We start from the raw sequence: 72,089 nt of genomic DNA, 5'->3' as shown, positions 1-72,089 counted from the left end.
TTTACTGACTGTTCCAAGGCGGCAATCCTTGATGAACACACCTTTTTTCTTATATATTATATATGTACTGTGTTGTTTGTTTAGTTTTGTGCTATGGTTCCATGTTTCTGGTTTGTGATTGTTTGTTTTTGTGTTATATGTCCTTGGCATTCACCCTGTGCCATCAAACGGGGTTAATGTTTAAAATCTCGGTTACTAAGCTTGATTCTGTAAGTGTTTTTTTTATATAAACTTTGATAAATATATTGACTAATAATAACAAGTATACTTTTACAGGTTTTTTTATTTACGTTTGAAACAAAAATCATCATGAAACGTTAATATATTTTTGACGAAAGTAGAGAAAAGGGTATATCTCCGATACGATTCACAACATTCTGGATCGACCCTTTAAATGAGTTGTCTTGTGTTCTTGTTTTTGGCTGGTGTCAAAAGCCGGTCAAAGGTCGGTCAATCTTACAGTTGTAATTAATGTTATTAGACTAGTTGATATTCGCTTTAGGTAAGAAAACGCTTTTATTTCATTTAATTGAGAAAAATATGAAACTTAACAAGAACCTAATTGAAGAGAGGATATACATATTGTCAAATTAAATCATTTATCAAATCCAGGGATCATAGCATCGCGTTTTATAGCAAAGTAACGGAACAAGATAATGTATAGGATGGAAATTATTAAAATGAATTATTCAATTATCTATCAAAGTCGAACTAGTATTAGGAACATTTCCTTCGTTTAAACAAGTAAATGGGTATATTTCAACAGGGTTATTTACGGTGAAAGCACTACTCGCCACCTTAACAAAAGTTCAACATATGTTTCTATGTTCGTAAACAGTTATTGACATAGGGTGAAGTACAGTTTAAGTGTGTTGTCTATGAAAGTGGAAAAACAACAGTAATGAAGATTGCTTATAGCGCAAGTTATTGTGTGAATCGTTAAGTATGTACCTGAACTGTTGTATATTAAAATGAGATTCAGCAACGGAAGAGAAGGTAATTGTTAAGTATTTTTAATCAGTGCACACTTAAAAAATCTTGCTATTATAATTCAGGCGATAATGCAATTAAACATATAGTTAAATACTATGTGCTTTAGAATATGGTACGAGACAGTATCATATATGGCAACTTGGTACTTTCCTGTATAATAGTCCTGTGTATCAGAGGCAATTGGTAGAATACTATTTTATAGAGCTGAATAATTTAAACAACTATGATCAGAGTCCAAACATTTATTATTTTCAAAGAGAAATTCAATATTCTAGTAGCATATATATCCAAAAGAATGTATTGCTATTATCTAACGATTTAATATGTTAAGAATGGGTCATTCGTTGAAAAGAGAATAACATTTGTTGACGAATTGTTTTTATCTTGCTACGTGGTTGGGTGTTTGAATTTAAATCCTAAAGCTAAACCAAGTTTTAATTGGTTTGGCTAATATGGCATGAGAAACGTTGCAAAAATGTCAAATACATTCAATTTTTATAAAAATATTCGAGCTTTAGTCAGAAAATAAATGTTTTATAAATTCAATATGTGTATTCAATAAAAGTATTTATTGACGTAAAAACTTATTTTTATAACTATGGTCTTAAAGAGATATATGCATTCATAAAAATATTTATGAAGTAAAATATATATGTATAATATAACTTTTATTTTTTTACGTTACATAAAATATATTATGTATTTAAGCATCAAGGAATACAATTATATTGTAACAGCAGAATTTTTGAAAGGATACGACAAAACGATATGGAAGAACTCAATCACAGTGGCTAGATTAGAGGAGATCATATAAGTCAATCTAGCCATAATGGATAATGTTGGCTAGTTGAACTGAATAAATTTGGCTAGTTTGACTCATATCGCCACTGTGACTGTGTTTCCTAAACTATCACCCCTGTTGTCAAGCCACTGTGACTGTGTTTCCTAAACTTACGACGTTGTTATAATTGAAGCTGCAATATTTAATTCAAAGAAATTCCCTGTTGCAATGAATCAGAATTACAATCATTGAAATTATACTCATTTGTTTTACCTCACACAAATTAATACATATACAGCATAAAATTGAATGCATATGTTTTAGTATGTTTCTTTAGAGTCATAAAATATTTTTTAGAACAAGTATTTGTCCAGAAATATTTTTATTAATAAAATATTTTGAAATTATTGAACAAGAAGTTTGTTTTAGTTCATATATTACTTTTATTTAAAAGATGTATTTCACATATAATAGTTCAACGTTTGTTATGCCATAGGCTAAACGAATTTATGTTAATTATACAGTACGAATTATTGATATGCATATGTAATCTTGATTGCAAGGTCGTTTGCATTTAAAAGGATGCTATTGGAGAAAGGTACAGCAAATAAGTTTTTTTTGTAGTAACAAAACGTATTTCAATAGTGATTTGACATACGGATGGAGGTGATAGCAACTATTTATGCATTTATAATATTTTGTGTTATTATTAGAAACATAATTATAGTTTATTAATACTGTATTTTAGATCAAAAATGGGAAATAATATCTTGATTCCGCTAGACCACATGCATACAAAACCACTGTTGATAAAAAACAACACAGACGAGGCAGAACAGGGTGTAATTAATTCGTTTGGAAAGTACGTAATGTAGACGTCCTTATGCGAAGCTGGGCTGTTTAAGTACGCGTGGAGTCATTCGGACTCAACACACTTTAACCAGCCTAACTGCGTTCATACCCCGATAATGACATAAATTCCGCAATTCATTCCTTAAGTGTATATACAGTATACGCTTCCATATTTTAGAGTAAAGGGCAATAACACGCGCGTGATATTATCAAGTTGCTGACATACGACATGAGATTATTTTTATCTTCCATGGCCGAGAGTGTAAGATAGGTTCATCCCGACCCGAACGTATGGTGTTTTGCGAAAACGAGGTTTACCGAGTTTCCGTAAACGCCCTGCGCGAGGGTTGTGATGAACCTATCTAACACTGCGGCTATGGTAGATGCTTTTTCTCCCACCTCAGTTCAACAAAATTAAGTAAAAATGTATTATTGCTGGAACTCTTTTGTGCGTAGTGGATATAAATGCGTATGAATATGTGATAATTCGTGGTTGTCATGGACATGTGCGCAGTGATTTAGATTATGTTTATAGTCAAATCGGTCTTTAAATAGTTCTGAGGAGATTGAAGCATTATTTCTTGAAAGGTGCATGAAAACTTTTTTATTGTGACATTTGAAGCGAGAAGAAATTAATTAGCATTCTAAACATTGCCACAAGACAAGGTTTATATGCTGCTATATGCTGCTACAGACGACAGTCTTCAACAAGGAATTAATAACAATGTGATGACCATAAAAAAAGAAGTCGGGTACTCCTTTTATCTTTGCCCGTGGGCAAGATAAGAATTTTTAGCAAGATGAAATTTTTGGATCGACTTATCAGAGAAAGTGCTGCCTGTCGACGGTGGAATTTAATCAGAATTGACAACCAGGATAAAACCATTTATTTAAATTAACAATTAGGTTAATACACGGTTTTACTGGTCTAGGAGTTTATTCCTCTTTTTGATAATGAAGATTCGTTTAACCATTGGATTATTGCCTTATGCCTTCAGGTCACAAAGTTCAAGGTTGTTTGCCTTTATGTGATAAATATGCCTGACCTGAAACGTCTCTGTTTGGGCTACAATCCATCATATTGAAAATAATCCTTTATACAATGGACCCACATTACATCTTAAGATTGCAGGAATCTTTCCTTGTTCATCAGTAAATCCTTGATTAATTATGATTCACTTGTATACTTTAAATCATTTTGGAAATGACAGTTCGTTTGCACGGAAGATTATGGCTTTACATATTGATTTGAGATTGTCACTATAAATAAGGAAACTGTATAAGCGTTAAACTAAACAGGCACCATGGCTGCTGGAAAACTGACGGGTATGTTACAATTCAAACTAGACGCGAGTATGTTAATTAATAAAACATACATTAAGGATGCACTCTTATTCCTAAATAGAGTTTAACACAATTCATAAAATTATTTAAATATACCAAAAACGATGAATTAATGTTTAAAACAATGGTTCTTATGAAAGATACCGAGTTTAATTTAGAAAAAAGCTGCACAGTATTTCTACCTTATGAGATGATAGTGGATCACAGTAAATCTTCCAACATTCACCAATCATTTAATGTTTTTGCGTTTTCAACATTAAAATACACGGTTACAATTTTGTTATCAGTTATTGATATTTTCTATAAATGCATTTTTTTGTGTAAGTAGTTAATGGATTATCGCTCGAAATTTATGTTTGTCATACATGCGTATGTTTTGATTTTGAATAAGAGTGTCACTTTAATTATAGAACCATTTTGCTAAGATTAGAAAAATATTTTTAATTGAATATTTAGTGTTTAGACACAATTAACTTCTTGGTGATTGTTGAATAGGAGCATTGACAGTCTTGCACATTTAATTGCTGCGAATAGACCGTTTAAATCAATACAATATTTATATGAAAAACTACAGAAACACGTCCTGTCGTCGAACGCTTAACCATATGTGTTCAATGGCACAGGCTCGACGCAAAAGACATACAAACCAAAATAAAACATAACAAACAAGAAACACGGAACAACAGCACAAAACTGCACAAACAACACAGTGCATATATACTATATAAAAATATGTGTGTTTATTAAGGATTGTTAGGTACCGCCTTGGAACGGTCAGTAAAATGAAAATTTACTGGAGGTTTAACTTAGTTTGCGTGCACAATCTCACTGTTATCCCAGCAATCCAGCATAAAGTTAAAACCTAAAAGGTAAGTCCTATCAAAGTATGCATTAACTTGAGGTTAATAAAGCAAATAGTAATAAACTAATAGGTGAAACCCAAGTATTGATAAGCCATCGATCTGTCAAAGTTGTTGCATCTGAAAGACATCAATTTCATCATGTGATTGTTATCATCTTGTTTCATATTTATACCGTAAAACAACATCTATAATAGTTTTTGATATAACTTAACTACAATAGGACAAACGTCTTGAATGGCTTGTTGGCCAAAAGTCAAACCCTTTTCCCGAGGTCAGGGAAGGGCCAGCACACTATTGGCAATAGGTTCGCTACGTTGTGAGGAAATGATATTAGCTTTCAGCAATCTCCTTAATCCTTATGATTATATGTGGTTATTATAATTTGTTTTCTTAGTGTATTTACATAGCAGTATTCAATCATAAAAGCTCAATGGCGCTGTTAAATATGCACCGGTAATTAATACGGTACGTTATAATCCTTGTTACCTGACAACATGTAAATAAATACCTGTTTCGTAAAATTACTTACAATATGCGTATCTTTGAAACAAAGTTTGATTAAGAACTGGAATTTTCAATTTAAAACGTAATTCAACATTAATGTAATAATATCTTCTGTGGAAATTTCCTAAATGATTATGTTACTAAATAGAGCAAAATGCAAAAATAACAGAATAAAAAGATTATACTTACAAGAAAAAAAAGAGATGTTGACCAACTACCGAACTATTGACCGGTCAAAGATTAAAACTATTCCTCAATGATTAACACAGCATGTCGTGAAAAAAAAAAAAAAAAAATAATAATAATAATAATAATAATAATAATAATAATAATAATAATGAAAATAATAATAATAATATAAGCATTTTTAGTCTGCAAGCAATGCAAATCGCAAACAAACGTGTGTCCGTATAAGACCTAGGGCCGTATTTATGATAACCATTGTTTGGGGTTGAAGCCAAGATGTTTATAAATATCTTGATAAAAAAGAGACGGATGTAACAAAATGATAACCATTGTTTGGGGCAACATAAATTGAACTTAGATTTAAGACTAGAAAATTGTTTTGATTGGCCTGTATATTTATCTGACCAATAGGCTGACCGGAATAACTCGCCGTATTAAATAAGCAGCTTTAATAAAACTTAAATTAAAGATTAAAAACTAATTGTTTTCATTGGCATGTATTTTTATCTGACCAATAGGCTGAATGGAATAACTCGCCGTAGTCCATAAGCAACTTAGAATTTAAATTTAAACAGCTATTATCTATATAACACCCTTGTCCTTGTGTTCTTCAGTGGTTTTTAGATAATAAACCAACTTTATCTCACATTTCAAACCTTTAAGATATAATTTAAACATAATTAAATCATAAATAAATGTTTTTGCAGTTTGGCCCGTGTCGCAAACGAACACAACTGGGGCGAAAAGTGTGTTGTCGTTTTTGAAATGACGTAAGCGTTATCCAACGATTTGGCTTGCTTTTCAAATTGCCTTACATTAAATATCTTTCTAAATTAAGTTTACGCATATATGGGAACGGATAATCGTTTGTTTCTGTAAGATATCAATTTTATTTTATTTCATCTTGTTAACGCCGAAAGTTTATATTTCGTTCATGCTTCGCTACCATTCAACATTTGACGTGCTCAACCGATAATATAAAATATATGTCTCACTGAAACAACAATAATTTTTTAGATAGTAGCATTAGGTAGTTGCGCCATAAATTAGAGCACAGAGTAAATGTCTAACTGCTTGGCTTGTAAAGTTGGTACCAGAAGCTCACTGTCCTGGCATTCGACATTATGAGGGTTATTTATTTAAGCTGCACTCTCACAGATTGACCATTTTAACAACGTTTTTATTTTTTGTCTTGGAAAGAGCAAATGTTTACGTAAATATCTGTAAACCAATGATATAAGATTGCTGACAATAAATCACATCGTAGATTTTCGTATTTCCGTTCGAAAATTAGTATGTTATGGCTTAAACCGTTACTAACGGTTTATTTAAGAAAAATGCATGAAAAATCAATTTTTGAACTGCGATCTGATTTTTTGGCAGTAGTTTTATATAACTGGTTTCCCTGGATTTCGCAAAAAATGGCTTGTTCAAAGACATTTTTTTTTTTTAAAAAGGTTGCCAAAACGTTCAATCTGTGAGAGTGCAGCTTTAACATACACAGGTTTAATCCCTCAGTGATCTCGTGTTCCAGTATATTCGCTGACCGTTCCAAAGTTGCTTTAAATTTGTTGTCGTTTTGTGGGGTTCTTTCGATTTGTATGCGTCGTTCATTGTCGTTTTGGCTATTAACCTGTGCTCTAAACAAGCTTTATCATCGAATGTTTGGTCTCTTGCCTTGTCCCTGTAGATTTCATGTTATTATACCCTTGTACATGTCATTTAGTTATATATTTTTTTCTTCCAGCGTGCGCATTTCTTCTATTTGCATCCACTGAAGGTATGTTCAAGTATGTTGTCAGTTTTATTGTAACGTTATATTGAGTATAAGACTTGCGTTAAATCATTTTAAGCGAAAAACACCTGCTATCAAACAAGTATAAAAAAACAGCAACAACAAACAAAAAATATTTATATTTATCTTCCAGTGTAGTAGGTATTACTTATATATTATTTGGTTCTCTATATGATTTGATTCGAGTTAATTGCACTGGAAAATTTGATTGGAATGTATCTTTCTACTATTCAGTACCAACAACATGTACGCAATTCATTTAAGATATGATCAAGGCTATGTATCTTATTTTTACGTGTCTTCTTCATTTACCATTTTAGGCTTCCTCGTTGATGATGGGACAACTAGGCCACATGGTAAACTACTTTCCAATAGCTTTCTGATCAAATAATGTAAAGAGCGCTAGCCTTCCATAGTGCAAACATGGTTGGTGAAGGCTATAATTTAATCTTTTAAAAAACTTCATGTTTTATTTAGTTTTGGGGAACAATCATTTTTAATGAGAAAAGTTATCTTTGATTTAAGGGTTCATTTTAAGCAAAATATTGCCTTCCGTCGTAGCATATATGACGTAATTTATCACGTGGTATACACACACTATTACAAGTAATTAAAAAGTTTGTCAGTTGGTGGAAATAACATGACTCCATGAATACTAGTTGCAGGCATAGTTGACGTCACGCTGTCTCAATATATATCTTCACATCATTTATCGAATTTAAAATCGCTTGCGGATAATTTTCAATAGGAATCGTATTAAAAATAACTGAAAGCGTCAAAGCTGTGGTATATTTAAGTTATTTTTATCTTGCGAACTCGGTTAACTGGGTTTCAAGATCTTCAGATTCCGCATATGTTCGCGCTATTGAAAAAGTGTTATATCCCTACATTAATTGTACATACTTGTTATTTTCACAGCTCAGTGTCTCGACAGTCAGGTAAACTGCGACTTTCTCAATCTGACGTACAACATCTGCAACGATGCCCAGCTTGCCAAGGAACAATGTCAACTTTTCTGTCATCTGTGTGAACCAGGTGGGTATATTGAAAATACGATGTACATGTAGTTCTATGTTCATACCGGCCAAGTACCAGTAAGTCCATGTTCATTACGGCGATGTACCAGTAGCTCTTTGTTCATACCGGCCAAGTACCAGTAATTCTATATCCATATCGGCCAAGTACCAGTAATTCTATATCCATATCGGCCAAGTACCAGTAATTCTATATACATATTGGCCAAGTACCAGTAATTCTATATCCATATCGACCAAGTAGCAGTAATTCTATATCCATATCGACCAAGTAGCAGTAATTATATATCCATATCGGCCAAGTAGCAGTAATTATATATCCATATCGACCAAGTACCAGTAATTCTATATCCATATCGGCCAAGTACCAGTAATTCTATATCCATATCGGCCAAGTACCAGTAATTCTATATCCATATCGGCCAAGTACCAGTAATTCTATATCCATATCGGCCAAGTACCAGTAATTCTATATCCATATCGGCCAAGTACCAGTAATTCTATATCCAAATAGGCCAAGTACCAGTAATTCTATATCAATATCGGCCAAGTACCAGTAATTCTATGTTCATGCCGGTTAAGTAACAGTAATTATATGTTCATAACAACCAAGTACCAGTAACTCTGTGTTCATACCGGCGATGTTCCAGTAGTTCCATGTTTATGCCGACCAAGTTCCAGTAATGCAATGTTCATATCGGCCAAGAACCAGTATTTCTATGTTCATTCCGGCGAAGAACCAGTAGTTCCATGTTTATGCAGGCCAAGTACCAGTAATGCTATGTTCATTCCGGCCATTTACCAGTAGTTCACTGTTCATCAGTTTCTAAGACCTAAGTATCCGACTTTGATAGCCATATAGTTGTCTCGCAATGGCCTTGTCATCATCGCATGAATTGTTTGTGGAAGGCATATTTTGCAGTTGATATTCGCCATAAATATAGGCTAATTTTAGCACTGTGTTCAAATGACCTAAATTTCATGACCACGTTAATATACCTAATACTCAAGTCATAAATAATTGGCTTTATTTTTCAGTTGACGGCCATTGGGCACCTTGGGTCCAATGGAGCGAATGTGACGTAACATGTGAAAATGGAACAAGGTCACGTGTCAGATCATGTGACAATCCCGCGCCTGCGCAAGGTGGAGATGAATGTATAGGTCCCAAACATGAGCAGGACTTCTGCGTTTTGCAAACTTGTTTAGGTTTGTTCATAATTTCGTCTGCGTTTATCGCGTAGTGTTTGTTTTCTGGTAAACACTGTAATGGATTATGAAATTGCTTCTCACCAATGCTCGCTGTCTAAGCATTTGAAATTAAACATAAAACATCTAGCTTAGAATTGTATTATTTATAAAAAATATAGAAGTGTGTTGGTAGTACTGATTTATAAATTAATTTGAGTGTAAACGCGACCTTTAAAGCTACAGTAGTCGACGGCTGAACCATTGATGTCAATAGGATCTAAGTTTGTTGAAGTTGCTGATTTTCTTTAATTTTTTTAAAGTACATGGCGCTTGGAGTGGATGGACGACTTGGGGACCTTGCAGCGCCTCTTGTGGAGTTGGCCTGCAGAGACGGGACCGCAGTTGTGACAACCCCTGGCCCTCCAAGGATGGCAATCCCTGTAACGGGGACAACATCAACTATAGGGTGTGCGCCGATACTCTATGTACAGGTTTGTGAACAACATTTTCTATGTTTCATTGTTACGAAGACCAAATCAACTAGAGAATGGCAACCGGGTCTTATTTTACGTGTAGGAAAGGGTACGAGAACAATTCCTCTGAACTGGACCTTGCCTGAATTTGTCATAAAGCTTTCGTTGTTTTATTAAAGCGTTTTTGATACCAAACCAGTTTCAATTTTGGATTCAATGCTTTCAGCAGTTTCAAAATCGAATTTGATAGTTTTGCTTGAAGTAAAAAAAAAGTATGGTTGTGTGTAAAGTTTAATCAACATGGCGGAGCTACTGCATGCAGCCATTATTTCTAACTATTAATATTACCTTTTTCATTTAGCTCATTTGCCCATTGTAAGGCATTGTTATGAAAACATTGAGTTTTTACAAACTTGGCTGTTCACTTACCGCCATGTAGTTTTCAAAGTAAACTATTTTCGGATGGAACAAACCGATTTAACCACCTCCGGTAGGGGTTTCGATAGTTCTAAAAACCGGTTTCGGTTTTCGATAAAAAAACACACAAGATAAAACTGTTTTTGGTTTTATTTGAAACTGTAACAACAAATACACACTTTGTCCATCCGATATAAAACCGAAACAAGTTTAGTAACATTAAAAACGACGTAAGAGGATTGGATGTTTGACCTTTTGGTCTTTGTACATACTCTTGATAATAAAATAAATCATTAAAGTTTTCTGTTGTGTAGATGGATGGGATAGTTGGTCCAACTGGAGTTCTTGCAGCGTAACGTGTGGACAAGGACTGAAACATAGACACCGGACGTGTAACGACACGATGGGAACAATGTTAGGGGGAGGATGCCTCGGTAATGATCAGGAACAGATGGAGTGTAAGATGAAATCGTGTGACATGGTTGTTGTTTTTTTTGCTCACGTTCCTAGATTCTTGACGATTTACAATCAGATAAAAATAGAATATCAAGTGGTAACTGTTAATAAAGGTGGAGGTTATAATTCATCTAACGGTGTGTTTACCGCTCCACGAGAGGGGTTGTACTTGTTTACATCACAAACTTGCATTGATAATGGCCTACAGGCGTATACGGGAATAGTGAAGAATGTCGGGAAACAAAGTCGTACTGCAGTCATCATTAGTGAAAAATAGCGAGGCCACTTGTAGCAGTATGCAAGTGTTTGTTGAACTGCAAGTTGGTGAACAAGTTTCGGTACAAGGTATAGATTTTGCCACAGACGTGTATGAACATAACGAGTTATGGACAAGTTTTAGTGGAACACTGATAAAATAGATGATTTTTTATTGTTGCATTTTGTATTTTTATGTATTAAAGGCCTTAGAAATTCATATATTATCTGATTATATATAATCTGGACAGTTAGGTAGGCGTACTATGGCAACAAAGATATATTGTTTACATATGGCTTTGGGTATGCTTGGATTGCCCAGGATGTTTGAGATATAAATAGATTTATGTATCATTTTAAAACAAGAATTGCTGATTGTTGTAGACAAACATGGCTAGGTTATGTAAATAATTCCTCACGTTGTGATACTTATAAATGCTTTAAGTCTTTATTGAATGTTGAAAGATACCTTAATATCAGTTTACCGTTTCCTGTACGAAAATCATTGGCTAGATTTAGAACCTCTAGTCATAAACTCCATTTTGAAATTGGTCGATTTTGTAGTATTGATAGAAATGATCACTTCTGTATTTATTGTTTATTGGATAAAGACATACTTGTTATTGAAGATGAATATCATGTATTTTTTAAGTGTTCGAGATTTAATGCGGGAAATTTATTTGTTTTCTTGGTATCGTGGAAATACTGACATTGTTTATTTATATGATACTTATAGAAGGTTTAAACTAGGCCTTTAAAACTGCACTCTCACAGATTGAACGTTTTTACATTTTTTATTCTTTGTCTTTGAACGAGCCAATTTTTGCTAAAATCCATGGAAAAGAGTAATATAAGAATGCTGACAAAAATTAGATCACAGATTTTTATATTTAAGTTCAAAAATTGATGTTTTATGCATTTTTCTTAAACCGTTAGTATAGTATAAGCCATAAAACTTTAATTTTCGGACATAAAATATGAAAATCTACGATATGATTTTTTGTCAGCAACGTTATATCATTGGTTTGTTATCTATATTTAAGCAACTATTTGCTCTTTCCAAGACAAAAAATAAAAAGAGTTTGTAAAAATGCTATATCTTTGAGAGTGCAGCTTTAAAGATATATTGCTGTTGTACGTTGATTTATTATTTATTGTGTTGTCATTTCTTAAACTGAATAACATTTTCAGCTAATGGGGTATTTTTCGACCTTTCAAAAACTGATAAACTGCGACCTTTATGATGGAGGGCAATTCGGCTCCATCAACAATTACATCTCTAATTAACTCCATAGATGTGTCCATCGAACTATAAATTGACAAATTTTGCCTTACCTACTGTGTAGAAACAGGTCGTAAAATTCACTTCCAGTTTTATGCAATGGAAAGAATTGAGAAAAATATTGAGTTGTTTATGCTTTTTTCATCAGTATTTCTATGGAAAACTTGATTAGTGATGTTCAAAACATTGCAAAAGTCCCATTTATAAACCAAGGTAACCTAGAATAAGGTTGTTGTGTAAATTACGTTGATGAATGTTAAAATAAAATAAGGAATTACGTATAATACACATGCTACTATATAAACACGAACCCCGTTGTCTCGAACTCGCTTGTCTTGAATTTGTCGTTGGCTCGAAATGGATGTTGGGGACCGATTTTTTTTATACTAAATGTAAGGATTTCCGCTTGGCCCGAAATTTCCGAGGCTCGAGGTATTTTCGCCGGTCCCTGGGAGTTCGAGCCAACGAGGTTCGATTGTATCTTAATATTGTGCTCTTGAAATTCGTTCCGGCACAAAAATCGTTATCATTTCCTGACACCAGATATTAACGACACGCATGGGCGTGTATAACATAATTGCCCGACAAAGACGAGCACGTGCAGCATGACGTCACTTTTTAACGAAAAAAGATTTGTCTGACAAATACCTGCTAGGCATAAATTTAGACAAGCAAAGCTTTGAAAGGATTTAAACGGATCTCTCGATCCATGGAAAGTGTAATTAGTTTGACCGTTGATGACACATTGCGTCATTTGGAAATCCTCCGCCATTTTTATCAAAAACAAACTCGGATGTATTTGGACGATTTAGCTACTCAAAAAGTGGTACGTTTAAGTCCGCTGCAAGTAGATCGCGTAAAACATAACATTTAATTAATGATATAATTAAAAAAAAACTACTTCAACTGATGTACCGGCATACACCCGAGGATGTTTTCGATAAAAATGGCCGAGGATTTCCGAATGCAACTTGCGTGTATCAATAACGAGCGCTACCTGAAACCCTACCGGATGTTTACATTCGGTGAAGGCCAAAATGAAATGTTTTGTTGAAATGTTTTGTTTTACTTCATCCGCTGAGAAATGGTAATTATTTCAAAAGGCTATTCTTATGAAACTGCTCCTAGGCTTGATCTATCTTAGCTGTTTTTACATATTGAAAAGGGCAAAATCAGCCGATGTAAAAACAAAAAAATATTAGAGATCAAGTGAGAAAAGGTTTGTTATTTTAATTGCCAGTTACGCGTTATTTTTACAACTTAATGTCATTCAAAACCAATTTGTTATGTCGTATTTAATTAACCTTTACGACTTCCTGCTAATCAGATCCTTTGTTGCTCTACAATTTAATTTTCAAAACGGGTGAAAAATTGACAAATGACAAAGCATATGTATTATACAGGATAAGACATGGTTGACCCATGTATTACTACAGTCGAAACTCGTTATGTCGACTTTGTCGGGACGTAGGGGAAAAAGCCGAGATAACGAACATTCGACTCATCCAAATTTCATGAAAATATAACCAATCCCAACACATTTGAGTTTGATTTTTTGATGTCCGCCATCCGACTTCTGCAATAAAACGGTTTTGTACCGTCATGAAAACAGCATACGTATTATTAGAAATAAAGTGAAAAAAAATATTTGTGTGTGTCAAATTTATTTACTTTACTTTATGGATTACACAAAACAGATATAAAACAACAATTACATACACTTGTACATTGTAAGAAAACAATATAGCACATATGATAACAACTTAAAATAGCACATTAAACGAGCGCACTACCCCTCTCCCCCACAGCCTTACGGTCTTATACCCCCAACACCGCCGTCAATAATAGTCTTCCCCGCCGGAAAGCCGTAAAAGGACCCCCCGCCCCCACTACAGCCATAAATGATATCCCTCCTATCACCGCCATTCAACGTACCCCTGCCCGACCTCACTCCCACTCAATCGGACTCTTTTCTATTCTGAAATGTCAGAGGAAAAACGCAAATAATGCTTCAGAATCTTATTGGTAGTCCACCAACAACGACCTCAGCATTATCTATCTTGGAAAGTTCCATCATAATGCCATTGGCAACGTAAATTTGTTTACATATTTACTAACCCCACCTGCCAATGCTGAAAACTGTGCAGCATTAAACGATATCTACATGTAATTCCATTTCTGTGGTGAATGGCAAAAACCTGACTCACAACAGAAATGAATTATCTCTTTGCCGATGCGCTTCTGAACCACCAACACTATATCCTTTATTATTAATCAACTATTACGTATTTGACGTGATACAAAGACAATTGCGGTACCAATACAAGACAATTAAAGACAATATATGTCCGAACTCGCTCAATATCGACCAAGCTCGGCCAATATCAACACAACTCGGCTCCGTTTTAAGTGACTAGAAAACTCGCCTGATATAGAATTTGAGAAATTGGCCATTTTTATTGGCTGTCGAAACTCGCCTAATATGAGAAATATTCTCAAAATTATTTTTAAAGGTAGCAATTTTGTTTTCCGACTCTTCTGATTTGTTTGTGCTTCGTACTAACTTATTTGGAATACTAGATCCTAATGAATGATTGAACCACTTTGTACGGTTTGATATTACAGTTGTATTTAACGCTTTGGTGGATTTTACGACTATTATGATTTTGTACTCCTACAAAATAGACGACAAAGGTGAAACAATTGACGTTTTTGCAAACGATTTACGAAATTAAGGCGAAAAGACATGCTTCCTTATAATGTACAGTGCTTTATTCATAGGTATGTGCAATGTCACTTTAAGGATGCATGTGAAAAACAGCAAAGTCAGGTCTAGAAAAGCAGACACCATCAACTAAAGGTAAGTTATAAGATTGTTTTTAACCCAAATGTTAATAGTTAATTAATAAAATACTTATCAATTAGGTGATTTCATATTGGCCCAGTTATTTGCCCTCGGTCAGCTGTATTTGCCTACACCTTTCGGGCTCAGGCAAATACAGTGAACCTCGGACAAATAACTAGGCCAATATGAAATCACCTAATTAATAACACTATATTATCAACAAAAATTAAATTAATTTAACATGTGGCGATTGTTTGTAAAAACTCATGATCTTGAACCATTGACCTGTGTAGTATGTGACCTGCGGAATAATAATAACATGAAAAGATAATGTTTTGTAACTGATCCACTTTTTTTACTTTTAAAAATGTTTATGTTCTGATTTAATATTGACGTATTAAAATGGAATCACTTTGACTTAAAACTTATTTAATGAAATTGAACACTTTTTGAAAACTATTTTTCGGGAACATTTAAATACGGGTACCTTGCGTGCCGATGTAAAGGTGGGGAAAACATTTGTCCCCCTTTTTAAAAGGTACTTGATAATTTTAATGCTCACCCGATAAATTCCCCAGCCTTGCCAGATAAACTTCCTCCATATTATTGTTGAAAATAAACAACTTACCGTTCATTAGAAAAATGGTAATCCTGTTTCATACGTTTTCTTGGATTTAGAGCTGAATGTTCGAATATTTGCTTTCATACAAAACAAGTTACAGATGAAAACAACTGCTCGAACATAAAAAGGATGTTAAATCAACGTTCAAATCAATTTTAGAACTTTTTGTCGTGGTAATTTGTAATTCGAACTTCCCTTAAAATACACACAACAATAAAAGATTTACTGATGATTTTTTTACCCCACCCACGCCTCAAAAATTGTCAACCAACAAGCGTGGTCTTTACATTTAACCTGGTCTTCAAGTAAATCAGACTTGTCTCTGACTGTGAGGGATGACTGAATGTCCTTGTATGATAAAACAAACTCTAAAACTAAGAAAATGTTTTTATCAAATGATTAATCGCAATTGTTTTGCTTACATGTTCGACCCTTCAAATTGCATTTAAATAAATGGCAGCGTAGTAATTTGGTCCCTTCAAATTGCATTTAAATAAATGGCAGCGTAGTAATTTGGTCCCTTCAAATTGCATTTAAATAAATGGCAGCGTAGTAATTTGGTCCCTTCAAATTGCATTTAAATAAATGGCAGCGTAGTAATTTGGTCCCTTCAAATTGCATTTAAATAAATGGCAATCATTTATGTTACATGTTAAAGATTAGTTTAGCAATATCCTTTGAAATATCAAAATTGGTAGGCATTTATCTTACATGTTAATTATTAGTTTAGCAATACCCTTTCAAATATCAAAATTGTTAGTCATTTATTTTACATGTTAATGAAAAGTTTAGCAATGCCCTTTGAAATATCAAAATTATTAGTCCTTTATGTTACATGTTAATTATTAGTTTAGCAATACCCTTTGAAATACCAAATTTATAAGTCATTTATTTAACATGTTTATGATTATGTTAGCGATAGCCTTTGAAATACCAAAGTTATTAGTCATTTATATTATATGTTAATGATTAGTTTAGCAATACCCTTTCAAATATCAAAATTGTTAGTCATTTATTTTACATGTTAATGAAAAGTTTAGCAATGCCCTTTGAAATATCAAAATTATTAGTCCTTTATGTTACATGTTAATTATTAGTTTAGCAATACCCTTTGAAATACCAAATTTATTAGTCATTTATTTAACATGTTTATGATTATGTTAGCGATAGCCTTTGAAATACCAAAGTTATTAGTCATTTATATTATATGTTAATGGTTACTTTAGCAATACCCTTTTAAATACCAAAATTATTAGTCCTTTATGTTACATGTTAATGATTTGTTTAGCAATACCCATTGAAATACCAAAATTATTACTCATTTATATTACATGTTGATGATTAGTTTAGTAATACCCTCTGAAATATCAAAAAGGTATATAATATGCCACTTTATATTACTGCCAATCACAAGATAAAACGAAAATCGTATGCAGTGTGTGTATACCACGTGATAAATTGCGTCATAAATGCTACGTAGGAAAGCAATATTTTAATTTGAAAAAAAAAATAAACCAAGATGACTTCACTATTTCTTCACCATTTTAAATGAAACATAGTGCAGTCTACGCCGCTTACAGAGCCCTATATCCGGTCTTTTACCAGAGTTTGATTGAGAGTTTACCTTCTTTAAACACTTCGACAAACCTGTTTATAATACGGTCGTCTGACGGAGCACGGTCGAAACATGATTTTGGAAACAGGTTTGTCGAAGTGTTTGATGAAACTAATCACCTTATGAAACTCCGGCAATAAAGCGAAGGTGGGGCCTTTTAAGCGGCATAGACTGCCCTTTGTTTCTTTTAAAATGGTGTTGTAAAAGAAAAGTTATCTTTGATTTAAGTCTTCATTTTAAGCAAAATATTGCCTTCCGACGTAGCATATATGACGTAATTCATCACGTGATATACACACACTGTTATGTGTACATCGGATACCTTAAAAAATGAACAAGTCGAGAAAATTTCGACAACATGTTGTGATATATTTTATCAAGCAGACATTAACGACATTAACGAAATGTTAATACTTCAACTTCCATTCCGGAAATGGACTGACTTTAGGCGATTGGGATTATCATCCGATGAACGCAACATCTTCGGATATGTTCGGATTGTAAATCATCGTATAATAGTATACACGAAAATTAGTTAGATATAAAGATTGAGATTGGTTTATTTCTGTATAAAATGTATAAAACATAGTAACATTATACATGATTAAAACATCAAGCATAAGTAGAATAGTCCATGTCAACTACATTGTACACAAAGGATATCACAAAAAAAGAATTATACATCCCTTATTATCATTGTGGTCCTTGTGGTAACAAATAACATGAAAGGAAGAAACATTCAGATTATAAAATATATCACAGTTTTAAGGAAAGACAGTTTGTTAAAAAAGCAATCATAAATTAAAATATTAAATTGCACAAGCTAAATGATATACTGAAAACGTAAAATCACAGAATTGTAATGCTAAAGAGTCAAAATTTTGCAGTTATATCGCAGACGTTGTGTTACAAATTAATGACGACTAATAAACTAATAAATAATAATATAGCTATTTATGACAGCAAACCAAATTAAAACATTGAAATAAGATAAGAATATAGCCTTAGTCCAACAAGTACGCATTAACTGAGGACTTATATTATTCATGGACTTCAAATTCCTAATAACTTGTGGCAACTCAATCCACATGAACAACCACGACAGGCAAAGGACTTCTTACCAAAACTCTTGAACTTTGGGTAGGAAAAGCGACCACTATCGACGAACGTACTTGTATCATTATGACTAGTTAAAGCGTTCACTCTAAACCTTAGTGCTATAATTGTGAGCAGCACTAGCAGGGATATAATTGAAAATTGTTAAACTTGTTACTATTTGTGTTGCGTCAGCAGGCTCCAAAAAAACTTCAATCAACATTTTATATTATTATTTTAAGAAAGCGCTAATTTATGATTTGTTGAATGCATTATTGTCATCAGTGTTACGTTTAAGTGATTTCAAGTTGTTGGTCTCTTCCCGCTTTATTGTGCCATTATGTGATAAACTGTTTCCGGTTACGGTCGAGTTGTTCTATTTATAGAATGGGTGATAAAAATACTATAAGGTTTTCTTAAATGAAATGAAGTATTTTAACACATTTTGAATGAAGTAATGAACTATTGCTGTAATTATAAGTAATGAATTGCGGGTTTGATATCATTATCGAGGATATGATTGCAGTTGGACTGGTTAAAACTTGCGTAGACTCCTTCGGACTCAACACAGTATAACCAGTCACACTGCTTTCATACCCCAATTCATTCCTAAAGTATATAAAATATACGCTTTCATATTGTAGAGAAAATGGCAAGAGCACGCACACGATGTGATCAAGTTCCTGACACACGAAATTAGATAGAGTTGTCTATCGACGGTGGAATTTAATTAACATTGACAACCAGGAAGATTACATTTATTCAAATTAAATACTATGTTAATACACGCTTGTACTGGTTGTCTAGGTGTTCATTCATCGTCTTGAAAATGACGATTAGTTTAAACATTAGATAATTGACTAATGTCTTCAGGTAACAAGGTACATGTTCGTATTCCAATTAAAATCTGTGATAAATATGCTTGACCTGAAAAGTCTTTGTGAGGTTTGCAATCTGATATCTTGAAAATGATGAATGCTTTATGCTTTGGACTCATTAACATCTTAAGATTACACGGAGCATTCCTTTTTTCCTTTTAAAATCCTTGATTAAATCTGATTACCCCTATGTGTGATTTTATCAATCATTTTTGAAATGACAGCTTGTTTGCACAGAAGACTATGGCATTTAATCCTTATTTGAGATTGTGTCTCTGGACACTATAAAAGAGGTGACAGTGCAAGCAGCAATCTAAACACCCACAATGGCTTTTGGAATATATACCGGTATGTAACAATTTAAATTTAACGCGATATTGTTAATAAAAATAATTTGCGTATATAGCATTTTATAGTTGTTTATTTAAACAATATTAAAATGACACTCTTTTTCAAAATCAATATATAATACATGTATTACAAACATCAATTTTGACTGATAAACCTCTACTTCTTACTAAATTATGCAAATTACTGAAAACAAGATTGAAGATGTGTATTTAATAGTAGAAAGCGCAATATAAAAAAGAATAGAAAATATTAAATGCTTGGTGAATGCTAAAAGATTAACTGTGGTCTACTTTAGTCTTATTATGTGGAAATACCGTGTTTTATGTACATTTCTTTCAAATTAAAATCGGTATCCTTCATTTAAAAACATTGTTATCGACATTAAATTTTATTCATCCTTAATGGAATATCAAAACAATATTATTAATTATGGTAAATCTTATTTGGCAGTAAGAGTGCATCTTTAAGGCATGTTATATCTGCACGAGTGTTTTGCTATTTTCAGAAAAACAAAAACATTTTATTGGACTTGTACATTGTATATCGTCTAAATGTTCATACATGTTTCATGTCAACGTGTGTATACACCATGTAATGGTAATTGGTTAATACATTTATATGCTGTATAACGAACTAGATCACAATAGAGTAGTTTGTTTATAATTCTTTAAAACGCTGAAAAATATACTACCGCTTTAGCAGTAGCTGGGTGGATTGCCACCTTGCTTATTAAATCATTGCCAACGAGTTGTTTTAAGCAATCCAAAACTGCTATTGAAATCCTTCTGTCACTGTGTTTGCTTCCGAAGTAAATTCATCTGAAACTAAAATAAAAAATGTTAACGTCTGTTTTCATAAGTAGATAATATATCTCACTGAAACAAACATTTATCTCTAAACTAGCATTTTTTACTCCGTTCAAGTCGGTAATCTTGCCTGCGCTTGTGTAAGATATAACCAGGTTGTGTGGGGTTGAGTATTAAACAAGCTAGGTGGGTGGGGAATAAGAACAGCTGCGGTAACTAGTGATGAAACGATTATCGAGTACAATCGATAACTCGTCGCTGACTATGCTATGTCGGCGACAATCGATAGTGGTTGTCCAAAATCGATGTTGCTAATGTTACTTCAGGTAAATACGTATTTTTTTTTATTTTTTTTTGGTAAAAGTCGGGTTAAAATCAATTTTTCTTTCCGGTAAATTATCGTTGAGTTCATTTTAACAATGGAAATCACTCTCTTACACAAATGTGGTGAATGTAAACACTTTTGCTTAAAAACTTACAAACTCTCCAAAATTACAAATTGTTTTATTTGTTTATATATTTCATAAAACCTTCTTTAATAACCTGTCTCTACGGTGTAGTCACAGGGTCTTACCTGCAAATACCGGGGATCCAAGCTCGATGCATTCTGTTTTTGAAACCTTTTGGTATCGTTTTTTCACTAATTACTTTTTTTTGTGATTTTTTTAAGAAATGAAGATATTCTAATGAAATGTTCATTACAACAGGTTATTGAATGTAAAGCTGGTTCACAAATATTTAATATGCGTTTACATGTATAAAATGCTAAGATAACTTACTTGATGCGGTGTGTACATTTTGCAATTGATGTGCAATTATTAAGTTTATGTTGTGTTGTTATGTTTTTTCGTTAAGTTATTAAAGACAGAAAGGGTCATGGAAATCTACTTACTGTTGTAAAAAGCATCACTATAGCATCAGACGTACTGATTCCAGGTTACACCATTTAAATTATCATGATGATAATATGTATAAAGAATGTACATGTATTCCTTACTGATATTATCGGCTTTTGATTATTGTCCGATAGTTAATCAAATGATTGGTCCGATGCGATTCGATTATCGATAGCAAATGGGGTCCCATTTTCAAACACTAGCGGTAAGACAGAGTCTCAGTATCGATGCTTTAGATCGATAATGTTTAGGAACCAGGTGGTGGAAATAAGCGTCTTGTGCTTTGTTGAAACAAGGTTTGAACTCTTTTGTGCGTAGTTAAAATAATTCGCGTATAGATATATGATAATGGGTGGTTTTCATAGATATGTGCGCAGTAATTCAAAATATGTAAATAATTATTTTAATAGTTCTAGGGAGAGTGCAGAATTAGCTCTAGAATGCAGCGTTAAAACGTTAATTTTTTTTGGTGCAATTTGAAACGAAAATGATTTACTTGGATTTTAAATACTGCCTTAATACAAGGTGTCCATGGTGCGACGACAGTTATTAACAAGGGGGTTTATAGCGTGATGACAATAAGAAAGTAGTTTCATATGTGTACTTTTTATCTTTGCCCGTCTCCCTCGTTCATGTCCTTATGGAATCTAAAGTCTTGAATGACTGACTACAGGGCGTGTCCTAGTATTTTTTATTGTATTATTGTTCCTGTTAATGTCATTACTCAATACCCTTTATGTGTCTCTTTCAGCGTGCATATTTCTTCTATGTGCATCCATTGAAGGTATGTGAACCTAGTTGTCAGTTTTCATCATAACGTTATATTATTTGATAGTTTTTCGGATTCTTTTTTAAATTCAACACCATTGCTATTCAACAATTGTGTCTTTCGAATTCAGTAAATTTTAATAAAAATACTATTTATCTATTATTATAATATGTATTAAATACATTATTTGTGGTTTTATATGATTTTATTGAAGTTAAGTGCCAGGAAAAATGTGAAAAAAATGTAGCTTACGTTTAACTTGGTTTTAGTTCCCACGCACTTTGCGTGTATGTGTCTTATTTTAATGTTTTCTTTTTCGTTAAACATTTTCAGGCTTTCTTGTTGATGATCGGACAACAACGCCACATGGTATCTTTTTTAATTATCGAACAATCTTAATACACTTAATATTACTAAAACTGCAGTGTGTAGTATTTTCAGTAGGTGGAAATAACATGATTACATAAAAATAAAAAAATGGTATGTACATAGTTGACGTCAAACTGTCTCATTATATAAATTCGCAACATTTATCGAATTTGAAATCGTCTGCGGAGTATTTTCAATAAGAAACGTATTAAAACTAATTGAAAGCATAACTACTGTGGTATATTTCAGTCCTCTTGATCAAAATTAGCGTTAACTCGCTTTTGAAAATCTTTAGACGCCCTTTAATTTTTGTTATCGGCGTCCGCATATGGTCACGTCCTTGAAATTGTGTATCATCCCTACATTAATTCTACATGCTTGTTATTTTTGCAGCTCATTGCCTCAACAGCCAGGATAATTGCGACTTTCTCAACCTGACGTACGCCATCTGCAGTAATGTTCAGCTTGCCAAGGAACAATGTCAACTTTTCTGTCACCTGTGTAATGCAGGTGGGTATAATTAAAATACGAGGTCACATATTTTTATATCTTTATTCGAGTCTCGTCCATATACATACTAAAAGTTACATGCAACACATAAAACAAATAATAATATGGCCATTCTATACAAAATTACAGGAGACTATTTGACAAATACACAGAACATATTAATACAAAATAAAATACAGACTTGTTATAAAATCGAATTAATCGAAATCAGAATTAAAACTATCGACAGGACAAAACACAAACTCAATAACGATTGTCAAAAAATGACTTTCAGAACATTCCATTTGAAATAACAAACAGAGTTAAGCACGGCCTAAAGAATGAACCATTTGTTAATCGATTAAATTGTTTGTGTATGGGTGACATACACAACTTAACAGACAATGGATATTCGCCGTTCATATAAGCTCACTCCAGCACTTCGTATTCAAGTGACCTAAATCTACTTACCAGTCATTTAATGTTTGCTTTTAATAATAGTAATATATATTTTCAGTCGACGGTCACTGGTCAGTTTGGGGTCAATGGAGCGGATGTGACGTATCATGTGGAAATGGAACTAGGTCACGCGCCAGATCATGTGACAATCCCGCGCCTGCGCAAGGTGGGGATGACTGTGTAGGTCCCAAACATGATCAAGACGTTTGCGTTTTGCAGACATGCCCGGGTATGTAAATAATTTCGTCAGCGATTATCGTGTATTGTATGTTTTCTGGTAAACAATGTGAATCAGCGAACTTGCTACTCATCAATGATCGCAGTCTGGAAACTTCTGAATTCACCAGATTCCGGTTAAATAATCATCATAAAACTAGCCTATCATCATGCCAACGAGTAGAATTATTTATATAAAACATAGATTAGTGTTGTAAATATATTTGAATGTTAACTTTATCTTTAAATCTTTAGTATACCATGTCTGAAAATGAAATAACGATTGATGTTATACAATGGGGTCTGATTTTATACAATGAGTATTGAATTACTTCAATTTCTAAAAGTTCATGGCGCTTGGAGTGGATGGACGGTTTGGGGATCTTGCAGCACCTCCTGTGGAGTAGGCCTTCAGAGACGGGACCGCAGTTGTGACAACCCCTGGCCCTCCAAGGACGGTAACCACTGTAACGGTGACAACATCAACTACAGGGTGTGCGCCGATGCTCTATGTACAGGTATGTCAGAAGATGTGTACTACTCTAATCGCGACAATAGAGACCCTGAGAAACACTACTACAGGAATACTTTTTGACACACAACTGGATGCCTTATGGTTCAAAACTGTTCAGCGATAATTCATCCTGTTGTGTGTACAATAAACACGTTTTGAATAACATTTACGAAAGTACAGTCGAACCCCGTTGGCTCGAACACTCAGGGACAAGTGAAAATACATCGAGCCTCAGAAAATTCGAATCAAGCGGGAAACTTTACCTTCAGTTTAAAGAAATTGGTCCTTAACATCTAGTTCGAGCCAACAAGTAATTCTAGACAAACGAGTTCGAGCCAACGGGGTTCGACTGTATCAGAAAAGTTATAAAAGCAAGCATCAAAGAACATACAAGTGCATGTAAAAGATTCATTTTACAATTCGTTTCAATTTTAATGGTAACTTTTACTAGCTAGAGGTACAAGTACACGAACGTGTGTATTTGTAACCTTCTGGTACTCGTAGAAAAGATTGGGGCTGTGCCTCCTTATATATGTAAAGAAGCGACTGGAAAACCTTATTTAGAGACAAGATCAATGAAATTTACCAACTGCATGCAATTGGCTTATGTTTACCAGCATGATAACACAAATGTGTATGTAGGTATTTAAGAGAAGGGACAATGCACAATTATTATTAATATGTAAATACCTAATGTGTTTAATGAAATTTCATTTTTTCTATGAAATATAAAAACACTACACCAACTTTCAATTCATATTAAAGTATTTCATATTGAGAAAGGAATCGCTAATCACATTGTTAAGAAAAAAATCATAGTAAATTCGGCACTCTAACATAACGTAATTAACATTCTTGAAACTCACATAATACCCAGCATTTCTTTAAAAAATAACCAGCTACAATATTAAGTCATTAATATGTACATGTGGTTTATACGTTCACGAACTTCGGTGAGCCTGTGTACCTGCGTGTGTGTCTGAACGTGTGTGTTCAAAAGATACGAATGAAAAAGCATATACTTGTTATTATGCAATGATTTGACTTGAATGCGCATTCTTTGTACTCTATGCGAACAAATAAGAGAGAAAAGGGCATACTTATTAATTGTGCCTCTAGGTATATAGAGTAAGACTGACTGAAAAGTGCTTGAAGTGTGCTTGTTCCGTCAATTGATTAAGGATAACATATTGAAGAACGATTGATAAACATTTATGTGTACTGTGTATAGTATGCCTTGTTTTTGGTTTTGGGAGTATTATCGTTAGGTAAATTGCATATTGAGCAATTAAATGCAATGCAGTCTTTTGAGTAATAAACAGACCGGTGACGTATATAAAAAAATATATTTTGTAGATGGATGGAATAGTTGGTCCACCTGGAGTTCTTGCAGTGTCACCTGTGGACAGGGACTGAAACACAGACACCGGACGTGTAACGAGACGATTGGAACAACGTTGGGGGGAGGATGCATCGGTAACGATCAGGAATACGCCGAATGTTACATAACAATCTGTGATACGATTGTTCTTTTCTATGCACACGGTCCTAGAGACTTGGCGATTTCTACAAATGAAAAGGTAGTCTATGGGACAATAACGACAAACAAGGGTGGCGGTTATAATTCGTCAGACGGTGTGTTTATTGCTCCATACGAGGGCTTGTACTTGTTTACGTCGCAGAGCTGCTCTTTTGCTGGCAATGCCGCATATACAGGAATAACGAAAAATGGAGTCATTCTCCAGACGTCGACTGTTATAGACATAAATTATAGCACATGTAGCAGTATGCAGTCTGCAGTTGAACTGCGTGTTGGAGATAGAGTCTGGGTTCAGGGTACAAATTCCGCTCAACTCTACCAATCATCTTCATATGCGAGATGTAGTTTTAGTGGGATGCTGATAAAATAAGACCGCAGTTCATTTTACAGTTTCTAGTAATCGATAAATATAACTCAAGACCACCATTGTTTTATTCACTATCCGTCTCATATAGTTTTATAGCTCCATAAAATTATTTTTGCATTCCCAGTTAACAATTAATGTATATTTTCTAATGAATTTCTCTGGAGTAAGCAATACTAACAAACCACCATGGAGATCAGCCATCTATATATAGACGTTCACTTTCGCTAAAATACATAACATGTGCACCTTTCACTATTTCAATATTGGTGCTTAACTGTCAACACACTATGTATTAAACGACATTTCATGAAAGAGACATTGGAATTACATATTTTTGTTTAGACACTCTTGACAAGAAAATATTACTTGCTCCATTTCATTCAGACCAAAATGGTCAGAATGGTCAGAATTCACTACTCAAATATGGGCACAATTTTTGTCAAGTATCATACGGTCAATGAGGGGCAGATAACTGTGTTCTTAAGCCGTATTTAGCACTTGTTATATAGCACATATATACATCCGCTGAGCAACGGCAGTCAATGGGAATATGTTACTCTAATAACTAGTCGACCTAATTGCAATATCGGAAGCTAGGTAGGCACATACTAATGCTATAGTGTTAAATGTGAAATCTGGCTAGGTTTAATATGGTAAACTTTTTACTGAATTATAATTGTGCTCAGTAAGTCTTATTTCAATTTGTATCATATAAACTAAAACTATACGTTTGAAAAGTGTGTGTGGTTAATTCTTTATGGCAGTTATTATATATTGTATTGGTGTATTGTATTGATGTATGGTATTGATGTATGGTATTGATGTATTGTATTGTATTGTATTGTATTGATGTATTGTATTGGTGTATTGTATTGATGTATTGTATTGTATTGTATTGATGTATGGTATTGATGTATTGTATTGATGTATTGTATTGTATTGTATTGATGTATTGTATTGTATTGTATTGATGTATGGTATTGATGTATTGTATTGATGTATTGTATTGTATTGTATTGATGTATTGTATTGATGTATTGTATTGTATTGTATTGATGTATTGTATTGTATTGTATTGATGTATGGTATTGATGTATTGTATTGATGTATTGTATTGTATGGTATTGATGTATTGTATTGATGTATTGTATTGTATTGTATTGTATTGATGTATTGTATTGATGTACGACGATCCACTATGTATTGTTCGTGCTGAATTGTTTAATCATTTGTCATGTTGATATTATTCAAACAAAGTATTTGTATCTATTGGTTCTCTAAATAAATGATATTTCTCTTGATGTTCTTTCTTGTTCAAGTTGATGCTTAAGTTGTATTGTCTTTCAAAAATACTATAAAATTACAAGAAGAAGTCCTGCAGTCAAACAATCAATTATAGAGGCCAAATGTTAGAGGCCTTACGACTCTGAACAAGAGACTCACAAGTATAAAGATCAAAAACACAATACTTAAAAATGCACTTTTACTCCCAAGTAAGATTTACCACAATAAATAATATTGTTTTAATATTTCAAAAAACTTGTTCAATCAATAAAGACTTTGGAACGGTCAGTAAAACACGAGTTTGGTGGAGCACGAGTCTACGTGTCTATGAATAGGACTATTAGCGCAAAGGCCCTCACTTTTCCCAACCGTGTTTAATCAATAATTTTAAAACAAAAAAATATAAGCCACTTCGCAGGTAGCATCAACTTGAAGAATAAAGTAAAGTTATCATATTAACTGATGAAGAAATTGCAAGTAATTACCGACCGCATCACCTAAAAACGAATGAATCAAGCCGGTACAAAAGTGGACACTCTTAAAAAATACTATGCAGTCATTCGAAAACATCTTTCGTCTCGAAATATCGAAACGATTTTTTTCGAAAGCAAATTGTTCAGTCTCTTATAAATAAGAGAACTTCGGCTGGCATTGGTAATGGTACTGAAAATGACCTTAAGGTAAACATAGGATGTATTTGAACGAACAAGTGTCGATGCGGACGTCCAAGATTAAAATATTTTTTGTCGTTTAAGCTTTATTGAAAGTGTCTACAAAAAAGTTTCAGTTTTATGTATAAGTATCGTTTCCAATATTTTTGTGGAAGGGAAACGGCGTCTGACAACATATCGTGAGCCCAAGAAAGTCAGTTGAGTCTTGTATAGCGTCAAAATGGAATTTAAAAGTTTAAAATTCCAAATTTATACTAAAAACAACAAAATAACATGTGCTAAACTATTATTATTCGCAACAATGAACCAGCTGGATATAGACGATCCTGAATTGGCTGTTTTAATTTACGCATATATTGTTGTACGAAAGAAAAGGTCACAGCATACACGTGATATAAATATCGGATTTGAAGTCAGAAGAAGAAATAGAAAGCCTAGGTCATGCTGGGTTAAGCCATGGTTAAGTGTTGAAAGTAGGCTTCAATATGGACATTACACACAACTATTAAACGCCGAACTCCGGTGTCGGGATGTCGGAGCATCTTCAATTTCTTCCGGTTGTGGAGGTGGGGGAGGGAGTGGTGGCGGATGAACATCAACCACAACAGTTCTTGAAGTTTTGGAACCTTTTCGTTTCGCTGGCATGATTAAACGATAGAGTACCAGTAGATACAGCTATTATGTATATGCAGCTTGCGTGGAAATCGTGGCTATCGTGAGGAAACGTGTTGGAGCGTGTCAGAGCGTATCAGAACGTGAACGACAATCGGGGATACCGTAGGAGAGCGTGACGCAACGTGGAGCAATAAATGGTAGAAAAGTGTATATCGTAACAGATCGTGGTAGATCGTAGCAGAGCGTGGAGCTATCGTGAGGCGTCGCAGCGAAGCGGGATGAAAAAATGTGTCCACGCTGGTCCCGACCTGTTGCGATTGTACTCCACGTTCTGTTACGCTTCGTTACGTTCCGTTACGTTTTGTTACGAAGGCCACGCTCTGTCCCGATTAGAAAATGAATCGGGGCAATCGTGGTGAAATTTAAGTTCGATTTAAAATCTGTCCCGATGCCCACGATGTCCCCGATTCAACCACGTTCCGTTACGCTCCCCCACGATCACCCCGATTCGACTCCACGCTCTGTTACGTTCGCCACGATGCTCTGGAATCGGGGACATCGTGGTAATCGTGGCCTAATGTAAACCTAGCATTATCGGCCAAACAATCAGTTTCGAAATATGTTTTATTACAACCAATAGTCGATGCTTGTCTTCGTAATAAGTCCTCCCTTGCAATTTTTCTCATTTCATCTTAATGTTTCGGCATTAGGCTCTCATTTTCTAAATTATGTTTTCGCCCTTAATTGTAAATCTACTAATGTCATGTCTCAAAATGTTAAAACCGTCTTATTTACATGATACCTAGTACATAATTACGGTTCTTATAACATTTTATATATTCGGACTCCACACACTTTGACCAGCCCAAGTGCGTTCATACCCCGATAATGACATCAATCCCGCAATTCATTCCTTAATTATACGTAAAATTGAAACGCAAATGATGAAAGTACATTTAACATATCATAAATTAATAAGTTCCAACATGCTGATTATAGTCTGTCGTGGCACGCTGACACAAAACAAACAATAACAATATAAACATATTTCGATTTGTATTTTTACTCGATGATTCGCGATCCGAACATATCCGTTCTTGATGCTGCGTTCATCGGATGGTAACCGCAATTGCCGAAAGGACGGCAATCATTTAAGAAATGGAAGTTGAGTCGTAAATATAAGTCCATAACCTTAAGCGTTAAACAAAAAGTTCATAAACTGCTGGGTATTGGTATTGTCCCAATATTGCCCATGGTATTACTACAAGTAGTTCAAGGTGACGTTCAACTAATGGTTTTACCTGTTTTGAACGTGAAAGTAGACCATTTTTTAATAAAAACAAATAAATATTTTAAAGTATAGTCTGTTTATCCTTACAGCATATGTCTAATGAAATCCAAACAAATATTTTGAGACCATATATATACAATAATATATCACAAGAGAAATGTCGAAGAAAGATAAAGTATGTTAACCATCTTTTGCAGTAACAACTATAAAAAAATCATAAAGTTAAGACATCTGAAAGCCATGCTATACGTAAAACATAAATAATTCAATGAAAACAACAGGGACAAGCCCAGTAGGTTGTCCGGTTTTCGCACTCGCTTCTCGCCAAGGCAACCCGAGTTCAATTATCGGCCTGGACGCCTGTGAGTTTGGTTAGTGGTCACCAAACCAGACAAGTGGGTTTTCTCCGGGTACTCCGGTTTCGACCACAACAAAGTGCCAACGAGAGTGACTAAGTATAAGTTAGCAAAAGTTTATTCACAGTCGTTGTAAAATATATATTGTTAGAGGCGCAAGACACTAAACGAGAGACAAGACAAGAACAAACAACACATGCATTAACATAGCTTTATCGGCATATGTTGTGGTTGTATCGATGAGATGAGCATCTTAACCAAGGTTCATGACAGATGATGCTGTAAGAGGGTGGTACAGGGATACGGCTCACAACGAAAGTGCCCTTCTTGTTCTATGTAACAATAAGCATCTTAGTGAATATTTTCAACTTAGTAAAAATTTCGTAATTTTGACATTGATTATTTTAAATACCCGCTTCGTTTCATCAGATTTATTCATATGCATATTATGTTTAGACCATTTTCTTCCTTAATTTCATATTCTTGGTGTACAAATATTGTTCAAATTAGAAAAAAAGGCATTTTTTCACTTAGTTGAAAATTGTTACTAACATGCTTATTGAATACGGCCCCTGAGTTCACCAGTTTATTATGAATTTGCAGAATAGATTTCAGCTATGGCATTATTTTTCCACAAATTATGAATACTTTGTCTGTTGATTTAACACCAGAAAACTATATCAAAATAGTTTCGTTTGTCTGCTATCATCATTTCTTTACAGTCACTATTTATAAAGTCCATGTGCCACAGTCATGGCCGCATCTCTGGGGTCATCTCTGGATCCATCCACCCAAGAAAGAGGTCCTGCAAAATATCATTCAAAACCACAAAATTATCTTCAAATATGATATAAATCATGTGTAAACTTGAATATACATACAGTAATACATCAACAAATGCTACCTGAATGGGGAGAAACATTTTTTAAGAACTACTTGAAGGGGTACTACGACCCGGAAGCATTTTGTTGTGAGCCGACACCATAGGTTAGGCTCCCCATGGTTTTGCGTAAGGACAACGTCGGCAACGTGGAGCCAAGCTGCGGCGAACTAGAGAGAACACCTACATACACAACTTGCTGAGCGCTAGTGACACGGGGTTAGCGATGTTAGGGGGTTATGTTGCGTCGTTCATAGGCGACGTGCCTACATGGATGTGGCATAATAGGGAGAGGTGGAGCTATGTGTACTTGTTACCAATAATACCGATGGGGCAATTGGTGAACATTTCTGGTCCAATGCAATTTTTCATTAATACGGGACGATGATCTCTCCAGTTATTAGGTAAGACATGGCTGTAAAAGAAATTAGAATAAAACAAATCTCTCTCTCTCTCCCTCCCTCCCCCACCTCTCTCTCTCTCTCTCTCTCTCTCTCTCTCTCTCTCGCTCTGTCTCTCTGTCTCTCTCTCTCTCTCTCCCTCTCTCTGAATTATCTTTGCGTTGTTGTCTTTGCGTGTGTTTCATGCAGTGTATGGCTTTGCCTTTAATTGAAAAAAAGTCATAACGCTTTTGTGATATAGATGTACTTTCTTCATTTATTGTAAAAAAAACACATTTTCCAAAGAGATTGCAAAAAAAGATGCATTCTCTAGTTACTTTTTAGTAAGAAGACAAACCGAATGATGATCAAATTACCAAACGATATAAATGTAAACCAAGTAGCCAAAATTGAATTTAAAAAACATTAGCCAAATATTCCACTTAAACCCAACAGTCAAATAGTTCAACTAACACTATTAGCTAAATATTCAACTAAAACCTTGTTTAATAGCACAACCTCACAAATCAAAATATCTGATATGAAGATCCGCATATTTGGGACATCAATCCATGAACTGTGATTTCTGCCTGAATTAGTTCGTTGTCAAACACATTTTCAATAAATGATGTTTAAATAAAAACTGTTTATAAAATTCGGAAAACACAAAACACGTTGGACCACCTGTTCATGGTTACCCGATAATATTTTGGTGTCATTCGAAAGGGTTTTTAGAGTCGGGAACAAATATGTAAAAACATAAACCGAAACAATTAAAAAAAAAATTAAAATATTTGGGACCTTAAAATATTGTAAAATACGAGTTCAATTATAAAATTTCAATCAAAATGAAGAACACAATTACAAACCGGCAAACTTCTTCTGTAATGCATGTTTAGTCATGTGTTTACGGCAAGGAGTATTTTCCTCTAGATGGAAACAATCTATTGTTAGGCCACTTTTAAAGAAGCTTGGTCTTGAACTTGAATTTAATAATTATAGACCAGTGAGTAACTTATCATTTCTCTCCAAGTTGGTTGAACAGGCTGTTTTAACCGGACTTAATAATCACGATCTTCTTCCTGAGAACCAGTCGCCCTACAGACGCTTTCACTGCTGCGAGACGGCTTTACTTAAACTTGTAAATGACCTGCTGGGCGGCATGGAGAATCAAGAGGTAACAGCGCTTAGTGCCATTAATCTCAGTGCAGCCTTTGATACCGTGGACCATGACATTCTACTTGATGTACTTCACAGTCAGTACGGAGTCACCGATTAAGTTCTGAGATTGGTCTATTCATACCTACGACCTCGTAGCTGCCGTGTGTGTATCAGCACCGCCAACACCGCACCACTATCATCTCCGCTTATATTGGAATGCAGTGTGCCACAAGGCAGTTGTCTTGGTCCATGGCTCTATCTCACATGTGCTGGAACATTATTCGATGTTATCCCACCATCAATATCGGTCTATGGATTCGCAGATGACCACACTGCAAACAAACGTTTCGGCCAACTTCTGTTACCAATGAACTAACTGCAATCAAAGAACTTGAACAATGTGCAGTGACAATAAACAATTGGATGAATGGAAACAAACTAAAAAAGAACACCTCAAAAACTATTTTTTTATGTTTGGCAATAGATCACAGTTAAATAAATGTTGTACTAACGAAATAGACATAGCTGGTGACAAAGTTCAGTCAGTCAGTATGATAAGGTACTTAGGTGCTTACTTGGACGAAACTCTGAATCTTATAGAGCATGTAAAAACCAAATGCAGAACCGCAATGCTTAACTATCTCAGAATTAAGGGTATTCGTTAATTTTTGACTACAGATGCGACAAAAATCCTTGTACTTTTATTAGTCATTTCGCACTTAGATTACTGTAATTCTATACTGTTTGGCATAGCAGAATGTGATCTATACAAACTCAGCGTATTCTAAAACTTGCGAAACTTGTCTTAAAACGCGGCAAATTCGAAAGTTTTGAACAAGCTATATATGCACTTCATTGGTTACCTATCAATGCCAGAATTAATTTTAAATTGCTATTTTTCATGTACCAGTGTTCTGTTAATGATGCACCTGCCTACCTCGCTGAACTTTTGTCTAAACACATCCAAAAGAGGTCGGAGTTAAGGTCTTCAGATTCAACAGAGTTACAGTTTGAGATACCTTTTAACAAAAGAAAATCCTTTAATGATAGAAGTTTTAATACAGTTGGCCCCAAGCTCTGAAACAAACTGCCTTTAATGATAAGACAGCCTGAAAACGCACTTTTTTAGAGATTATTATGCGCTGATTTAGATGTAGTTGTCCAGTAACAGTTAATACACTATATACGAGACTTTTCGACATTGTTTTTAATATACATAACTGAGATATGTGTATATTTTATTGGTTGTATTGTCGTTTCTTTCATATGCTTTTAAATTCTCTGTTTTTATGTATTTTTTTCTCTGTTTATTGTGTTCTAAATAATGTTTTATGTCTATTATTTTACATGTTTTATACTGATGAACAACGACATTGAATGTGATTTTGTACAAAAATAGGCGTTTAATTAAATAAAACAGTTACAGTTTCATTAAGTAAATATAACACTTATCAATAAGAAGGACCCTTTCAAAGCATACCAACATTTAACATAACGGTCAATCATCCGGGCATAATAATTCGAGATTCGTATAAGTACATCGGTATTTGAACTCGAAAACAACCTCGGATGTATGCCGGTACATCAAAAGAAGTAGTCCGTAAAATGTTGGATAATAGTATCATTAAATTCTAGTGTTTTAACATATTTCATGTTTTTTGTACTTCTAAGTTTAAATTGATTGTCAGTGAAGTGTATTATTGCATTAATAATTAAATTCCAAAGAGTAAAGTCAATAACTTTTACTGCTAAATTGAAATTACTACGCGATCTACCTGCAGGGTACTAGTTAATTGTAAAGATTTCTGACATTGTAAACCATCCATATGAATCCGATGTTGTTTTCGGTGGAAAATTGCCGAGAAGTTCGGAATGGTACATCAGATACCTTAAATAGAATTTTTGTTAGTGAAAAGGATACGTAAGAAACTATTTGGGGTACCTCAGCGTTAAGGGAACTTTTTTTAACATTGGACACTCATTGCTTACCCCTTAACATATCTAATAAATAACAAATTGAATTCAAAAACACTTAAAAATGCATCTTTTTCATGTGTAATTATAACATATGCAGTCAAATTACGCATGTGTTAATAATATGATTATTTAAATTAAATGGTAATTTCAAATAGTTTGCACCAGCTCGGACATTACAAATGCAACGATAAATCCGATATCGATATTTGGGTCCCGGGTCCCGACAGTACCAGGTCCCGGTAGATAAACGCGGTATTATCTTTCCGCTAGATAATTACCGCTCGAATCGGTCGGATCAATCGGAACACCTCGGCCAGCATCCAACAGGAATTGAAGAATTCGTCTATCTCGAAGCTTGCCGGAGATGGCCGAGATGTTACGATTGCATACATGTGATAACGTCCCGGACGTCCGGGATTGTCCCGGAAATCGTATCTCTGTCACGGAGTCACGGAGGGTGCATGTTTGTCCCGGAAAGTCATAAAAAATAATAATCTCGGAATCGGAATCGATTATCTTAATTTTACCAATGTAAGTCAGCTATTTTGCCTGTCCGGGACACTGGTCGTAAAACACAGGACATGTTGACACTAATCCGTTTATTGGTACGTGTGTCGTCGAGGTCATCGTCAATCACCCGATAATTGATCTATCGGCCTATTGTTGTGCTTAACGAGTGGGGGAGGGTTCTTGTATACAAATTCATTGTTTTCATATGGATTTGTTTGGTCTTATGAATGATAGCTTTTAATTGATGAATTGATATTTTTCACACATTTTACCAACAAACGAGCATGAAGGTAAGTTCAAAGAAAGTGACAAAATGAGTAAAAAAAACAAAATTAAAACACGGAAAACATCCCATATTTCTTTCAAATTTCAAAGTCGATACGTCGTTATACTTTAAACAACTTTTAACAACTTACGCGTCCATAAGGAATTTTAGTGTTTTGACCTTTTTTCCGAACTATCGTGTGTATTTTTACGCCGAAATAAAACTGACGATGTGGGGTTTACAGGTGGTTATATAGAGTGCTTTAATCACGTGACCATGATAAGTCACGTGATCGCTTTATACAGCGGATTGTTGACACGTCTCTATCAAAATTATATGCATCTCCAAACGGAAAAAAGCTCATCGACTGGAAAATCTTCTTTATTGTCTGGAAAATATTGTGTGTCATAAATTGCAAACGTTTTAAATGTGATGAAAAAATAAATATTTTGTAACGCATGTTCTCAAAAGCGCGGGAAAACAGGTGCCCGTATAGTTGTTTATTTCCTGTTTTGATGAAACCGAAAGTAGACTGCATATCCTCCTGGTTAGCACTTCATTTAAAGCCTGGGAAAATATCTGGTGGTTTTATTTTTTCAAGAAAATGCAGAAAAAAACCCCAACCATGTCAAGTAAAAAAATGTCTTGGCAGTCAAAATAGGTACATTTTCCCGACGTTAAAAACGACTAAAATAGCCCCAGATATGCTATAGAATGCACCACAGACGTTCCCCATTTAAAAAAAATTCCGGGGGGGCATGCCCCCGGACCCCCTAGTGTGCGTTGACATTACGATGAGTGTCCCGGAATCGACCCAAGAAAGTCTGATGTTGGCATATTCGGAGCTCCTCGGACATTTTTATTGAAAACAACCTCGAATGTATTTGGACGGTTAACATACTCAAAAAGCGGTACGTTTAGGTCCGCTGCAAGTAGATCGCGTAGTAATTTTATTTAGCAGTTAAACTTTATTACTTAACTCTTGGGAATCTTAATTATGTTTGCAATAATACACTTCACTGGCAATCAATTAAAACTTAGATCAATAATTTTTTTATCCAACCCTGAAACACTACATATAATCAGGATCAAATTAATTATAATATAATTGAAAAAAAGACGAACTACTTCAACTGATGTATCGGCATACAACCGAGGTTGTTTTCGATAAAAATGGCCGAGGACCTCCGAATGATCTTGGCTGGGGAAAAACACAGTTGAGTGTGGACGCATAGAGTCGCCAAAACAAAATTCGTCAAAGACTGAAGTGGCTGTTTATATGGACAACCAAAACCACATGAACCTTATTATTTCCGTGATGTATGGGAAATGCATACAGCTATCTGCAAGGAATTCACTATACATGCAACACACTCAAAGAGTTATGTAGCTTGATGGTCTTGTAACTGAATCTACAACCAATGTAACATCCTAAGTGCTATTGATATTTGAAAACATCGTTATGCCTGAAAGTGAACTTGCAGGAAAAAATGCTACAACGCCGGCGCAAGAATATTTGTAATATATATTTGGCCCTCTTTCTTCAAATTATCAACACAATGAAATCAATATGAGTTACTTTTCATTTCATATTAAAACATGCATGTACAAAAAGGCGAAATGAAATTATAAGCAACAAAAAGAATACAGTCAAGATAGTCACTAGCAGTCATTTACATGGACTACATTTAACTCATTAACATTTATAATGAATATGTCTTCTAGTAGGTCAAGATGACCTGTGACTGATTTCATAATAACTTACATATTAGCATTGACAATGAACTTTCAATGTTTCAAAATATATGACTTATAAATGACAAGATGGACATATATGTCTATGATGGCAATATTCTTTGTAATATACAAATTATGTAAAGAACACTTTCGTATGCTGCTCTGTATGTTCTTAAATGTTAATAATTTCAAATAAATGAGTTCATGACTAATCTTCAGTGTTTATGATAGTTTCGTTGTTCATAACTCTTTTCACCAGGCCGGCTCCATAGTAGTCTATGACATAATCAGAGCCATCTGATGGCTTCACTGTCTGTGTTGCTATCAGTAAAACATCGACCAGCTGCCCAAGAAAGAAGAAACCAAGGGTTGAAAACTTCAATAACCCAATGGCTGGGTACCCCAGATAAAAACGGTCTATCCCAAACATGCCTAGAAATACTGATAACAATAACGCTGTTTCAAAGCTGTAGCCGTTCGTCCATTTGCATGGCACATCAGTGTAAAACCCAATCTCTAAGCCGGTAAAATTGCACGGTTCTCCGTATGAATTTATACTTTTATCTGGTACACAAACTATTGAAGGTGCTGGTCTACATCCGACTTGCAGTTTCCTCGAGCTGTCACAACCATTTTCAGCCTGTGTATCTATGTCTATCTCGGGATCGTCACACATGTACTGTCCCATTAGCAGGTCGGAGCACTGTCCTAACGAAAATGGTACCGGGGTACCGGTTTCGTCCGCAAAGCAAACTTGGCCCCACACTTCCTGAAGAAATAATGTCACTATTTGGCTGATGAAAAGAACTAAACCTTTTGAGATATCCATTTTCGATCTCAATGCATATTTCTATAATCCTTTTACTAAAATAAATACGTTTTCTATGATCAAATTCCTCAATGAGTGTCCTTTTTTATTTGACAGTTGTTTGTTTTGATTGGTAAAACTTTAGAGTAGGCTCCCTTGGAAAAAGTAGCTCAATTTGTTTTATTGATTCATGCGCGTATTTTAAATGTTAAAAATAACTTGTACATGATTATTGATTTAAAATTCGTTGTAAAACTTTAACTTTATTCAAACTGAAGTTAAACTCATTGATTATTTTCCTTCAATTTCCCATAAAATCAAGCTATTTCTAGGACTACTTTATTGATACTGAGAAGCGGATGTATTCATCCAGTGTGACGTTTGGTCGCTACACGTGAAAAATAAATGTTTCAAGAAACGAAGATGAATTTCGATTTTTCTTCAAGTGACAGTAGTTCTGGAAGTGAAGAAGATGTCCAAGAGAGTGTACAAATGGTGTTCAATGCAATGAGACAAGAATTGTCTAAATGTTCAGTCAAAAATCCTCAACAGAATGAAAAGTCATCTAAGTTCGCGGGTCGCAAGATCGGCCAACATAGGAGAGTGCTTGATACCTTTAATAACAGTGGTAGTGAATCATCAGGTGATGAAGTGGAAACTATTGTCAATGCAAAATCTTTAAAAGGATCGAGTACTTATTCAACAGAATCACTCGGATATTTTATTGACAAAGGCCCTGTTACAAGCCACAACACTGATCATGTATCAAATAATCCAGATAGTAATGTTGTCTCATTTGATTTATCAAACTTAGAAACGGAACAACCAACTATTCAAATAACTGATAGTGAAGAAGAAGCAAGTATTCAAAACAATGACAATGAAGGAAATGCTGAACATTCAGTCAACGAAGTTGGCAATGCATTACTGGCTGAAATCGCTGAGAAGAAAAAGTCAAAAAAGAAAAGGCACAGAACTAGAAATAAAAAGCAACCAAAGAAAAGGTGTGACATGCCGTAATGCGATCCCAACAATAAATACATATTGATCGAAATAAGCACATGCACTTAAACAAACCTGTATACATATTTGGACTTCTGACATGATTGTTTCGTGCATTTAACATAATACGTGTTATTTTTTAGACTTTTAAACTTATGCCAAGACTTTAAAACAAACTCTTTTATAGTCACTAGTAGGGCTTGTTTAAAGCTTTTAGCATTTGCAGTATAATTTTGATGGCTGAAACATTTTTGAGTTGCAATATTGTAAAGTTAGACATTTTTGTAACATACAGTATACATGCCTTCTCTTAACTAATCCATGTCTTTCTATTTCAGTGACGATGCTTTGTCTTCCAGTCTTCAAACAGGGGTTGAGATGAATGATGTTTATGTGAATGTTGATCCTTTCAACAATCCCAAGTCAAAGAAAAATGTCACCAACTACATTAGGCAGCAACAGGAACCGGAGGTATAAATTCAGCTTCACTGACGATCCTACAAATTAAGTATGTGTCAATATCGGTCACTTACAACTTCTGTTTGTCGAAACAGGGGAGCTTTATTGAATTAAAAGCCTTGACTGGTTATTAGGTACTTATTTCTTTTTTTTTTAATTATAATATTGCAGGTTAAGAAAGATTATGTGGAGTCCCAAGTAATCCACTAAAGTGTCTAGATACCAAATGGTTCCGAAATCGGCAAATACATTATTTGTGCAAAACAAGCTTAGAATTTTTTGTCAATATGAGCTAGTTTAAGGCGGATAATATATTTTACATGATTAAAAGAATATTTTGTCGCTGTCTCGGCTGAGTTAAACGGATTTTAAAAGCGCATAAAGGTTTCCAAGTTTGTAATGTTTATATATTTAGCATGTAAAAGTCATGTGATTAAAACAGATACATATACCGATGTTATTTTTAAGTTAACTGGGATTTATGCGGTAGACAAACAAGATTTTAAAATGGAAAAAAAAAACACGCAAAAACTGCTAAAGAAACATGAATGTGTCATTTATAAGCAAAGGGATGTGATACATCATTAAGTGAGATTCAATGCATTGTACACAATGTTATTGATTCAATGTCAGTTTTTATTTACAATTTTCTATTTTCTTGCTAGTGTTTTATCTGTAGTGTAGTCCCATTAAAGACCCTGAGTACCGCATAACGAAATCGGGGGTTTCAGCCTCTTTAATGTCTTACAGCAAACTCATTTTAGAAACAAGTTTTTTCGTTTTCAGATAATGAAGAAGAGTGTCATATCTGATGATTATGAAAAACAAGACTCCATTGCCAGCACTCATGTTAGCATTCGACAACAGAAGAAACAGAGAAAGGTTTGCAACACAAGCGCTAACTATTATACAACATATTGTAATATAAAAAATGTTTCATTATCGATTAAAGCTGCACTCTCACAGATTGAACATTTGACAACTTTTTTATTTTTTGTCTTGGAAAGAGCAAATGTTTGCATAAATATCTGCAAACCAATACAATACACTAAGTTAATGGTTATCTGTAGCTCTGTCCTTACCGAGGGCTGGGTAATATCTTAAAGGTACTCCCTCATGTTTTTGGACCAAAGATTAGTTTTTGTAGGTGTGGCCGGCGCCTATTTTGAAGGTAGGGTCAGCAACTATTTCATAGGTAGTATTGGCTCCTTTTTGAAGGTGTAGGGTCGGGCGTTGTTTTAGGCCTTAAATAAATGTGCCCTTAAAAATATGAATATTTAATTCTCTCCAGGTTGAGCGGGAAAAGACAAAGGGAGGTAAATGGTTCAACATGCCAGCCACAGAGATAGAAGACGAGCGAAAACACGACCTTGAGGTGCTACAGATGAGAAATGTCCTTGATCCAAAACGATTCTATAAGGCCAACGACTTGAAGATCGCACCAAAATACTTTCAGGTTTGTATCAGGCTGTAAAGAACTTAATTATAATACATTTGAAAAAAGAGGCTAGAAATGTGTTTGAAGTAGTTTTAAGATTTCGACGGCCAGATACACTAACTTTATTTGTATTAATAAACATACAATTAGCCTTTAAATAAAAGGGTACACATGCTGGTCTCCATTATGGCAGAAGGATGTTATAAAAACAGACAGGGTGCATCAGTCTCCTGCATGAATACATTAGCTCTTCTGACCAACTCAGGGAAAACTTTTTGTTCTACTGAATTTCAAATTTTTATTTTTCAAAAAATTTCATAATATCAATTATGATTATACCGATGATTTTCCTAAAATAGACTTTAAAAATGCCTAAAAAACTTAGATTGTACATAACACTCCAAGATTGGTTTGATTTTACAGTTTGGACGTGTGGTTGAGGATCCAACAGATTTCTACAGTTCTCGTATTCCGAAAAGACAGCGAAAGTCCACCATTGTTGAGGAACTCCTGGCAGATTCACAGTTTAGACAGTAAGTTACAAGGCTCAGGCAGCCTCCATTATGTTGTCAAGTCAATTACGTAAGAAGCATTTGTCCAATCAACACCAAATTTTGTCAGAATGATTATGGCCATAAAATCTCTGGCAGTTTCGATAATTGGATAATTGGCCATATTGCTCAAGTCACATAATGGCCCTTAAAATTATAGGAAATACCTAGAATCAATCTTGTCCAATCAATAACTTAAGAAGCATTTGTTCAATCAACACCAAGTTTAGTCAGAATGCTTATATGGATATAAAATCTCTGACAGTTTGAATAACTGGCCATATTGCTTTTAAAAGTCACACGATGGCCCTAAATTATATGAAATACCTAAAATCAATCTTGTCCAATCAACACCAAATTTAGTCAGGATGTTTATCGGTAAAATACCTCTGACAACATTGATAAAAAGCCATTATGGCTTGAGTCACTTCAGAGTTCTCGCCCTTTAATAATAGAAATAGGTCTAGTCTGATCAATAACTTTCGAAGCATCTTTGGCAGATAATGTGTATGAACATAATATTGCAGACAAGTTTGATAACCAGCATTATGGCTCTAGTCACTCCAGGGCTAACGCCCTTTAATTATAGATCTTACCTAAAATTGTTCTTGTCCATTCAATAAATTTGAAATATTTGAAGCTTTTGTCCAATCATCAATAAATAATCACTGAATTATATTTAATATTTGAATATCAATGACATGATATAGGACAAAATAATGTGGCCTTGTTTTCAGTTTTTGCCATTTCAAGGAATTAACAATTGTCTATTAAGGGAAGCAATATGGTTGTAAATATTATTTTTAGTGTTTGCTCATATGCATTTATCAAATTAAAAGACACATAGCCAACAGATTGTTTAAACTTTTACTTGATAAATTTATTTCCTTCCATTTCTTTTTACAAGACATTTTCTGCTAAGTTCGAAATTATAGTTTGTCTACTGGTCCAGTTTCTGTTTTAATCAACCAATGTTCCTCAATAAAATCAATAACAGCTGACTGCTAATTTTTCAAAATAAATGGAAGGCAATTTTGCCGGTAGATAAAATATGATTTGGAGCACTAAAATCAATGATTATAGGTATTACATTGATAACATTTGATGTTGTTCATTTTCAGATACAACAAGAGGAAATATGAAGAAGTGCAAGAGGCTAAGAGACTTGGAAAGGGGCCGTATAAACACATGAAACGGCTGAAAAAGAGGAAGCGCTAGATGTAGAGGGGCTGTATAAGAATAATAAAACTGTTAAATGGAAAAGGGATGTATAAACAAATGAAACTGCTGAAAAAACTAAAGGATGAATCGATTGGCGCTGTATAAGAAATCATTTAACTGCAAAAAAAGTTATATACACATGAAACAGCAATGTTTTGGAACATCTCGGCCATCTTAAACAAACTTGGATGTATATTTATGGTTTTCAATTTCAGAATTCTTAACATTTAACTATGCCGTAAGTTGATTGCTAAGTAATTTGAATTTAACAGTTAAACATTAGGGCTTTACTCTTAGGCATCTTAACTATTTATGCAATGATACACTTGACTGGGAATCAATTTGAGCTTTGCAATACAGATAACACGTTAAAACACTACAATTAACTATTGGTATTGTTATCAATTTTACGAACTACTTTTACTGATGATATCAATAAAAATGGCTGAGTAATTCCAATTAATGAAACTGCTGAAAAAGAGATATATGCAGAGGGACTGATTTAGAATTATGAAAACTGCAAAAAAATTGCATAAGGGAGTGTATTAACACATTATATATATATGGAAAAATAAATGATGAACACTTGATTAACTTCAAAAATTGAGTATTGTTGTTGAATATGTGTTTTGTTTAAAATTTGTTGCTGTCATTAAAGATGTAAAATTTGTTGCTGTCATTTAATATGTAATGTCTACATTAGTGTTGAGAGCTACCCATTGCATAGCACTGCCATGCAGCCCCGTTTAACGTCCCTCCTAGAAGACAATTATTTCGTTTTCTTAGTGGTGAGGTGTAGAATTTAACGCGCAACCCCTGGGTTCGCAGACAAGCCGGCTCCAACTAGGCCTGTAAAAACTTCTGAAAAAACTTATTAGACATAGAAATTCGAATACATCATGTATTGCATTGAAACTTTATAAACAGGCTCCCAACCATTCAACCTTCAGAATTAATCAAGAAAGATAACTCTATCTTTTATATTATATCATTTTTGCCCCATTATTATACGACTTAGAAATTCTGGTTAAGGTTTGCATGTAAGCACACATAGGTTAATATCTCAGCAACTACTTCATGTAATGCATTGAGACTTTATACAATGGTACTCAACCACCCAACCTACTTGAATAACCAAGTTAGATAACTGCATTTTGCAAATAGTGGCACTTTATTATTGGACTTTTGCATGTAACCACATTCATGTTAATATCTTAGCAAATGCATCATGTATTGCATTGAAATCTAATCTAAGTTTACAGTGATCCATGTTTCGCCAAAACTTTTCAATATTTACACTGAAAAGCGGTGTGATAGTCGAGCGCGCTGTCTCTATGACAGCTCTTGTTCTTAAACAGTTTAAGCTATAAAACATTAATTTTCGAACGGAAATATGAAAATCTACGATCTCATTTTTTGTCAGCATTCTTATATCATTGGTTTGCAGATCTATATTAACGCAAAAACATGCTCTTTCCAAGACAAAAAATAAAAAAAGTTGTTAAAATGGTCAATCTGTAAGAGTGCAGCTTTAAGTTAAATTTTCATTATAACTTTACTCTCATTTACCTAAGGGAGGTCACCGCGTATGATATAAAAAAACAAATAAGTATCCTTTAACCTTTTTTTGACATTAAATTAATAGTTGCAATCACATTTTGCTGTTATTATAACATAAACATTACTTAACACCGTAAAGTTTAGAAGGGAGGCAACTTTGAAATTCGATACATTTGCTTCCGGGTTTTAAAAGGCGTGGCATTATCTTCCACTCTGTCGCTTAGTCAGGGAGAGATTATTTGTATTTTCTTGTCGGAACATATTTGGTAAGTTTTTTGAGATGTGTTTTATGTAAAACTTTTGCCTTGATTGATGTAGATACCTTTCTAAAATTGATAACACGACGTAGTTTGAGTGTAGTTTGGGGGTAGCTACAATAATGAGCGATCAGGGATACTTTTTTTTATTATTTTGATATTTCTTATGTATCCCTGTCTCGAGTCTGCCATAGTAAAAAAGGTGGACTAAATTTGGGGGTACCCGTAGTTTGGACATTTAAATCACAGGGGGCAGTTGCGTTGACATGACCCACCCTATGGCCACACCCACTTCCTAAATAAAATCATAATAAAATCAGTCAAAATTAAAAAAAATCAGACCCAAAATTATGTTCCAAATAATTTTGTTCTTGAAAAAGACGAGGGGGTGTGGCCATAGGGTGGGTCATGTCAACGTAACTGCCGCCTGTGATTTAAATAATAGTATTTGTTGTTTAAGTGATTATGATCGATCTGATTGAAAAACAATTATTTTAACAAATTATCCTTAATGTTTTAACCATTATCCTATAAGCGGTCGCCAGCATTTTTAATGATGACTTTTGAACGTGTATACTATTGATTTCAAAATGAAAAAAACCATGAAAAATGCATATAATGGTGTTTGACTCGTCACAGTATGCCCAATATAAAGCTTGAATGTTCTATTGATTAACAGTTTTTATGCCCCCGAAGGTGGGCATATTAAAATCGCACTGTCTGTCTGTCCGTGTGTCAGGCTTAATAACTCGTGTCCGGGCTGTAACTTTCTCTTGTGTATGGACATATTTTAAAATAACTTGCCACATGTGTTTGACATACCAAGACGACGTGTCGTGTGCAAGACCCGTGTCCCTACCTCTAAGGTCAAGGTCACACTTTTTTTACAATGGAATGCTGCATATAATTTGAGATAGTGGAATAAACTTATAAATTGTATACATATTAATATGAAATAGCACAGCTTTAGCCATTTTTGTGTAATATTGGCCAAAAAAGCACAGATTTGCATTTGTTTCAGTAAAAAGCACAGTTTTTAAGAAGAGCTGGGGGGTTTTAGGCAAAGAACCTTAATTTTTTCATTGAAAAGCACACTTTTTGTGAAAGGCAGTTTTTTTGAGAAACCCACAGCTTTAGCGCACAAACTATTTTCAGTAAAAATCAAAGCTTTTGCGAAGAGATGCATTTTTTTTACTAGAAAAGCAGAGCTTTTAAGTGAAGAAGCTTTATTTCTTTTATTCTCGAATTTGAGAGGCTGTCAGACCCTGGGAGCTAATTTGAGTGGCCTTATTAGACTAACAGTTTATCAGGTATCAGAAAATTAGATATCGCAGATCTAATTTTCTGAATTCCACTTTTACAAGTAAATTTTTTATATATATGTGTATTGATTTCTTATGTATATTGAACTGAATAAATATGTTTAAACTAAGGTGGAAAAGCATTCAAAATTGTGAGTCCAGGAAACTTGAATACGTAGTTATTTTTTACAATGCTATCATATTTCCCACGGCTTTTTCTGCCCATTTTGGGAAAAAGACCCTAGACATTTTGGGAAATTGGGAAATTTTACAGTGAAAAGAAAAAGCTGTCTAGTCTCCTGTGAATTAGGAAATGATTTAATATTAGTTTATTTTCCCTTTAAAAGACCCACAATGGCTGAAATATCAATCCTTGGGGTGTAAATATCTATTGCAATAAATCATGACAGATATTTCATATCTCAGAATGTGATGAAAATCAATGATTTCTGAGTTCAAGTACCAAAAAAACTTCACATCACATAATTTATTAGGATGTTGAAAATGAACCAGTACAGGTAAAAAGAATTTCTAATTTGATTGGGATTTTTTTCTGAAAATTGGGAAAAATATCTTATATTTTGCTTTGGGAATGGGTCTGATAGTCGGACCCGTGGGTACTATAGAAAAAGCCCTGTTTCCTGTTATTTACAGATTTAATGCAGTTCATATTGTAGATTTTCATGGATCTGTTTTACACCAACTCATGCCATGAATATGCTGTCTGGCCTTTGAATACTTTTTTAAGACTTTCTTTTGCACATTTTTCAGGCTAAAATGAGTACATCAGCTGAGTTTGAGAACCCCGAAGTATTCAAAGAAGCACAGGCCTCTGTTAGGAATGACTCTTCGGAGGACATGTTTGTGATTGTGTCGCACGTGGACAATGATCCTGCAAAACTTCAGGTGTTAAAGGTCGGACAGAATGTGGAAGAAATTAGAGATTACATGGACAGTCAACAGGTGATTATTTGTTTGTTAACTTTTGAATTTTGAGTTTCAAATATGTTTATTTAATTCATATGATTTGTGATGATGTAATAATTATAATATAGTCTCTCTGGGGTTGCCCTCAAGATAAAAAGCATGTCATTTCTTGAAATACCAATTATACCATACTATGACTTGCATTAATTGTGTGTTGATATTGTCTGACTTGAAATATAATATAAGATCATGGCACAGATTGACTTACGATATTATATCAGTGCACTTCTTGTTGCAGTTTTATAGCTGAATTTAAGCCACAAAGTTATTTTAAAACTCTAAGAATTATTAAAGTTTTCTTCAACATTCTATTTCCACAACACAGAGTTGATTGACCTTATAAAGGGTAACAATATAAGGTATTTGAAAAGTATTGTGTTTGACGACTTCTATAAGAAGTTTAGGGCTTCCATTTAGAATTTTTAAGAATATTTTTTTCCACTATTTTTAAACTAGTATGTTAAAAATCAAATAATTTGCAGCTATATCTTGACAAATTTACAGATTTATGTTATAATTATTCATTTTTTATTTAAGTCTGATTGAAATTGTGACATTAAAAGTAATATTGACACCATGAGGTTTTGATATTTTGAACTTCCAAGCTTTTAACTTATGAAGTTTTTGTACTTCCAAGGAATTAAGTTTGGAAGTTTTAACCCATTTCTAGGGAGTAGTCCAAACTTCCATTAATGGAAGCCCTAAGTAATTAATGTTAACATTCGTGCCTTGCAAATGGGATCGATTGACGGACAATGATTCAATTATTTAGAAGGCTTCATATGGAAAAAAATGACTGCTGAAATTACAAGCTGTGCCTGGCATATGGACTAAAAATAATTATGCCAATTCAATGGTTAAAGCAAACGAGAAAATATACGATAATTTGAGTGTGTCTTTTTACTTTAAATTTTCTCTTTTTCAGGTCATGTACGTTCTGGCCCGATACAAGAGCACCTATGACATGTCAACCACGGTCAAGTTTGTGTACTTCAGATGGTAAGTTTGTATTTCTTTGTACAAGTTGCAGATTGTAATTTTTTTATTAGTTTTCAAAATAGTTATAACATATTGGCTTAATGATTAAGAAAGGGTAGAGCGAGCAAAATAAGTGAACCTATAATGACTTATAAGTTAAAGTCATTAAGATTTAACTTAATATGTTTTAAATGTCTAAGGCCTTAAAAAAATACATTTTGTTCGGGTAACCTGACCCTTCCTATGAAAAAGGCGCCTACCCTACCATTTTTTTGTTTGTTTTTTAAGTGTGTATTAAAATGTAGTTTAAAACCTTGAAAGCTTTATACAGAAGATACCTTTAAACCCTTTCTCCAATGATGACAATAACGTTCTTATATAACGCATAATAAGAAAAAAATAAAAAGCCTACCTACCCTACCTGTTTTTGAAAATGATGTAACCCTAACCAAACCAATTTTTTTTTTGCCCTTAGAAAATAAAAGGTTAAAATCTTATTGAATTAGAAAGAGCAGAGTAAGTTGGCCTTATTTCTTAGTCCTTAAGATTTAACTTAATATATTCTAATAATTTTTTTTATCGTAAATGACTGATTATAAGACACACTTTTTTTTTCCTCAGAAAGCGATGTAAAAAATGCCTGCCTCTTACAAACAGTAACAAGCTTTTGCCATTTTTATGTATGAGGCTTTTTTGTCTGTTATACTGTGAAATCATTAATGTTCGTGGGGCATTAATGTTCGTGGTTTTCGTTGGTTGGGTGATCCACGAATTCAAGATCCCACGAAATATTAACCATTTATTTCCTTTTTCAATTGCCATGTTATGTACATACCCTAGTTTATTCAATACAGAGTCTGCAGTATACATCGTAAATATCCGCCTAACTGTATATCTTACTATCATTGTTTTGTTAATATATTATATCAGCCTATAACAAATAATAAACCAAATCATTTTAATGTGTTTTTATGAACCAAATGACAGAAGCATATGCCTTAACATGTGCTGTTCATGAAAATCTTTAGGTTTACAAGATGTGAGTGATGAGTGTCGGTTCTTGATTTTATTTCTTGAATGAAATAATTAATCGATTTCATTAGAGGTTACTGAGCACCCAATCTGACAATGAACAAAACAAAGCGTTCAATATACTTATTAAACAAAAAAAGTGTGAATAAATATTGAAATGAGATGATATTCAAAAGTAATTTAATTTGTAAACATCAGCTATCTTTAGGGATTGTTTACTCAAATATACGGACCTTCCTTTAGTTTGCAAAATTCTTAATTGGCATTCAATGGCTTCATCTATCTAAGGATCAGGGTACATCTTCTTTTATGACCTTAATTTCCAATTAAATTGATAATTGACATGGATATATGCACTAATTGGCATGTCATACCACTTTAACGTGTGTCATAAACCGAGTGACGTAGACAACAGAAATTACAGGCCAGCGTATGGAGATCATGCAGACAATCTAGAATGATCGCGGTTTCAATTTTTTTTTCAATAATGAAAACCACGAATTCAAGCACCCACGAAATTGTAATTTTTCGGCAAACCACGAAATTTCATGCCAACGAATATAAATGATTTTACAGTTTTTCGGGTAGTTGAATTCAGAAATCCTTGTATTTCATCACATTCAGAGATCAGTATGCAATTTTAGCATTCTTTAGCATTGCAATAGATATTTACACCCAAGGATTGATAGCCATTTCTGGTCTTTTGAAAGGGAAAAGGAACTAATGCAGAAAAGCTTGTTCTTTCAACTGTAAAATTTCTCAATTTGTATGTAAAGCAATTATTTTTCTCAAAATTCCCTAGGCTCACTCTGCCAAATTGTATTCTTTAAGAATTTACTCATGTCATCTAACTATCACTTATTCCCGAAAACTTAGAAAAACACACTTTTTTCCCACAAAAGATTAAGTCTTAGTACTTAATGGTTGCCATTGCAATGTCATTGGCTGAAAATGTAGGTTGGATTCTAAAAATAGTCACGCTGGAAGTATCTAAAAATAGTCACGCTGGAAGTATCTAAAAATAGTCACACTGGAAGTATCTAAAAAAAGTCACACTGGCAGTATCTAAAAATAGTCACGCTGGAAGACTTAGTGCTTTCACGCTCATTTTGTCTGAATCGAGGGATTAGTATGATGCTTCACATGACTGAAAACTTGAAGGAAAGCAACATATTTTTTTCATTTGAAACATGATCATCCTTATAAAAATTGGCCACCTGCTGAAATCTTTCTCTTCAAGCACATCAGCTTTTGACATACTTGCTGACATCTGTCAGGGGCGTAGCTAGAGCCAATTTGATGTGCTGGCATAAAAGCAGCGGTGTTTAGAAAACTTTGAAAGCGTAGCTTGCAGATGGCGTGTTTTGGCGTGTATCAAGAGGGAAAATAGGCTTAAAAATCGAAGACAAATAAAAGACTTTCGAGTAGTTTATTCAAATCAATTGAACAAAATTTACATATTTTCTTTTTCAAAAGACAAATTGATTTGGAGGCCAGGGGCCATTTCAATAAAGGATTTAAGTCGTAGCTTCAATTATCTTAAACCTGTATAAAGAGCACCAATAGTAATACCACATATTGGTCTTATTTCCTTATCTCTGTGTTCATTGTAATGATGGTTGAAGCTTATTTTACTCAAATTTGAAGCAGAGTGAAGGAACTATGATACCAAGATAATTTCAATTTACGACTAAAATCGACTAAGATCTTTACTGAAACGCTCCCCTGGGCCTTATGGCCAAGCCAAGCTACGCCGCTGTCTGTTATATGAAACACAAATCCAATTGTACTGAAGTTTGTTACACAAAATTAACATAGGTCTATATAAGCAACAGTTTTAGTTTCAAAAGCTTGTATCTGGGAGGTTGGTGGTGTAAATTCTGTAAGTGCCTTGCTAACTATGGATTAGATTATTTGTCAAATCTATTTCCAGGTTAGGTGAAGATGTTGCGTTTACTAAGAAAGGCAAGTTTGCTGTTGTCCACGGCAGCGTTCGGGAGCGATTCAATCCATACCATCTTTCCATTGAGACAGGGTCTGTGGACGATTTTCAAGAGGAGAAAATACAACAACAGGTCAGCATATTAAGAAAATATAAGTTTTTTTTGAAGTGTGTGAGCTATATAAAATACAGTCCAAACTCTTTTTCATTTAATTTTAAGATTTCTTAGAATACTGATAAGAAGTGTTTTGATTGGACTGTAAAAAAAAAATAATGGACTGTATGGAATCTCTGAGGCATGTCAAAGGTTGCAAGGACAAGAGTGATATTGATTTAAAGGCCTAGTTTAATCCTTCTATAAGTGACGCCTCCCCTCCCCCCCCTCCAAAAAAAAACAAAACCATGTATTGTACACATTCTCTGTGTATTGATCTTAATCTAATTGTCTTATCAGATATCCTGCTGTGCAGTTTTTGAGGTTTTATTATAGAAATGGAGCCTAAATGGCCCTGAGCTAATAAATAAATAAACAGGAAAAAAGCCCCATACTGTGACATTAGTGCAATAAGCAGGAGATGCACAGCAGGGGATTGTCATGCGAAACATTCCTTAAACTAGGCCTTAAAGGACCTCAGGGAATGTATTCAAAATGCGACTTAAGTCAATCTTATGGTCATACATCATTGACTTGATTCACTCTATTGGACAGTTATTAATAACAAGTAATCCGATTAGCTACATCGTTCCTAGATCGAATTAAGACCAATTTAATACCAGCTCACGCCTCTTTCCCATTCTCGATGCCAAAGCACTGGGGCCCATTTTAATATAGGGTTTTAGATGTAACTTTAAAAATCTTCCATCTGTAGGAACATCACAATTCGCAACATGCTAACTGATTTTGTTTCGACTTGTGTGTTGTCGATTTAAACAAAAGAAGGCTTAGAATGTTCAGTTGATACAAATAAATGCGAAAATTTATTATAACAAAAATTTGACACTCAGATCATTTGATTGTACGAAGAAATCTTGACATTGAAATTGTCCCATGCCTCCCTATATATCCTAGCAGCTTTGATTATTAATATGCAAATAACAGCAATATCAATACAAAACGTTAATCATTTACAGAAGAAAATAACGATATTTTCAAATATCATATGACTTAATGTTTCATCTATATGTTTAAGCTTATTTCTTGTCATGCCTGGCCATGTTAGATATTGAATTGTTGAGCTTAATTTAATATATAATTATATATTTTTAAAAAAGTGTGGACGGTTTGAAAGATGGGAGGGGTGAATAAAAAAGGGTTTCTGAGAGACATTCATATTTCATGTTTGGTTGTTGTTGTTTGTTTATTATTTTTTTGTTTTCATTCTAATTTATTTTTCATGATGGCTATTTCGTGTTCAATATTTATACGTATTTTCATGTACATTTCAAAGTTACGAAAGTTTGGTATCGCTTGTAGGTATTTTGAACAGAGAATGAAGTATTTCATGAAAATAGAATAATAAAGTTTGTGCTTCAATATGTATATCCAACTAGCTTGCCTGGCATGCATATACTCACATTCTAACAATTACATTTCAACTAGACACACTCATAGTCTGTAAATAATGAAGTTATTTCCTCATTCGAGCTGTAGGTCAAGTGGCCATGTTATTGTGGTACTTATGTGTAATGTTCACATTCCTTAAGGCTGAGAAGTACTTAAAGGAAGTGGTTTATACAGTTGTTTATTAAAGGGACTAGACACCAGATGGTCCCAAAATCGGCAAGTACATTATATCCGCAAAACTAACCTAAAATTGTCAATATGAGCTAGTATGAGGCTGATAATACACCATTTTATATGATTAAAAGAATATTTTGTCGCTGTCACAGCTGAGTTTACCCTATAAAAATAGTGCTTGACGGTTTTCCAGTTTAAAGTGTGTAGTATTTACATGTGAATGACAGTGATTAGACGGATACATATACCGTCGTTATTTTTAAACTTACTTAATTTAATATGAATAGTCATTTATAAGATTTGACTCCATGAACTCAAATTCTATCACACCATATAAATAGACTGAAAAACATCAACCTGAACCTTAAGACCTTTATTAAGGAAAGATCTGCACCCCCTGTTCATTTTCCTGGGTCATTGTTCAATATTGATCTTATCCTTATGCTTAGACGGGATTTATGTGGTAGACAAACCAAGTACATTCCAAAATGGAAAAATACGCGGAAACTCTGGAACTGTGAAAGATGCATGTGTCGTTAGTGATGTGATACACTAGTAAATAAGATTCACTGCGTTGTACACAACATTATGCATTTAATGTAAGTTATTGACAATTTTCATTTTTTCTTGCAATTTTATCATCTGGTGTCTTGTCCCTTTAATGAACTTAAGCCCAGTAAAATAATACTATAGATATTCATGTCTTTACCTTAATGTAGCACATATATAATATATATATATATATATATATATATATATATATATATATATATATATATATATATATATATGTATGTATAACTAAGTGCATGTGGGTTTGGTTTGTGGTCACCAAGCCAGACAAGTGGGTTTCCTCCGGGGCCACCGGTTTCACCCACAGCACAAGACCACACTCTGGCGTAAAATTGTGCCAACGAGACTCTCAGAGTGATAACTATATTGTTGTAATAACATGTTTTACAATGGTTGTAAAATATATAAGTTTAAACTAAACTATAGCAAAGAACTGCCCATCGAGAGACCTTTGAAGGCCATGCCTCATTTCACATTATTCATTTATTCTTCCAGCTAGAAGAAAACACAGGAAAGAAATCCAAGGTTCTAGAGTCGACAGAAGGCCATCAAATGAGAGGATTTACTGCAACAGAACTGCCAAAACGAGGCCCCGCACCTAAATCTGGTACAATTTTAATATTTATTTTTCTCATATTAAGAGGATTAACTACCACAGGACTGCTCAAATGAGGACCTTCACCTATAAATTTTAATTTTGTTTTCCTCATAAGGGGATTAAATGCCACAGAACTGCTGAAAGGAGGCCCCGCGATTTACTGCGGCAGAACCGCAAAATCGAGGCACGCACCTAAATCTTGTGTAAATTATAATATTCCTTATCAAGGGATTTACTGCTACAGAAGTGCAAAAACGAGGCCCTGCACCTAAATCTGGTATAAATATAAATATATATTTTCCTCATCAAGGGATTTGCTGCCACTCCCTGCACGTTAATTTGGTATAAATTTTGTAATTCATTTCCCTTATTATTTGATAAATTGCCGCTAAACTGCTGAATGAGGCTGAAAGTATCTTGACAGCGGTGATTTTTTTCTACATTTTGAAAATAGGGCCGGAGCCTATAAAATCTGATTGGGATTTCCAATTTGGTCAAAAAATGATTTTAAAAAATGGATAGAAAAGAAAGAAAGCATTCTTTAACACCATCTATTCCTTACATTAATTGGTTTTGGGGGCCAATTTCATTATTGATAACAATTTTTACATTTTTTATTTATTTCAAAACATAAAATTGGGGATGATTATGGGGCTGAAATTTGGCACCAAATTGGTCAGAAAAAATCAACTGAGCTATATATATAAAATTATATTGAAATATTTTTGCACCAAAAAATCCAAACTGCCACCTATATTCTAGCTTAAACCTTACTTATTTTTTTTTAAATTTTCCGAATCAGTCTCTTAAAGCTGCACTCTCACAGATTGATCTTTTCAACAACTTTTTGATTATTTGTCTTTGAATAATTCAATTTTACCATAAATGTCTAGAAACCATTGATAATTTAGACTGCTGTTAAAAGATCAGATCGCAGTTTATCATATTTGCATTTGAAAACTGATATTTTATTCCTAAAAGCGTTACTAACGCTTTAAGAAAAATGCATTTTTCGGCATTTTACTAAACATTGAAATCTGTTCTGTTGTGCCTTATCTATTTATATGACTGAAATAAAGGCATTGATGCCAAAATCATCCAATTCTGAGACAAAAAAATAAAAAGAATCAAAACTTTCATCTGTGAGAGTGCCACTTTAAACATTACTGATTTCTCCACTTGCTAGATTGCAATCGTTTAATGATATTATCTGGCCCCAGATCTTTTTGCTCTTAAACTTGATTATAATACTTGATATGTTATAAGCTTTAAGAAGATCTATTGATCAAAATCGTGATTATTGATTTGGTTTCTTTTTCTTCAAGTTCCAGAAGAGAGTAAGTTTCAAACAAATATCTCCGATATTGTACGGTTGTAAAATTATTGTGACGCTTTGTTGTCTCGAGTAATAAAACCCCATCGGCTGAAGATGTACAAGTCTCTTTGTCATCAATCTCTAGTTAACTATGCCGGCTTTAGATGTACATGTATTCTTTAGATTCAAGATCTCTTATTTCTACAGACAGGGCAGTCAATTGGCCAGGAGCTCTGAGAAAGGGGAATTTTGTGTTATTTCTGCTCAAAACGGGAAATTTGTTGGGGGGGGGGGGGGTGCTATAAAGGGGAAATTTGTGTTATTTTTGTGAATTGTTTGTTATTTTTGCTAAAGAGGGGAAATTTGCATTATTTTTGTTATAAAGGGGAGTTATGCATTTTTTTGCTATAAGAAAGGGTAAATTTGTGTTATTTTTTTGCTACAAAGGGGAAATTAGAAAGTTGACGGGATCAAAAGAAAAATATTTGTTAATGTAATATACATGTATAAAAACACAGTTCACAATGAATAGTGTCAATCATAAATGTGTTCTTTTATTAATATTTGACCTTAATCATTTTTTCACTGGTCAACATTTTTGAGATTATGAAAGGGACTTTTGACTAAACTTTGGGGAAAAAGTATATTCCATGGCTTTGGGAATGGTGCCTATGGTGCCTTTAACTGGCCCCAAAACTCGTCGAAAGACAGCCCTGACAGATCTCTCGAATATTGTACGGTTGTAAGGTTATTGTGGTGTTTTGATGTCAAGAGTAGACCCTATTGGCTGTACACATATATTTTAAGATTCAAGGCCTCCTATTCCTACTTATTCCTACGTTGTTACATCATAGTTTTTAACTCTCATTACTTTTCTGCTCTGGAAGTTTAATAAATGAACTCATGATCTGTTTTTGTTGAAACAAACATTTGAGACATCTTTTTCAGCTGTACTTGTTTTATTTAGATGTATGGACATATCATTAACTATTTCAAGTTTAAAAGTTAACAATGATGTCCTTTAAATCACATTCCTTAATCAAACGTCAAAATTATTTCCCATGTTTTGTTCATTTTCCTTCTATTTTTGTAAAAAGAATATTCATTAAACCTGTACTTTCACAGATTGAACGTTTTGACAACTTTTTTTATTTTTTGTCTTGGAACGAGCCAATTTACGCGAAATCCATGGAGACCAGTTAAAAACGACTGCTGACAAAAAATCAGATCGCAGATTTTTATATTTAAGTTAAAAAATTAACGTTTTATGCATTTTTCTTAAACCTTTAGTAACGCCATAAAACATCAATTTTGGAACGGAAATATGAAAATCTACGATCTGATTTTTTGTCAGCAATCTTGTATCATCGGTTTGCAGATATCTACGCAAAAAATTGCCCTTTCCAAGGCAAAAAGTTGTAAAAATGGTAAATCTGTGAGAATGCAGCTTTAAAGTTGAACACAACCCGAGTGATTTTTCGAGTTAATGTTCGAAAATTGGTATTACAAATAAAAAAGCATATATGCCTATTTCGGAGGGACTCTTTTTACATTTTCAATATTCAAAGAATTTTCAAACCATGGTGATGAGATTTTGACAGGTTTTATTTTTAAATTTGACATATTTTTTTTATCCACTCTCATATTTCTATTCTTTAGATTAAATTTCTCTTTTTCCTTCGAGAGCAACATCTGTATTGTCTTTATTCGAGACGTAAAATTATTGTGATTTTTGTTAACCCTGTACATGTCTTTGCCTATAGATTTATATTCCCTCATCCCTATGGTAATGAATGTCAGCAAGGAAAATCTGATTTTCATTATTATACAGGTACTTTTTTCACAAGCAATGTATTTGTTGATCAATATTTTCTCGCTCCTGCCTTTTGATATTGTAGTCTGTAATGAGATATTTGTGATCTTATTACTTTGACTCGCTATACATACTAGTGTATTTTATTATGACACTCATAGCAAAATAATAATTTTTGCTCTCAGGGGCAGATCCAAGATTTGATGTTAGAGGGGGCATAACAGGGGCACAACTTTTCCCTTTCGCCCCATCCTTAGATAAAGCTGAAATTTTAATAGTATAAAATGGTTGAAGGTGGGGTGGGTTCTGTGGGTTCTTCCCATAGAAAATTTAAACAATTTTTAGTCCAAAATGGTGCATTTTTAGCGTATTTAATTACTTTTTTCTCCAACATAAAAAGTAAACTTTTTTAGGGGGTGTGCGCTACTGGTGCCCTACCTTTTGATATTGTGGTCTGTAATAAGACAAATCGTGTTGGAAATCGGTTCCAGATTTTCTATCGATAATTGGTTCCACTAAAGTAACCGATTATCAATAGTACAATTGTTTTTTCAAAATACCTTAATTGTAGTTTTATTCTTGTATAATAACTCGTAATCCATAACTATGTTTATGTTATGTGTATGTTTGAAGTTATTTGGTGTTTTTGTTGCTTTTGGCCTAAATGAAAATGTGGCCATAAAGTATCATTGACCCCAGATTTTGATATTTGGAACATCCATTAGCCTTCACTTTTGGAAGTATTTTCCAAAATAATGGCAGTTTTTGAATGTCCAAGGCCGCAATTTTGGACAGTTTGGCACCATTTTAGGGAGTGATACACATCCAAACTTGCTTTTACAGAAGCCCTGTTAGTGTAAACTCATGTTATAAAATATGGGTGCTCAATCTGTAAACAGTGTGACATGTTTTCATCTGTATGAACAGGTCCCCAGGTGTCAAGCCAGGGGGCAGTAATTGACATCGAGGAGGATGTTTTGGAGGCCATCGCACAGGTGCGGTCCGACGAAAACCCCACCAAGTGGATGGTCGCAGAATACCAGTAAGATATAGATGATAGCTGTTTGTTTCAGTGTAATGCACCAGTCACTTGTAACCACGCCCCCCCCCCCCCCAGGTCCGGGGAATAGCGGGGACTTTGACTTTCGGTCCAGACAACCCCGGCTAAAACCCCGGGGATGAACAGATGGTAAAATCCCCGCCAAATGCCCCCGCACCCCAGGGACCCTAGGTTAGGCCAATTCCCCGCTATATTTAAAGCGAAGACAAAACCACCGCATTCACCCGGCACTGCAGGGCCACCTGGAAGGTAAAAACACGGCCCATTTCCCCGGCTATCCCCGGTATACCCCCGGACCTGGGGGGGGGGGGCCGTGGTTACAATTGACTGGTGCATAAGATTGCAATATATTTCATAAAGTGAGCACCAAAAGCTATATTACATGATTGGCGCAGTCACTTTTGGACTGTACATGAGGTGAAAATAATTGCTAACTTACACTGATTAAGACAAACTATTTTATTATTATAGCCTAAAAATGATATAGAGCTGATAATAAATTGAAGTTTTTTTTAGAGAAGCGTGGCAAATAGTATGCAAACAAAACGTTTATGCAGAAATAATGTCCTTGAATTTGTGTCCAAGCCCAATAAGTGCTGATATTTGGTTTGGTTGCGAGAATGGGCTAAAATGTCAAACAGAGGATAGATGGTTGTTTCAGTGTAAGATTACAATGTATTACACAGAGTGAGCACCAAATGCTATATTTTACGCATGGGGTAGTCTTGAGTTAAGTATTTACTTATATTATACCTTACACAAATGTGTCCCTTCTTTGTGTATGTCAAGTTGATTGGTCCGTATATCAATGTGTTTTAATAAAAATTCGTTTTTATGACGTCAGCAGTCCATATTATGTTTTAAATGGCCGGTCTGGACGTCACCAAAAATATAATATGGACCGCTGATGTCATATAATATGGACTGCTAGCGTCATAAAACAGGTGAGTGCTGCTTGCAATTTTCACAACGACATATTCTTCACAAGTAAATATTATTAGATTTGTTCAATAAAACACATCAAAGGCGCTTTAAAATTGTTAATTGGTAAAAAAATGTCGGTGTAATATAAGAAATATAACACATCACTTCAAGGCATATGACATTATAAGGACCGGCCAGTCAGCCCCGAAGGTTAATGGACCTCTGCTAACGCCTCGGTCCATTAACCTTCGGGGGCTGACTGGCCGGTCCTTATAATGCCATATGACCCTCAGTGGTGTGTAATATTTCTTAATTCATTTTGGTTTTCATGGAGTGAAATTACTTGCGATCTGTTACACTGAAACAACAATTATTCCTATTATTATTATAACCTAAAATGGTTACAGAATTTCTAATCATTTGTACTTTTTCAAAATACATGCCAAATAGAATGCAAACTTAAAGCTGCACTCTCACAGATTTACCGTTTTGACAACTTTTTTTTTAGCCTTGGAATGACCCAATTTTTGCGTAAATATCAGCAAACAAGTGATATAAGACTGCTGACAAAAGATAAGATCGCATATTTTCATATTTCCGTTGAAAATTTATGTTTTATGGCTTAAAAGCGTTACTAACGGTTAAAGAAAAATGCATAAAACATCATTTTTTTTAATTTATATATGAAAATCAGCGATCTGATTTTTTGTCAGCAGTCTTATATCACTGATTTCCATGCATTTTTCATAAATTGGCTTGTTCCAAGTCAAAAAATAAAAAAGGTGTCAAAACGTTCAATCTGTGAGAATGCAAATGTAACACCATTTTAAATGAAATAATGTTGTTAAATTGAAAATGATGTCCTTGAATTTGTGTTGGCCAATTTGTACCGGCAATTGATATGGGCGCAATAATATCATACAGTGAAACATATCAATTTGATATTTTCACTGTTTCACACTATTCAAAAATGGTCATAAAGAGAAGTAAGGCATATAACATGATCTATAAATAAACTGTCAGTGATTGGACGAAAAGCAATATTCATAGACAAATAAAACACAATATTGAACAATTTATCGTATGACGTCATAAAAACACTGGAAAAATCACTTCAAAAACGCCATATATTGACCGGTCTGTTTTAAAAGACCGGAAACAGTTAAGCATATGACATTGTAATATATCATATGGTATCATGTAATAAAACAGTTATTTCCTTATTAGCTGTTAAATATGCAGTTTATATTGACCGCCAAATTATTATTGACCTAGGCGATGATTAGGATATGACAGCATATTTAACAGTTAATAAGTAAATAATTATATAATATATCAGTTTAAGGTTTTTATTAAGTCTCTACCAGTCTTCAAGTAGCTCTGTATTATTTATTGCAGGGCTGGAAGTCCGAAGGGTCCGCTGGTGTTGACAGGAAGCGGGGAAGGCGATAGCGGGGAAATTCTCGAAGTTCTAGCAGAAGACAAACCCATGTATGCTCTATACAGGACAACAGATGTGGTTGACGCTATTACTATCGTGAAGTTTGTGTATATAACCTGGTAAGTCTGTGTATTAACACTTCAATATATGCCACCAGCCCATAATTTATAAAAAAAATGTTTAGTTTGTTTGGCATTACCCGAACACATACATGCCATATCCCCCCGGTGGGGAAATAATCCCCCGGAATTTAAATTTTTTTTTTTTTTTTTTTTTGAAAACTAGCTCAAGGTTGACAGTGGAAAGCATCTATAATATTATAAGTGTGAAAATCCATGTTGGACCATGATGACTAAGATAAAAAATTATTGAAATTAGAGTGTGTTTCTGTATTTATTCTTATAAAAAAATTATCAATAATATAGATATTGTGAAAAAAAATTCTGCGTAAAAATCCCCTGGTGTAATACCAAAATCCCCTGGAATTCAGACCAAAATCCCCTGGGAAGCCTCTCAGAAATATGGCATGTATGCGAACATCACTAAATAATACCAGTAACCTGAATGATTTTTAGCCTCAGGTCAAAGATGTGATTTGTCAGCAGATTTGCAAAATTCTGCGTATCAAATTAATGCTTTTGTTTGTTAGTTTATTTGTTTTTAGTATTGACACTCCAAATTTGAAGTCAGGAGCTAGAGTTAAGAATTATTTTTTTCTTCTCCAATGACCCAGGTGGATTAAGTGTGTGTCGTTAACTTAGGTCTACGGATTTGTTCTGTTAGTATTATTTTCCGGAATAGAGAACAAAATTATACGTGTTTTAACTATGTCTTTAACTTTGTGGATTTATTTTCCAGGGTAGGCAATGCAGTTAAACCGATGACAAAAGCAAAAATCTCCACACATAAAGGCTCCCTAGAAAAGGCTTTCGGACCATTCCATGTTGCTATTTTCGCATCAGATGAGTCAGAAATATCGGAAAAGGCCATTGTTGAAAAGGTAAGTTTCAAAGCTTTTTTTATAAAAATTATTCAACATAATTTTGAAAAATAAATGTAGGAGAATTCAGCCATACAAGTCACCTTCTACTCCCCCAACTATAAATGCAGGGGTATTGATATTGTTTTTAGTGCAGATTTCCATCCTTATGTCTGTCACAGTTCCGTGTCTGCTCCAAATCTCTTAAACCCCTTGAAGAATTTTCATGAAACTTGGTTCAAATGTTTGCCATATCAAGACAACATGCAGAACCCATATCACAGGTGCCCTGGATCAAGGTCATAGCTCAAGGTGAAAGCCATATGTTCTTAACTCCTTTAAGAACATTCTTGAAACTCTGGACAAATAATCACTAGATGGAAATGAAGTGCAGAACTCAAATGCTAGACCTGCAAGCTCAAGGGGTAGACATTTTTTTCCCCAAAAAAACAACTGTAAATTAAAATTCAAGAGTGAAAGTTTCCAAATATAAAGATAGAGATTATGAATGCAAAGATTTGAATATCACCTTCATGTTTGCAGGTATAAATTTGTGTAAGTTTGACCTTGGCTTGAGAAATTACGTTGTGAGTCGACTTTTACAATCAACTTTACCATCTGTTTTTTTTCAGGTTTCTTCGGCGTCCGGGACAAAGTCGTTTGTTAAGTGAATCTGGTGTGATCATTGACATGGAAACTGACGGGTTACTATGGAAACTGACTGATTACAATTAAAACTGACTACTTACTGGTTACTTCGGAAACTGACTGGTTACTATTTAAACTGACTTGTGACTGGTTACTATGGAAACAGACTGGTTACTTTTGAAACTGACTTGTTACTATTGACACTGACTACTTACTGGTTACTATGGAAACTGACTGGTTGCTTTAGAAACAAAATCTTCATCTTAAATAAGTGTACTAGAGTCTCTTTGTCTCATTTTTTGTCAAATTACCTCATATTCTATGCCAAAAAAATGTATTCACTATATAAAGGGGTTCTGGAGCGGTATTCTTAAAACTTCTTTAGTCTTTCCTAACTTAAGTCAGTTTCTTAAAGTTTTCATAGTCAAATTAAAGGAAATGTATGTGGGGTTTTTACATCAACATATTTTTTTTTTAAATAATGGTCAATGAAAATAATGTATTTTGTAAATTCTTTATTTTTTACTTCATATTACTAAAAAGATACTAAAAGTAGGAAAGCGATTTACAGCTGCACTCTCACAGATTGAATGTTTTGACAACTTCTTTTTTTTTTGTCTTGGAACGAGCCAATTTTTGCGAAAATTCATGGTAACCAGTTACATAAGACTGCCGACAAAAAATTGATCTCAGATTTTTATATTTAAGTTCAAAAAAAATTATGCATTTTTCTTAAACCGTAAGTAACGGTTTCTTAAACCATTAGTAACGGTTTAAGCCATAAAACATTAATTTTCGAATGGAAATATGAAAATCTATGATCTGATTTTTTGTTAGCAATCATAAATCATTGGTTAGCAGATATTTACACAAAAATTTGCCTTTTCCAAGGCAAAAAATAAAAATGTTGTAAAAGTAGTATATCTGTGAGAGTGCAGCTTTAAGTTAGGAAATGACTTACCCCATTAAAAAGAAGTGTTATGAATACCACCTATGAAGTTTACAGTTAATCCTAAAATCAGGATAGAAGGCTTTAAACTACGGACCACTGTACAGTTGTAAAGATTATGTTTTGCTTGGACATTTGCATAAGAGGCTATTCCAGTAAAACATAAAACCGACGTGGGTGGGGGGAAGGCAATTATTTAAATATTATTATGGGTGGGTGTCTGTTTTGGCTTATTTGGACCCTTAAAGGGTGAATTTGCTTCTGTAGGGGGGTGGTATATAATTTTAAAAGTGCCTTCCCCCCGGGGATTATATTTTTAAATGGAATAGCCCTAAGAAAATTAAGGAAGTACCTTGAAATAGATATAAATGAATTTGGAAACAATTTGAAAAGGGTCTTAGAGCCTCTTTATTATGTTGAGGGACAGTTAACTTGTACTTTAATATGCTATTATCATTGTCTTGAAAATTTTAATATAATGTATAACATTGGCTGTTTCTCTTCAGACAGGCAAATTAATAGTATTTCTTGCATGCATGTGCAATAGTGTGAACTAGAGTCAGCAATATTTTGGTGCACTAGATTATAAACAGGGTTAAAGTCAGTTTACTTAATTTAAGAAAATTACATTTTATTAAAGGGACTAGACACCAGATGATACAACTGCAAGGAAAAATGAAAATTGTCAAAAACTTATGTAAAAATGAATCTTACTTACTGATGTACACATCGCTTATGGCACTTGTTTCTTTTAAAGTTTTTGAGAATCTTTCAAATTTCGAAATTTACTGGGTTTGTCTACCACTTAGTTACCAGTAAATTTAAAAATAGCGTCTGTATATGTTTCTGTACTAATCACTTTACTTTCACAAGCTAAATTTACACACTATAAATTAGGAAACCAATATGTGCTATTTTTAACCAAGCTTACTCAGCTGAGACAAATTTTTCAATATTCTCTTAATCATGTAAATTGATGTATTATATGCCTCATTCTAAGTCATATGGACAATTATAGGCTTGTTTTGAGGAAATACTGCATTTTCCCATTTTTGGACCATCTGGTGTCTAGTCCCTTTTAAGACTTGACAAGTGTTGTAAATGTCCGATTTAGATGTGTGGCAGGGTGAACAGATTTCATATCAAATTTAAGAGAAAAACAAAGGTTAGAACATTATCAGACTAAGGCCCGATTGATGAGATATTTTTTTAAAGTTAACAATATTGTTAACATCTTTGTTGTTAATTTTCAAATCTTAACTGTTCTGGAAGTTTAATGGATACTGTGGCCTTGTGATCTGCTGTATTTTCCATCACGATTTGATGAAATTTTATAGGTGTGTTTGTTCATATTTTAACATACCAGTACATCATAAAAAAAATCACATTTAAAAGTTAACAACAATGTAGCATGTTGTTAACTTTAACAAAGTTCTGAAAAATCTGCCCTTAGAGTTATAATTTACAGTGTCATTTAAATGAACACAAGTCCATAGGGCGATGCAATGTTAGCAAAATGTTCCGAAGCTTTTTCAATGTTAAGATGTTGTAAATCAGGACCTAGTCTCACTCTGTTTCAATTTTTCAAAGGGCGAATATTTTGTAAAGCATAATTTTGAGGGCTTCTTCACCTTTTTTTTTACATTTTGTTGACTAATATTCAATATAGTGTTTGCAAAATCTGTCAGATCATGCTTGACTAGCCAAGTCTGGTAAAGTTTGAGTGGGTGGGGTAAAAAAATATGCCAAATTTACTATGAAAACTTACTATAATTAGGGAAAACATCATTAAAGATTTTAAGAATCAAATTGTCTATAAGACTGAACACAACGCATTGGCTGGAACTGACATGTGAAATCATTATAGACACAAAAAAAAAAAAAAAAGTTATTTCTGGAAAAAAGCTTGAATTTTTTGGATATGTCTGAATTTCTGCTTTTGTTGTTAATGTGCCTTTGTTAATATAATTTTATGTACATGTATCATATTACTGCATTAAATAAATATGCTTTGAACAATGTGTAGATGGTAGTAGCTTTCTATGTTTACACTCATAATTTAAGTCATTAAAATAATATGCATTTTAGGTAATTAGATTGAAAACATAATATTCAAATCCAATTTCATGAACGTCGCTTTGGTGCACTTTGGATACAGAAACAAAATGGCCCAAAGTGCAATAACCCAATAGCTCCATATAGAAACAGAAGCACAAATTGAGTTCTTGCATTATTGGGACTAAAAGTCATATTAAATGAAGTAACCATTTTAGATTCAGTCTTCAGAAATTAAAAAATCTTTTTTCAGAATTATATCATATCTTTGTTATGAGTTGTTGAAAGTAATATGTATTTGAAATAAATTGTTCACATAATTGTTTTTCATTTAAGGAATGAATTGGGGCAATTCATTCCTTATATTTACACCAAAAGTTCATTATTTCATTCAAGAATTGTTAAAAAAAATACTTCATTTCATTTAAGAAAAGCTTTCAGTAATCCGTTCTTACCCATTCTGTAAATAAAACGACCCGACTGTAACCGGAAACATTTTTTTCAAATGACGTCACAATAACGCGGGAAAAGATCAACCACTTGAAATCACTTAAAAACGTAAAATTAAAACAATTCTGGTACCAATATATATGAAATATAATAAACTTACACTTTGAAAAATGTTGATCTATATTTTACGGGACTTGCAGACACAATACAACCAATAACAAGATCAATAGCTTTCATGTATATTGTTACGATCCGAACATATCCGAAGATGTCGCGTTCATCGATTGATGAACGCAATTGCCGAAAGGCAGTTCATTAAAGGAACGGAAGTTGAGGTGTAAATATACCATTATGAGTAGATTTCAGGATTTTTTTTTAAGTTTTTAAGCACTATGTTTTTATTTTAACATACTAGCTCAGCATTACTCACACAATCTTATGACCATGAGATGATATATGTATGAGATATAATATAAAGACAGCTCAATGTAGTAGCATTATGTAATAGTCGCTGTGTACACCCATTAGCGGAGGTTTTGGAATTATTCATGATTGCTTCTGGGAGACTGTATTATTTCAGTGATGAGAAAAATGGGTCATTAAGTATTAACTGTTTTGTACCATTTTATAAAAGGACATAATGTTCAATAACCCGAGAGTGTATAAGTGATTCACCCATAATCTGAGTTTTTGGAATTATTCACGATCGCCTCTGCAAGGGCGTATTATTTCAATGATAAGAAAAATGGATGAAGTAGCTGTTTTGTACAATTTTGTAAAGGACATTTTTCAATAACTACTGTGTGCATAAGTGTATTAAGTTGTTTAACTTATCCACATGTTTCAAGACTTATTGTACAGTTTAGCTCCGCCTTCTTTTTACTGTTCTGATATGGGAATTAATGTATAGACAAAAATACAACATGGTACAATGTGTGTTATGAAGTAGATATTTTAAGACTGATAAAAAATGTAAACCATAATTATATTAAACTGCATTATCTTTGTTTTAATTCAGTATGATCATTATTATTCTAAGAATTCATGTAATACTGTTTATAATAGCATACTTTGGATTGTTTTTAGTGATCAAATTGTTACGGGTTGATCACCTGATAAATTACTGGGAGATTTAAAACATAAAAAATGCTTATATATGTGCCTTTATATGATACTGTCTAGTCATAATTTAGCTTGTCAAGTTTATAAAAAGAGAAAGAGTTGATGTATTGTCATATCCCTGGCAACTTTTTCATTGGCATTAACTCATGTTAAACTTTGTTTGCCGGCGTACCCATATTTGACCTTTATTGCTGGCATACCCATTTATAACCTTTTTTGTCTGCATACCCATATTTAACCCTGCAAAACTCCAAAACCTTAAAGATATTCCAAATTGAATGTTTAAACTTGCTACAAGTGTTGCCAGATAAAATACACACTCATACTGAAAGGCAGATAACTCTTTCTTTACTAATTGTTGAGTTATGCCCCTTTTTATATTAAAAATCACCAACAAAGTTGATGGTTGCTTGCTTCCCGGCACTTTTGTATAGCATAGGCCTTATTTATTACAATTAAAGCACATTAAAGGCAACCATCCCTGAGAGAAGTTTTAATTCTGTATGTAAATAAATGAACATTTGAACAAAGTGTTAGATGCACGTGTTCTTATTTGTAGTGTTGGGAATCGGTTCCAGTTCGACTATCGATAATGGGTTCCCCTCAAGTTACCAATTATCAATAGAACAATCGTTTTTTTACACCTTTGGATACCTTAATTGTAGTTTTATTATTGTTTAATAACTCTTAATGCTTAAGTTATGTGCATGTCTGAAATTATTTAGTGCTGTTGTTGCTTTTGGCCATATTGTCAACAATAACAACTTTAAACACTTCTAAATGTAAAAAATGAACTCAAAGGAGAAAACTTACGGTAATTTACTGTAAGGACAAAAAACGTTTATTGAAACGGCCCCCCAGGGCACTAATTTCTTGCCACAACAGGGTTATTTGCCTTTAAACACTCGCCAGTTGTCCTGCAAAGAAATCAAATTTCATATCAGCTTGTACACCTTATAATTATATTAATGAAATGTATGTGTTCAAATGACATGGCGCCATTGTATTTAAACGCATTTAAAATAGTTATACTTATATGAACAAAATTGCGTGTTAACAAACTTGTGCATGTGTTATGATAAGATCAAAATTGTATTACAAAAACATGATCCATTTGTTGGTTATGGTTAAACGTTTGTTATCAGTTTTGTTGTTGATTGTTAACTGTTGTAATAAACGTTCCACTTTTTTTCGAGTGGTAACATCCACGGTTAAATTCTATAATAATTGTTTATGTATTAATTGAATAGTTGAATTTAATTTCAATTCTATGAAAAGACTTGATTGGACAGGGTTGGTATCGCAAAAAATCAATCCTGACTTTACATTTGATTAGTTTTTTAGCAAATCTTTGAATGAAGGGATCACAAAAGTTGCAATGATAATATATAAGAAATAATCATTAAAACAAAATTAATTCGGGCAAAACAGCTAAAAAAAGATTTTTCCCATAGAAAATAAAACCTTTTACCCCGTGACTCGCCAAATTTAAAACAACTCTTTGGATATGATATGAATCTAAACAACTTTTATTTAAGCTTCACTCTCACAGATTTACCCTTTTTACAACTTTTGTATTTTTTGTCTTGGAAATGGCAAATTTTTGCGTAAATATCTCCAAACCAATGATATAAGATTGCTGACAAAAGATCAGATCGCAGTTTTTCATAATTCCGTTTGTAAATTAATGTTTTATGGCTTAAACCGTTACTAACGGCTAAAGAAAAATGCATAAAACATCAGTTTTTGAACTTAAATGTAAAAATCTGCGATCTATTTTTTTGTCAGCAGTCTTATATAACTGGTTTACATGGATTTTCTCAAAATTTGGCTCGTTCGAAGACAAACAATAAAAAAGTCTGTGAGAGTGCAGCTTTAACAATCAATTTGCCCCTTTTTAACTATGAAGTGGACTTTAAATCTGATGAATGTTTTAATCAAAGTGTTATGTTGATATTGTTTTGCTTTGTGAATGTTAATTTTTCTTGTGATTTTGTCTGAATTATGACTTGATGTGTAACATCTTTGTTTTATGTTTTTTTTCTCTCTGAATATTTTTATTAGACCAGCTTTTTGTGTATTTCTTCGCGTATGACATACAAACCAATTGTACAATAATATTGTAATTGGAGGATATTACAATTATGGTCATTCAATGCAGCATTTATTAAACAAGTATGAATTGAATGACCACAATATTTAATGATATTCTATTAACATCAATTTGTCACCCTAGTGCAATAACACAATAACTGCAAATAGAAATAGAAGCAGATATTGAGTTCTTGCATTAAGGTAAAAATGTTATGTACCAAGTTGATTTTTTACAGCGCTAAATACATAAAACGGCACTTAATAATGAGTGCACAGTCATTTTCAATGCCATAAAACTGTCAAACGTTATAACACTAAGTTATGGATCAAAACTATATATTGACGTTATTTTATGATGTTTATGTACAAGATCTGATTGAAGGAATTTTGTTTTTTGTCCGTTATAATTAATGTTAGTTACCGTATATTTAACCGACTACACTTGATCTATTACCAGGGGCCATGATTACGAAACGGTCTCAAGTCCAAGTCTAGACTCAGACTCAGACTCAGAAAAACATTTTTATTAAATTTGTAATAAAGAATCATTTTTATTCCATTGAATATCGTTTTACAAAAATAAATGAAATGTACAATTTTGAATAGTAATAAAATTCGGCAATTGTCATAATCAAAATTCAACTAGAAAGATAGTTACAATGTGGTAAAGATTTGCAATATTGCCACTTGAGCGTACTAAAAAAAGTGGTAAAAACGGTAAATCTGTGAGAGTGCAGCTTTTAGACTTGAAACTGTTTGTAATCATGGCCTCAGAGCTGTTATCCAACAAAAAACCTTTCCAGTTTATTTTTTGAACAACAAAACACATGACTTTGTATTGTAATTTATTACTATTCCAGCTGTCTTGCCCTATGTATTATGTTGTATGTGGTATATTCCATACAGTCCTGTATTGTCTAAAATGTTGGGACCAACCTGATCTGAATTTGTGATGTATACATTTTGTATTCAAGATCTGTAGACCAAAATTAGCTTTTTACAACAAGATTAGCTTTTTACAATTACAATCTCTGATTTATATTTTGTTCTTATTTTTATATTGTGAAGAATTAAAATTTTAAACTGTGCTTTCTCCGTTATCTATTCTTTAACGACAAAATCACATACTCGAGACCAAGGTTGTGATTTGTCTCCGGATTCATGAACTCCGGATTCATGGATTTCAGCAGATCTTATTATTTACTCCTTGGATTTTTGTTCATTATTTGTTTTAAATGATTTAACAAAAATAGCTGGTTACTGTTGGTTGTTACTTTATTTGTTGTTCGTATTGACACTCCAGTTGGCTTCAAATATGAAGTCAGGAGAGCCCTCAAAAGGACTTCTTCAAACCAAATTTTGCTTCTGCAGCTGAGAGCTTCACCCCCTTTGACCCTCATTGAGAGCCTACTCTGGCGCTGCCCAAACCTATTGCCAAAATGGTTCCAGCCTTTTAGCTGAGAGCTTCATGCCCTTTGACCCTCATTGAGAGCCTACTCTGGCGCTGCCCAAACCTATTGCCAAAATTGTTCCAGCCTTTCAGCTGTGAGTTCAAACACATCCTTTCTTTAATTCATTCAACTTGCTTACTTGAGTCAGTTAAACTTGCCTACTTTAATACTAACAAAATATAATTTCAGTTAATTTTCCTACTTGAATGACTACAACATGTTCTGGGGTCAGTTAAACTTGCCTACTTTAATGATGACATGTACTGGAGTCAGTTAAACTTGCCTACTTAAATGACAACATGTACTGGAGTCAGTTAGACTTGCCAACTTAAATGACAACATGTTCTGGAGTCAGTTAAACTTGCCTACTTTAATGATGACATGTACTGGAGTCAGTTAGACTTGCCTACTTAAATGACAACATGTACTGGAGTCAGTTAGACTTGCCTACTTTAATGACAACAACATGTACTGCAGTCAATTGAACTTGCCTACTTTAATGGCAACAACATGTACTGGAGTCAGTTGAACTTGCCTACTTTAATGACAACAACATGTACTGGAGTCAGTTGAAATTGCCTACTTTAATGACAACAACATGTACTGGAGTCAGTTGAACTTGCCTACTTTAATGACAACAACATGTACTGGAGTCAGTTGAACTTGCTGTCTTTATGGGCAACATGTACTGGTGTCAGTTAAACTTGCCTACTTCAATGACAACATGTACTTAAGTCAGTTGAACTTGCCTACTTTAATGACAACATGTACTGGAGTCCTTTGAACTTGCCTACTTTAATGACTACAACATGTACTTGATTCAGTTGAACTTGCCTACTTTAATGACCACAACTTGTACTGAAGTCGGTTGAACTTGCCAATTTTAATGACAACAGCATGTACCGGAGTCAGTTGAACTTGCCTTCTTTAATGACAACAACATGTACATAAGTCAGTTGAACCTGCCTACTTTAAAGACAACATGTGCTGGAGTCGCGTGAACTTGCCTTCTTTAATGACAACATGTGCTGGAGTCAGTATAACTTGGCGGCTTTAATGACAACATGTACTGGAGTCAGGTGAACTTGCCTACTTTAATGACTACATGTACTGGAGTCAGTTGACCTTGCCTACTTTAATGACAACATGTACTGGAGTCAGTTGAACTTGCCTACTTAAATTACAACATGGAATTGAGTCAGTTGGACTTGCCTTCTTTAATGACAACAACATGTACTGAAGTCAGTTAAACTTGCCTACTTTAATGACAACAACATGTACTGGAGTCAGTTGAACTTGCCTACTTTAATGACAACAACATGTACTGGAGTCAGTTGAACTTGCCTACTTTAATGACAACATGTACTTAATTCAGTTGAACTTGCCTACTTTAATGACAACAACATGTACTGAAGTCAGTTGAACTTGCCTATTTTAATGACAACAATGTCTACTGGAGTCAGTTGAACTTGCCTTCTTTAATGACAACATGTACTGGAGTCCGTTGAACTTGCCCACTTTAATGACATGAACTGGAGTCAGTTGAACTTGCCTACTTTAATGACAACAACATGTACTGGAGTCAGTTGAACTTGCCCACTTTAATGGCAACAAAATGTATTTGAGTCAGTTAAACTTGCCTACTTTAATGAAAACAACGTGTACTTGAGCCAGTTGAACTTGCCCACTTTAATGGCAACAAAATGTATTTGAGTCAGTTGAACTTGCCTACTTTAATGACAACAATATGAACCTGAGTCAGATGAACTTGCCTACTTTAATGACAACAATATGAACCTGAGTCAGTTGAACTTGCCTACTTTAATGACAACAACATGAACCTGAGTCAGATGAACTTGCCTACCTTAATGACAACAACATGTACTGGAGTCAGTAAAACTTGCCTACTTTAATGACAACAACATGAACTTGAGTCAGTTGAACTTGCCTACTTTAATG

At 33.9% G+C, this 72,089-nt stretch overlaps 3 protein-coding genes across 3 annotated transcripts; 2 read left to right on the top strand and 1 right to left on the bottom strand.

Annotated features, from left to right (window-relative positions):
• Positions 1-37,154: 37,154 nt before the first annotated feature.
• On the bottom strand, positions 37,155-38,338 carry LOC128224453 (TM2 domain-containing protein CG10795-like). The gene has a single exon (XM_052934293.1). It carries the CDS (start codon positions 38,211-38,213, stop codon positions 37,593-37,595), a length of 621 nt encoding a protein of 206 aa, XP_052790253.1. The 5' UTR covers positions 38,214-38,338; the 3' UTR covers positions 37,155-37,592.
• A 239-nt stretch (positions 38,339-38,577) lies between these two features.
• LOC128224392 (deoxynucleotidyltransferase terminal-interacting protein 2-like) lies at positions 38,578-43,532 on the top strand. Its single transcript, XM_052934217.1, has 6 exons — positions 38,578-39,196; positions 39,533-39,665; positions 40,440-40,535; positions 40,945-41,109; positions 41,515-41,624; positions 42,764-43,532. Exons 1-6 carry the CDS (start codon positions 38,598-38,600, stop codon positions 42,858-42,860), a joined length of 1,200 nt encoding a protein of 399 aa, XP_052790177.1. The 5' UTR covers positions 38,578-38,597; the 3' UTR covers positions 42,861-43,532.
• A 1,018-nt stretch (positions 43,533-44,550) lies between these two features.
• Positions 44,551-69,767, top strand: LOC128223922 (uncharacterized). Its single transcript, XM_052933392.1, has 9 exons — positions 44,551-44,689; positions 46,753-46,944; positions 47,894-47,967; positions 50,912-51,053; positions 53,727-53,838; positions 57,885-57,999; positions 60,340-60,501; positions 61,241-61,382; positions 61,994-69,767. Exons 2-9 carry the CDS (start codon positions 46,759-46,761, stop codon positions 62,030-62,032), a joined length of 972 nt encoding a protein of 323 aa, XP_052789352.1. The 5' UTR covers positions 44,551-44,689; positions 46,753-46,758; the 3' UTR covers positions 62,033-69,767.
• Positions 69,768-72,089: the final 2,322 nt, after the last annotated feature.

Source organism: Mya arenaria, chromosome 17, assembly GCF_026914265.1.
Source record: "Mya arenaria isolate MELC-2E11 chromosome 17, ASM2691426v1".
NCBI classification, from domain to species: domain Eukaryota; kingdom Metazoa; phylum Mollusca; class Bivalvia; order Myida; family Myidae; genus Mya; species Mya arenaria.
This window is presented reverse-complemented; position numbering and strand designations above follow the sequence as displayed.

Excerpts from the sequence above, each read along its gene's own strand:
- LOC128224453 (XM_052934293.1), bottom strand. The coding sequence starts at position 38,213 with ATGGATATCTCAAAAGGTTTAGTTCTTTTCATCAGCCAAATAGTGACA.
- LOC128224392 (XM_052934217.1), top strand. The coding sequence starts at position 38,598 with ATGTTTCAAGAAACGAAGATGAATTTCGATTTTTCTTCAAGTGACAGT. Across the intron at positions 39,197-39,532 it reads AAAAAGCAACCAAAGAAAAG|TGACGATGCTTTGTCTTCCA; the intron begins GTGTGACATGCC and ends TTTCTATTTCAG. Across the intron at positions 39,666-40,439 it reads GGCAGCAACAGGAACCGGAG|ATAATGAAGAAGAGTGTCAT; the intron begins GTATAAATTCAG and ends TTTCGTTTTCAG.
- LOC128223922 (XM_052933392.1), top strand. The coding sequence starts at position 46,759 with ATGAGTACATCAGCTGAGTTTGAGAACCCCGAAGTATTCAAAGAAGCA. Across the intron at positions 47,968-50,911 it reads AAGTTTGTGTACTTCAGATG|GTTAGGTGAAGATGTTGCGT; the intron begins GTAAGTTTGTAT and ends ATCTATTTCCAG. Across the intron at positions 53,839-57,884 it reads AGGCCCCGCACCTAAATCTG|GTCCCCAGGTGTCAAGCCAG; the intron begins GTACAATTTTAA and ends CTGTATGAACAG.